This window comes from Cryptomeria japonica, chromosome 10 (assembly GCF_030272615.1).
Source record: "Cryptomeria japonica chromosome 10, Sugi_1.0, whole genome shotgun sequence".
Classification (NCBI taxonomy): Eukaryota; Viridiplantae; Streptophyta; class Pinopsida; order Cupressales; family Cupressaceae; genus Cryptomeria; species Cryptomeria japonica.
This window is the reverse complement of record NC_081414.1, coordinates 299,949,727-300,011,663: the sequence shown is the minus strand read 5'-3', so window position 1 is coordinate 300,011,663 and position 61,937 is coordinate 299,949,727. Positions and strand designations below refer to the sequence as shown.

The 61,937-nt window shown below is 35.9% G+C and overlaps 3 protein-coding genes across 4 annotated transcripts; 1 reads left to right on the top strand and 2 right to left on the bottom strand.

Moving 5' to 3' along the window:
• Nucleotides 1-3,607: 3,607 nt before the first annotated feature.
• Nucleotides 3,608-4,249, bottom strand: LOC131040871 (germin-like protein 9-3). Its single transcript, XM_057973827.2, has one exon. It carries the CDS (start codon nucleotides 4,247-4,249, stop codon nucleotides 3,608-3,610), a length of 642 nt encoding a protein of 213 aa, XP_057829810.2.
• A 9,903-nt stretch (nucleotides 4,250-14,152) lies between these two features.
• LOC131040870 (germin-like protein 9-3) lies at nucleotides 14,153-14,782 on the bottom strand. The gene has a single exon (XM_057973826.2). The coding sequence runs from the start codon at nucleotides 14,780-14,782 to the stop codon at nucleotides 14,153-14,155; it is 630 nt and encodes a 209-aa protein (XP_057829809.2).
• A 2,186-nt stretch (nucleotides 14,783-16,968) lies between these two features.
• On the top strand, nucleotides 16,969-55,671 carry LOC131040858 (uncharacterized). 2 transcript variants are annotated; one of them, XM_057973813.2, is made up of 5 exons: nucleotides 16,969-17,173; nucleotides 19,218-19,321; nucleotides 19,506-19,573; nucleotides 55,055-55,199; nucleotides 55,408-55,671. In XM_057973813.2, the coding sequence occupies exons 1-5, from the start codon at nucleotides 17,155-17,157 to the stop codon at nucleotides 55,513-55,515; spliced, it is 444 nt and encodes a 147-aa protein (XP_057829796.2). In that variant the 5' UTR covers nucleotides 16,969-17,154; the 3' UTR covers nucleotides 55,516-55,671. The 2 variants fall into 2 exon arrangements, with proteins under 2 accessions (XP_057829796.2, XP_057829797.2); XM_057973814.2 differs by lacking the exon at nucleotides 19,506-19,573 and having other exon boundaries at nucleotides 16,981-17,173.
• The last annotated feature ends 6,266 nt before the right edge of the window (nucleotides 55,672-61,937 follow it).

The following is a 61,937-nucleotide window of genomic DNA, read 5'->3' as shown; positions in this document are numbered from 1 at the left end:
TTATTTCCAGGAAATCTATTCCTTGGGCAAGACCGGAGGTTTTCTTCGCCCGATTCTTTCCTACTGGTGCCCACACTAAATCGGGTTGTAAACTCTATGTAATTTTATTCAATTAATATAATTATTCGGCCAAAGGCCCATTATCTAAAAATAAAAAATAAAGACTCCTTTCATCTTGATTATAATTTAGAAATATTTAATAAATTTATAATATGCTTTCACCTAATATTCAAATTTTTGTCTTCTATATCTTATAATTTTCATTAGAATAAAGTTCAAACAATATAAAATAATTAACTAAAGATTTAACCTAAGTCTAACTAATTAAAAATAAAAGCTTTTGCAAAATTTTAAGCTAAATTTGACTAATATAACTCAAATTGAATATTGAAGAATGAATTATGACATAAATTTGTTTTCACATTTTATTTTTTCTATATTTAATATAACACATGTAATTAAAAATATAAATATTATTTTTAATAATTATTATTTTATTGTAATCTTATTGGGATTGATTTTCGACAAGCTATAATCATTCAAATAACAGGTGGCATATTCATCTTGCGTGCCATGCTTTTCTCCTTATTTATGTCTGCACGCCTCTTTATTTATTCGACATTATTGCATTTTAGCATAACTCTTAGCCAAAAATTGTTGCAAAGTTTGAAGAGCGCCTCATTCAGTAAGATGGATTACAGACCCTGTAACTACAAGGTTAATATTATGGTCGCAGGTTGGGAGAGATCGTACTCAGGCCAAATTACTGATGAAATTCTCGAGAAGATTTTCATTGTCCGAAATCCCCAAGTGAGAAAAAATGTAAAGAGAGTAATTGGTGAAGAAGTTATCTTTCCTCAATCAAATAGAATCTTTTTTCCTTCACAATTGGTCTCCATTTTCCTTTCGAGTACACTAGATTTGTTTTAGTCATTAGATTTACTGGAGGCAATTTCTCACAGATTGGTCTAAGAAGTTTATCTCCCAGGAAACAAGTTTCTAAGGGTAGTCCAAAATTACGATTTGTGGAATGGACATGTAGAGGTTAGGGGTTTATTTCCAGGGAAATATCTTCTTAATTGACATGCATATGTCTCCCTCTATGACAATATTAAGCATACATTAGAAAATCACAATATTAGATTCCTCTAATTCTCAATTGATAGGTTCCATAGAGTTTTTGGTCAGGAATTGATAGACAAAACTATGAAGAAAGTGAATTCCCTATTATCCCTCCTCGACAAAAATGAGGTTCTTCATGGTGTTCACCCTCAAGCTCCAGTCCCTTCTTCTTCACAACCTTCGATGTCGAACCTCAACATCATCCCAACAGGAACCCCACTTTTTGCACAAAGTGAAAGAGTTTTTCAACATGCTTTTGTAGGAGGTGTCTCCATCTATTCTCTATAGGAAGGTGAAATTGAAGCTTCCCCACAGCTAATGGAGGAATAATTAACAATTAGATGTACTTCATTTTTTGAACTACAACAAATTGAACAAAGATATGAGGGTTCTTGATCTGTGAACCGATGAAGGGATTTTTGGGTTCGTAGCTATGGTTTTGGAGGACTATTTGGTATGACAGACATGAAGGTTGGCTTGTGCGTATTAAAACATCAACTTTTTGTATTTTTGGATGAAGACAACTCCGCCTGTGCCATTTTCCTAATGGTCTAGTTACTTATCATGGTTTTTATTAGGGAGCTTTTGGAGATCAGTATATAAATCTCTCGCTCCCCTCTTCTCTTCTGGTCATGTAAAAACAAAGCTCATCGAATTTGTAATTTTTCTTTCCTACTTGAAATAGGTTGATATTTTGTATATCAGTTCTTAATCGAAGGTTTTCTTACTAGTTTTTTCCTCCTAGGTTGCCCTTTGAATGAGTTTTTGTATACTTATTTAAAAATTAATATATTAGTGGGTTGCCACTTTTGCAAAAAAATATATATATTAATATATGTTAATTATACACTAACAAATAGATGATTTATTAAATACAATTCAAAATTAACTTTGGATTATAGTTAATTTAGAGTTATGTTTAAATTTGGTGTTAGGTTAGGCTTAGGTTAAATATGTTAAAGTTCATTGACATATATTATTAGGTTTAAGATTAAGTTAGGGTTCGAGTCATATAGATTAATATTAAAATTCTTATAATATTATATATTAATTATTATAATTATATTATAATATTATTGTATAATTTTTTATATATTTATTATTATTTTTTTGTTTATAAAATTATTATTAAAATATTACTACTATATCATTAATTTATTTATTTTAATATTATATATATGTTTGTATATTTATATAAAGTTTTAAGGGATTTAGAATTTGTTAAATATTTGTTTGGTGGATGTGTAAAATAAATTTGATAAGAAAATTTAAACATGGTAAATATTATTTTAACATACCTAAATAATTCCCTAAAAAAATTCATTTAGATAGTGGATGCCAAAAATCCTCTAATAAGATGTAAATTTTCTAATTCAATTACATTGGAGAAAAATAATTTCTATAGTTTAGAAACTTACAAATCGTGCATCTTAACTTTATAAAAATTAAAAAAACCTATATCAAAACAAAAAATTCATAGCTTTAATTGGTGGAGAAACATTTTAATAATAACGAGTTAATAAAAAATAATGACAACTGATTCAATGGTACTAGCCTAACGACAAGTACTAATAAATATTGTTAACACGTGAAAAGGAACACATTTGGTTTAAATAATCTTCAATTTTTTGTCCGTTATCTCCATACAATTTTTCCATTATTTTTTTGATCGGTGCCAGTTTTTACTATAAATTTTTGGTTGCTTGAAGAACCTGTTCTACATTACTTTATTTATTTATGTTTTTTCTCTACGAATTTGGCGGAGATCGGCTTTGCAGTACCATTATCCCTTAATGTTGCTAAATTTAAGGAATACAAATTAATTTTGTTTCAATACAAAGTTTCATACGTGCATGTGTTCAGAAAAAGACACAAAGCTTGAATATGAAATGACAAATGTCAATCATATATAGAAAAAAATAATAATAATTTGATTTTTACACTACTGAAGCCAATAAAATGTGAGATAAATATACTTTTTCGAATTTATTAAATAAAAAATTTAATTGTAGACTATAGAAATATTGTGCAGATTTTTAATTCTATGCATTGATTAATTAAATTAATTGAAAAATTAAACTACATGAATGCAATAGTATCCCGTCTTAGAAAAAAACTAATAAACACCTTTATTTTTGAAAGACAATTTGACTCTTATGGTATTAAAATTTATTAACAACTGTAAATTAAAATATATATATATATATATATATATAATTTAAAATTAGACAAAATCCATACACGACTAATACATCTTATTATGGTTTCTTATTTCAGTTGATTTGTTTTCTTTTGTGCTTGTCACTACAAATCAACTGAAAAACATGTTCAAGCTAAGAAAGAGGAAAGAAAAGAGAAAACATGATTCTATAGGCGGTCAAGGATGAAGGGTGGTCGACGACTAGGGGTAGAAGAAAGCAAGTAATCAGGGTTATTCAAGCTTAAGAAAGTGGAAAGAAAAGCGAGAACATTATTATGTAGGCAGTCAAGAATGATGGGTACTTTTAAGGCCAGCCTTGAGCAGCTCGATAGTCTCTGTATATGTCTTGAATGATTTGGCCAGAACATCGTCGGGGATACCGTTTGTGAAGAGAGTAGAAGGGACCGACACGGTGCCTGCATTCGCGCTTGCAAAGGAAGAAATAGCCAAGGCCTCGTAGGCACTATCCTTGTTGAGTTGGTAATGGAGGAGTCCTTTCGGAAACACAAATAAATCCCCCGAAATGAGGGTCTGTGTGAACAGCTTTCCCGTGGTGTCTACAAGTCCAACCAGGAGAGATCCGTTCACAAGATAGAGAAGTTCAGAAGCGCGAGGGTGAGTGTGAGGAGGGTTCAGTCCGCCTACCGGGAACTGCAGCACCGCCATTGACAGGCCCAACCCGTTAAGCTCCGAAAACTCTAGTGCCGCCACCCCCTTCGTCACTTTTACTGTTGTCTGCCCTGTTAAATTGTTTTTAAGCACATCTCGGAATCCCGTGCAAGTGAAGAAATTGCCAGTCAAATTAAGTGGATTCTGCCCAGCCGGAACAACGAAATCGGTGAGAATATCAGGATCAGATGCGTAGATTGCGCCAACACTACTGAGTACCACTAAAATTGCAATCAAAGAAGCTCCATTAAATTCCATCTCTTTCTCAATATTAATACTGTCGAAAGGAGGAGTTCTGAATGTTTGGGTGTGAGGGGAAGTAGTGATCAGAGAGCGCGTATTTATAGGACAGACATCGTTTTGGATGTTTTCTCCGTGGGTTCACCGCCAGGGGCCATGCTAAATTCAAAATGTTTAAAAACGTACGCCGAATTCTCCCATGAAATTCGACCACCTCGATGTCGATTATTTAAGAGCGATCTACACAAAATTTCCCTGATCGTGTGGATCAATTTTAGTTTGAGAATATATGCTAGCTATCATGATATTGATTGCTCAGTCATGCATAGATAATTTTTCTGATTTATACCGCCTTGAAAAGGAAATCCAGATATGCTGCAAATTCTTGTCACCTGAAAGACTGTTGACGCTTTGTATGATGCGACTTGCATGTTTTGTTCGGATCATTTTACAAGGGAATGATTGATGGCAGCTGTTAGATTTCATCATTTATGGGAGCAATTTAACGTCTTTTGATGTTATATATTTTTTTAACATTTAATTGTAGATTTGTGATTGTGGCTTTATGGCAATCTAACATGTTATGGCAATCTTTTATTTATATCATAAATTGGCATTTCTTTTATTTCTTTTTTAACGAATCATTAATTATATATGTGTGTTTAAGTTAGATTTTTTTTTAATTTTTGTTTATATTATTCATTCTTATTTCATATATTCTTATACATTGGATTTTATTTGTACCAAGCATTCTACATTCATGATATTATAATCTTGATCCTTATGCACTTAATTCATACTTTGGAATCTATATTTCTCTAGCTTGGGTCATTTTTGTAATACACCAAAGTGATCGCACATGACTTAGATCTAACCTAAAATTTGGAAGATCAACTTCCACCCTTTTTTCATAGATGTTGGAAGCCAACATAGTACTTTTATATAGTGATTCATTATGTCTTTGTATTTATATACATTTCAACATTAAGTCATATCTAGTAATTGGTCAACATCCTAGAACATCAAGGAGCATTTAGTGTGAACATTTTAGCTTGATGCACTAAAAGGAATAATTATTGCGTTAAATTTTGTATCCTAAATGCATTACATCCTTTCTTGTTGTCTTCCAAAATTTGTCAAGGTAATAAATCCAAGCATTCAACAAGTCGAATGACGAAAATGTGATCCCTCACAATTCAACAATAACCCTAAGATATTTATAAAAATTGTCAATCTTTAAAACATTAGTTCCCATGATCATAGGGGTCGTATCCTTAACATCAATAGGGTCCTGGGTTTGCATCTCACAATTGCCCGTGTCAGTGGCACCAACAGTGGTCGGATCCATGGGGTCCCTAATCATATCCACATCCACAACATCCCCATCAAGGGGGCCCATAGTGATATTAGGGTCCTCTCCCTCCTTGTCCCCAAAGGGATCCTCCTATGAGTCAATATTTTCGATCACCAAGGTCTTCTTCTTGCAGCTTTTGCAAGCTAGTCTAGAAGATCTCCTTTTAACCTCAGAATCAAGGGAAGGATTATCATTGTCAGCATCCTTAGAGAATGAATTGTCATCAAAGACAATACGTTTGCATTTAACAAGGGTTTTGCCTTTGCCCTCGGACAAGGAGTGGGAAGCACTGGGAGAGGCCGACAGAGTCAAACTGGGGGAGACCCCAGATAAGGAAACAATAGAGGCATAAATAGGTAGAGACATGGTGGTAGTAGCAAATCCTTCATGAGGATACTGGAAAAATTTGGGGAAGGCCATAGACAGGGGGCAAGCTGCTGAGGAGTAGGCATGGGGGGTTGAGAGAGCGAGAGGTTTTGGAGGGGCAAAGGGCCTCATGGAATCTATACAACCTGTAAATGAGGTCCTGGTGAAGGAGGTAGGGCGGCTTATCCCCATGCTTGGGATCCATGGTGTCTTTAACATAGCTTTCAATAGAGTGCAGTAAATAAAAGGGTAGATAGAGAAAATTATTATTTTGGAAATGATTGAGAAGGGGCAAATGATAGTAGTAGAATACTTTGTGCCTATCCTCAAGAGTGAAGTACTTCATGATCATAAGGCAGATCATGTTCCACGGGTGTTCTAGCTCCTCCCGAGCAAACCCACCCTGGAGTTTGACAGGTTCTTCGTGGTTGCGGAAGAATTGTTTCAAACCTTCTCAACCGTCAAGGGTCAGCTTCGTAGCCTGGGCAATAGTCTCCTCAGAGACATCAAAGGAAATGTTGCCCACCGAGACACACCTCCTAGACCATGAGGAGGAAAAAGAAGCTGAGAGCTTCTCATCATGGCCCTTTAGACATTCCAAAAAATTGGCAACCCCTCCTTCAACGCAGAAATTCTAGACTAGGGGGTCATTTTTGAAATCATTCGGATTATCTAGTTCGTATCTAACTCTATTGCCCCCCATATCCTCCGCCAAAAGAGCTTCTTTAGTCATGAAAAAAATTTCACAGAGAAATTTGCAGAGACCCTTCGAGAAGAAAGCCGAGAAAAGATAATGGGAAGTGTGCGAGCCCAACATCAATAAATGAGACATGAAGTTGGCCGCATGGGAAAAATTGAAATCACTTTTAGAAATGATTTCCTGGTTACGATGCATGAAGAGCTAGCAAATACCGGCGGCAACCAACACATTACCAATCCAATCGTACCTCATCATGATGATGTAAGCCCAGAATTGCCAACACAACAACACGTCCATCACCACCAGCCTGGCCCAACGAGTCACCACCATATCAAAAAAGATCGAAGGGATATTCTCATAATTTGAATTATGAAACCAACACCTCCAGACTACCCCAAGGGAAGAGAGGAAAGTAAGGAAAACACTTGACACAAGCTCAATCATTAGTAAATTTTTTGGATTTCTCTTCCTAAAGAAGGAAGTTAACATGGTTTGGGAGAGAATTGTGACTCCTCCAACATCTCAAGCCTGAAACATTTAGTCCAATGGCCACTAAAGCATCCACCACTATGTTGCCTTCCCTAAAGACATGCATGATTTTAAACAAGTCAAGCCCAGAGATGAGCCTCAGGGCATCCCTGATGGTTCCCTCAATGGTCTAATTAAGCTTATTCCACTCTCTGACAACATCAATGATGATCTTGGAGTCACCCTCAATGTCCATAATCTTGATTCCCATGGTGAGGATGAGATGAATTCTCCAGGCTAAGGCCATAGCTTCAGCCTGATTAGAGGAATGCCCATTCAGGTTACCCACATAAGCAGCAACAAGGGCCCCCAAATGGGATCTCATAACCCCTCCACCACCAGCCAAGCCCCCCTGGCAGCCCCATCAAAATTGAGTTTGAAATGTATAGTCGGAGGGGACCAGACTGTGCTTTGCCTTAGTAGTCTCTTAGAGCAGTCAACAAGAGAGAACGAGGGGAGAATGTTCCAACATCTAGCAATTTCCAAGTCCTAGGTAGAGTGGGGCTTAAAAGCCATCCAGGTTTTAGAAATAGAGATATTCTCAAGAATCAACTTAAGGAATCGAGCAAACACAGTTTCCACAGAGGCCTCTTTGTCTCTAAATATCTTGTCATTCCTTTCCTTCCAGAGACTCTAGCTCACATGAGGGGGGATATTCTTCCATAGTTGTTGGATAAGGGGGTTGGAAGAGGGGCCCCGAAACTTCTGGGACAAATTTAACAAATTATCATTCATAATCCAACAGATATTGAGCTTGTTGTAGACCATACCCCAGAGCTCCTGAGTAAAGGCACAACGGGGGAAGAGATGAGCAGGACTTTCCTCATCATTTTTGCAGTGGATGCATCTGTTAGAGAATTGGAATCCCCACTTGACCAAATTATCTTGTGTCAAAATTTTGTTGAGGAGAGCAATCCACCAAAAGAAATTAACCTTGGGGATGATTTGGGGATTCAAGACCTCTTTCCAAATAGAGGTGTAAACAGGTTCTCTTAGCAAGCTGGTGTAGGCAGTTCTGACAGATAAGTCTCCAGAAAATTCCCACTTCCAAATGAATCTATCTTCCCTAGGAAAAAGTGGGATGAATGTACCAGCCAAAAGCTTTTGGAGCTCTCTAGCAGTAGGGAGGAGGAAGGGGCGATCAATGCAACAGCCCTCCAAGTGCAGTTACTGAAATAATCGCTGACCCTTTCTCCAAAGAAGATTTTGGTAGCATCTTGGAGCCTTCTAAGGGAGGGGGGAGAAGCAAGGGGTTTCTCTCCCAACCAACAATCCTCCCAGTAGAGAATATTCCTACCATTTCCAATAAGCTGCCTCAAGCCATGAGATAAAGGGTCCTTGCAGCTCAAGATGTTATTCCAAATTTTGGAACCCTTGGGAAGGTTCTCCTCTTTCAGAATAGAGGAAAATTCCCCATTACCTAGGTACTTAGCCTTGATGATCCTGCTCCAATTTGTATCCTTATCCAGAAGCTTCCAGGCAATTTTGGTCATAAGGGCCTTATTGAACCTTGAGATCTTGCGAGTTCCCAACCTGCCCATGGCCTTCAGAAGAGAAACTTTGTCCCAACCCACCAAGGTGAGCCCTTTTTTTTCTTCCATTCCCATCAAGAGTAAATTCTTTTGGATATTCTCCAGCTTAGCAGCCATAGCTGCAGAAATCTTAAAAAGGGAGAGAAGTACACAAAGATCCCTTGAAGGGAGGAGGAGAGAAGATACAATTTCCTAGAACTACTGAGGAATCTACCTTTCCAACCAGCCAGCTTCTTCTGCATTCTTTCAAGGATATAGATCCAGAAGGAATCAAAGACATCTTTAACAGTCAAAGGGAGGCCCAGGTAGGTGTCGGGGAGGGAGGCCCTTTGAGAACCAAGGATTATGCAGACTTTATCTTGGAGTTGGACATGAGTGTGAAAGAAGTAAATGATGCTCTTCTCATAGTTAATGTGTTGGCCAGAGGCCAGAGCATAGGAGTTGAGAAAGGATTTCCAAGCCTTAGCTTCCCATATAGAGGAGATACCAAAAAGAATAGTTTTGTCGATGAACTATTGTAGAACATTAGAAGGCGTTGTAGAGGCAGGTTTGATGCCCAGGAGAGCTCCCCTACGAACCATGGAGTTCAAGTTAGAAGCCAACACTTTAGCAAGGATGATGAAAAGGTATGGGGAGAGAGGGTCCCCTTGTTGCAGACCTCTGGAGGCCCTGAAGTTCTCTAGGGGGCTCCTGTTGAGAAGCACAAAGTAGGTGACCGTAGATATGCATTCCCCAATAAATTTGATGAGTTTATCTCCAAAACCCATAGCTTTGAGAGCTTTGAAAAGGAATTTTCTTTTGACTCTATCATAAGCCTTGGAGATGTCAAGCTTGAGCACCGTCCCTGCCTGATGACACTTATCCATGGAGTGAATAATCTCATGAGTAGAGATGGCCACATCAAGAATATGTCTACCTGGGACAAAACCCTTCTAGGAAGGGCTAATTAAAGGATCCAAGAAAGGTTTGAGCCTATTAACAATAAATTTGCTGAATATTTTATAAATAGTTTTGCAAAGACTGATAGGGAGGCAGTGCTTCAGACTAGATGCCTCCTGAGTTTTAGGGACAAGGGAAATGAAGGTGTAATTGAGCTTGTTGAGGAGCCTTTCCAGATTTGAAAAAATCCCTAGTGGCCAGAACAACATCAAAGCCCACCACATCCCAAAAATCTTGAAAAAAAGTCAGGGGGAAACCATCAAGACCCAGGGCTTTGAAGGAACCCATAGAACAAATAGTGGACTTGACTTCCTCCTCTGAAGCAGGGGGCCAAAATGAGGTTGTCATCTTCCACTAAGAGGGGTGGTGGGAGGCAGTTGAGAAGATCCTTCCCAACAGGGGCCCCAAAGTCACCATCTTCCCTAAACAAAGTGGCTAAATAGTTGGTAGTCAGTCTGCTCAAACTATCCTCATCATTCACCTCTTGATTGTTATCATCCAAGAGAAAGGAGATGTGGTTTCTATGTCTGTGGATAATAGCAGATCTATGAAAGAAAGTTGTAATCTTATCACCCTCTTTGAGCCATTGAACCTTCGATTTCTGTTTCCAATAGAGTTCTTCTTTGTGGTATTTTCCTTCCATTTTCTGTGAAGAGCAACCTCCTCCATATGGGTAGTTTCAAGGGAGTCACCTTGATCAATGCGCTCTTAGATAATAGTCAGTTTACTATTGAGCTCCTTTTTTTGCCTGAAGATATCCCCCCAAACGTTTCTTTTGACCAAATTGAGCTTTTGGGCAATCTGGAACATAGGTGTGCCAGGGATGCAAGTGCTCCACCATCTTTGAATGCAATCCTTGAACTCCGAATGAGAGTTCCACATAATTTCATACCGAAAAGGATGATTTTTCCTTGTAGTACTATGGTATTCCAGAGGAGCAGGAGGTTGTGGTCAGAGGCTGTTCTCGAGAGGGTAGTGAGCTTCAAGGAGGGACCAATTCCTGAATTGCCCGAGATGATAAATCTGTCAAGTCTGACCTGAATACAATCCTTTCCCTTCCTAAGATTGGACCAAGTGAATTTTTTCCCCGTTAGTTCCACATCTATCAACCCATTCTAACCAATGAAGTCGGAAAGACCAGTCATGCTATCAGAGTAATCTGGGAGGCCTCCCAAATTTTTAGAGGGGATCAAAGGAGAGTTGAAATCATCCACAATCAACCAGTGGGCATTGGCATTATTTTGTATTAGAGCAGTTATGTCATTCCAGAGATTTAGTCTACCCGATCTGACATTGGGGGCATAAACATTAACGAGAAGGTAGGAGTCCATCGGGGAAGAGAGTTCAAAGACCAAAAGGTTGACGGAGGAGGAGAGAAGACTGGCAGAAAAATGGGAGGGGTCCCACATGGTAACCAAGCCATCAAAGGCTCCATTAGCATCACTAATAACAAACTTAGCACCAGGCCAAATTTTCCCTACAACAAGGGAAAAGGAAGACATAGACATCTTAACTTCTTGGAGAAGAAGGACCATAATTTTATTTTCAAAAATACACTTCTTAAGTGTATATTGCTTTTGGGGGTTGTTGAGGCCCCTCATGTTCCATGAGAGGACCTTCATTTCTTACCTTTTATGGATGCCTCCAAGGTCTGTTGCCTGTCATTGGCAATATCCCTTGCTGCTTCCTTTTGTCTTGATAGTCTTTGCGATGGTCGTCTCACTTTAAGGTTCGTCCCCACATCAAGCTTTGGGTTCCTAGTCTTGCATCTTTGAGTAATCTACCCCTCATCAATAGGAGTCATGCAACCACTGGATGATGCACCAGGAGCACCAGGGGAGAGGATACCTTGGTTCGGAGTGGGAAACACCATCAGTGAGCGAGCTATCTTCAGGGTGAGAGTGGGGTCCCTCGCAATCTTGCTATCTTCCAGTTGATCAACTAGTGAAACCGAGCTGACTGTCGGGGAGATGCACTATTCCTTCAGGGTCGATTTAGAGGCTTCGCCCACATGCTTTGGAGAAGATTTGAGAAGGTTGATAATACTCTCAACAAATGGGTATTCTTCCATAACAGGTTCCTCGATTGCAGGGGAGGTAGGTCTAGGCCAATAGTAGAAGTCACAACAAGCCCCACAACCGGGTCTTGATGAATAAGAGGAGCATTTGGCACAGGGTCTTCAACCAGGGTCGGGCCCTTAAGCTTAAGAGGCAAGGGAGTCAGAGCTTTACATTGGGAAATAATATGCCCAGATTTGCGGTATTTTTTGCAGAAGAGGGTGGCATTTTCATAAACTAGGGCTTGAGTCCAGCTACCAAGCTTGGATTTGAGGGTTATAAAGTTGGGGAGATTCATGCTCACAGTAGTTTGAAGACAGAAACGAGCATAGACCAGACACGATTTGGTTTTGGTGATTTCATCAACACCAACAAAATGACCAAAGGAATTTCCAATCCATTTAAAGATGGACTCATCCCAGTATTCAAGGGGGAGCCCTAGGAGCCGAACCCATACCAAAGTAGTTTTCTGTAAGTCATTCACTAGATCAAAGCCAGCCTTCCAACGACAGAGGGATAGATTGTTTCGACCATAGGACCAGCATCCAGAGAGGATAAGAGCAACATCCTCCTCAACAGTGAATTTGAAGAGGAAGAAGGCTCTAGGCATGGCACTAACAGAAATAGTCCCTTTCAGTTTTCATTTGTCCTTGACCCATTTTCTGACCATCTCCACCATGGGGCACAGGGAGAAGAATTTTCCCACCAGAGTATTAATCATGTTCTACAAAATGTGGTCCAAAACAACATCAGGGAGCTCTAAAGACGTTCCCTCCTCAGTTTGCGAGTAGACAGGGATGATGTTGAGTTCCACGGTCTCAGTGTTTCTGACCAACACGTTTTTCCAGCCTTTGAGATTCGTGTTAACAGCAGGAGGTTCCGTGATATTTTGTTTATCATGAACAATTGACATGTCGGGTATAGGATCATAAACCACAGGCGTGGCCAGAGAGCTCTTCGAAGAAGAACCTTCAAGTTGAATCATAGGCGAACCGGAGGGAGGATCCACCATGGGACCAAGAGAGGATGCAACAGACAATGTCAGCATCGCAGAGTCCGAAATGGGGTCCGTAGGCAGTGGGGGAAGATCCCCACCAGTAGAGTCCACCATGAACGACAGGGGTTTGAATTTTGAAAACTTCCAGAGCGGGAAGATTCAAGATTTGGACCATTAAATTAGATTTTTAACTATTCATTCATTAAGTTATTATTATTATTATTAAATTATTATTATTTTCTTAACTTAGTCTTGAACTGTTCAACTGCTTTCTCACTTTTAAATCAAATGATCAAGTTTATTTTCCCATTATCTCTTCAACATTTTGGTTATAGACACAAATACATTCTTGAATTAGGTTTAGGCACAAATACAATGTTGTTCAAGGTTTGTTTTAACAATTATTTTTTTCTTCAATTACTCTACAAATTTTTCTCCTCTGAGTGAATTTTCTAGATATACATACCTTACATTTTTTAAATGTCATGGCTTTTACTATTTCATTTTCTCTTTCCTTTTCCTTTTTAAATTTTTTTAAAATGTTCATATATGCCATGAAAATAATTAGGGTTTGCTGGGTTTTACTTTCTCATATTTTCTTTTTGTTTGTATCAATATTCAATGCCTCTTGATGTATGTGATCTAGTTCCCTCTATGATTGGTTATCTATATTAGTTTATGTTTTCATGTCTTTGGAGAGGCAAATGTCCAAGATATAAGCCAAACCTTTCAGATGGAAAAGGAGGGAAAAATGTACATAGTAAAATTTACATTGTATAAATTTTCATTTAATTTTGTGTTCATTTTGAACCAAAAAAATTACTATATTTAAATTTTAGCAAATGATGAAATATCGTGTCAAATATGTGTTGTTCTATTAGTCTTTAGCTCTCTTTGATTAAACACATTCCCAAATTCAAATCATAATTACCAATTTTTTACACTTCCGTGCATTTAACTTTTATTGCACCTCCAATATGTAAATATTCCTTCCATACACAAACATAAATGTTCTATTAGCCTAATTCAATCTTATTATATATAGTTTTAGTTAGGTTAAGGTTGTCCTCATTCAATTTGATAATATAAAAATTTGTAACAAAATAATATTATTAATATATTAATAAAAATAAGATAATAATTGTATAGCTTGAGTTGGCGTGGTGCTTTCGGCTCATTACCAATTATAGTATTATAATTATTTATTTTAGTTGAGTAGGGTTATCTTGTACTCTAACAATTATAAATGAGATATAATTGAATATTATTACAATGTATGCTACCCTTTTTTATACGACATCATTACTTAAAATCAAAATACATATAATTCAAACATCTCTATTTCTATTTTATATATACTTATCTTATTACATTTATTACTTCTATTTTACTAGGTGGTACTTGTTCTGTAAGTGCCCAAAGTTCTAAGGGTGGAAGAAACCAAGCAATCAGGGACTTTTAAGGGCAATCTTGAGCAAATCGATGGTGTGCGTGTCTGTCTTGAATGATTTGGCCAGAACATCAACGGGGATACCGCTTGTGAAGAGAGTAGAAGGGAGCGAGACGGTGCCTGCATTCGCGCTTCCAAAGGCAGAAACAGCCGTGGCCGCGTGCCCAGCATACATATTCAGTTGGTAATGGAGGAGTCCCTTGGGAAACACAAATAAATCTCCTTTAGTAAGAGTCTGCGTGAACAGCTTTCCCGTGGTGTCCACGACTCCAACGAGGAGAGATCCGTCCACAAGAAAGAGAAGTTCAGAGGCGCGGGGGTGAGTGTGAGGAGGGTTCACACTGCCCACCGGGAATTGCAGCACCGCCATTGACACGCCCAGCCCGTTCAGCGCCGGAAACTCTGCCGCCACCGCCTTCGTCACTTTAAATGTCGTCTGCCCCGTTAGATTGTTGTTGGGCAATCCTCGAAATCCCGTGAAAGTGAAGAAATCGCCAGTCAAATTAAGTGCGTTCTGCCCAGGTGGAACAACGAAATCAGTGAGAATATCAGGATCGGAGGCGTAGATTACGACCACACTACTGAATGCTACTAAAATTGCCACCAAACAAGCTCCATTGAATTTCATCTCTTTCTAAATATTAATACTGCAGAAAGGGGGGAATCTGAATGTTTGGGTGCGAGAGGAAGTTGTGGGAAAGCGTGTATTTGTAGGACAGACAAAAATTAAGTTGTGGAGAATCGTGAGGGCCGGCTTTGTTTTGGATGTCTTGTCCGTGGGTTCACCGCCAGCGGCCACGCTAAAATTCGAAATGTCTGAATACGTATAACGGATTCTCCCACGAAATTTTATCACCGGAGATCTCGCTTATTTCAGAGCGATTCACCCCACGAAAAAAAAAAAAATTGATTGTTTTTATCAATTTTAGTTTGAAAATATATATGATTCCTATCATGAAATGTTTTGCTCATAACTTTTTCTGATTTATACCGCCTTGCAAAGTTACAAATCCGGATATGCTGCAAATTGTTGTCACGTGAAAGACTAATGCTTTGTATGATGCGACGTGCATATTTTGTGTAGACCATTTTAAAAGGGAATTATCGATGGCAATTGTTAAATTCATTGTTTATTTAAGCAATTTAACGTTTTTTTTAATGTTATACATATTTTTAACATAAAATTGTAAATTTGTGATTGTTTTCTTATGTCATTCTAAAATATTATGTTTTTTCTTTATGTACATTTTTTTCTATTGATTGTTTTCTTATGTTAATCTAAAATATTATGTTTTTTTTTTTTTATATACATTTTTTTCTATTAAAAAATCATTAATAGTTTTGTATATACATTTTTTTCTTTTAAAAATTATTAAGTTTATTTGGTGTATGTGAGAGAGATATTGTTATTATTGTTCATTATCATTTATTCATATTTTCATATATTTCTATATATTAGATTTTATTTGTACCAACTCTTCTACATTCACAACATTATTAACCTTAATCCCTATGCACCTAATCAATAGGTTGAAATCTATTTTTCCCTATCATGAATAGTTTTGTAATGGCATGGGTAGATCTACCTTAAAACTCAATTTTTAAAAAATAAAAGGATCGACTTTCATTCTTTTTGTCATAGATGTTGGGAGCTAACTTGGTACAATCTTATGTGGTGATTCATTATGTCTTTGCATTTAGAGACAATTATTTCAACATTAATTCATATCCAATAGCCAATCAACATCATAGTATATCAAGGAACATTATATAAATTAGTTTTAAATAATTTTGGTGAACATCATCACACCATTCTACTTCATTTATTGTTATCACTATTAATTTCATCTCCACATGATCGTTGTATTAAGGATATGCTTAATATTTCTTTTACTTCAAATCTTATACAGGTTGTGATCTTCCATCTACTATTTTTTGTTTGGATACATAAACATTTATTTCCTAATTCTTCTCACGCACACACACACATAATATATTTCTCCTTCAAATCTTATACATGTTGAGATCTTGTATCCACTCTTTCTATTTTTTTTGGACACATATACATTTATTTCCCAATTCCACACACACACACAAACACATTCAAAAAAAATTAAAATTTTCAAATAAATATAGAATTAAATAATTCATTAATAAATCTACTAAAATTAATTCTTTTAAGTGATATAATAAAATAAGATAATTTTTTAAATAAATAAAAATTAAATATTTTCAACACTAAATATATATTACTCAAAGTTGAACACCCTAACTTCGCACTTCTCAAAATCTTACATGGAAATTTCAAATCACTCCCAATTTTTTACAGCAGCTTACTTTGCAAGTCCCCTACATATAACTAAGGTTTCAAGGCCACATCATTAAACATGATGTCACATGAGAATGCTTTTTGTCAAGGTGTCCAAAACAGCCCAATAAAAAAGTGAGAACGATATTTGCGTGCGGATGTGGCATCACATGATTTGTTGGTATTTAATGCTTAGGAATACATTTCATTCAATTATAGGTAGTCATCATCACAATAACAAATATAAAGTCGCAACTAATGCTGCAATGTTGTCAAAAATATGAGACATTAAATCAACAAATATGACATTAGATCAACAAATGCTATCATTGGAACATGCTCAACTAGTAGATTATTTCTGACTGCACTCATGATGCATTATTATAATGATATAAGAGAACAGCTGTAAGGAAAAAATAGTCAACATACTTTTCGAGGCCACATCTTGAATGCACATTGAAACTTGCGGTGAGAATGCTAACATTGAAAAGTCGTCGATAAAGTCAATTGTGTAATTTTCCAAGTCATGTGTGACTCAAAAGACCTCCATTAAAAAAAAAAAAAAATCTTCATCGAAATGTTGTCGAGCTTTCCATTGAACAGCAATCGTCCATAGAAAATAGACTTTCCTGATCGTGTATCTGACATTTCTGTGTCTCCGAGAAAATTCTGTCAATTACAATCTGCGAACCATGGCATATGTTGAAAATGGTAAGTAGGATGTCTTTCATAATTCTTTGCAGTTTTCTTTACAATTTTCTTATAATTTAGTGATTTATAGAATCTAAATTTATTTGTATATGCCAAATCCTTCACAAAGAGGATTGTAAAATTGATCTAAAGATTGTAAAATTCAAACGATATATATGGTGTTTGAAAGCTTTTTTGCTTTCGTAGAGTTTTAGGTTTTGACAAAAACAGTAATTGGTAGCGAATTTTCTGGTATTTTAATACGCTTTACACGGTGATTCTATCATAGGTGAGATCATAAGATCTAGCATTTTTATCTCTGAATTTTATTGATAATTTTTAATATGAGAAGTTTCAGAAGTTGAAGGGTTTCTTGCGCTCTATCATAATTGTTAATTGTCTTTATTTTCTGGAAACAGAGACAAACCCTCGTCACATAATTGTTACTTGTTGAGGCAAACCCCCGTCACACAATTGTTAATTGTTGAAGAGCACTTCTATTTTTTAAAATTTTCTTTTAAAGTGGCGATGAGAATATTAGGGGATGTCAATGATCTGCTCCATCCATTCCCTTTTTTTTAATATAACTTTTTGAGCAAATACGAGGTTTAAGGATAGTAGGTGGACATTTCTGAGGCGTCCTCTAGTTCCTAGAATGGGTACCTCAAAAAATAAGGACCCATCCTCATGATTTAGAGGTCATGACAAAAAAGTATCTCTTCAATCAAATTCATCTATAACATGTACCTGACCTCGTTCACTGGAGCAACAAGGTATGCCACACCCAGATTTTGGATGTATTAATTAACCCAAGCAACCTAATCATTAGATTGAACTTATTGAACTTAGATGTCACTATGAGGATTCAAACATAGATTTTCATGATGAGAATCCAATGATAGAACAATTTGAGCTCAACCCCTTTGACCAACCAACCTCTCAAGATTTATAAACATGGGTGATGACCTATTTTACCTTATTATTATTACAACAGAACCTCTTCAATTGTCTGCCAGAGTTATGAAATATCTTGATTGGGGAAACTGTTCTTAAATTCTGTGGAAAGTTTGTCATTATCATTGCACCACAACCTCTTGGGCAGTTAACATTATATTACAGCTCACTTTGTTGAAAAACATTTATAGTGACTGGGCTATATCCCTTTAACTGACTAGTCTTTCACTGTCTTGAGGAAGCCGCAGAAGCCTTATTTGGTGTCTGCCACATCTGATAGCAATAGCAAGTTGCCTTTTCACTGCATGGTGGTAGCCTAATCAGATTAAGGAAAATAATGCAGTCATTTTTTAATTTTTCTTAAGGTTGCTTATTCTTACCTTCCAAGTTTTAGACCAGGCCATTTTGTCGGCAGATGGGATTACCTGCCTCTAAGCTTTGAATTCTTAGTCTCTTCTTTTGAAATTTTGGGTGAGGTAGAGTTTTAGGATTAATAATTTCTTTATTGATACTAATAACTTTTTTTCACCATACTAGTATTCTCTTCATATGTGGTGGAATACCCTGTACCCCTAATTTGACTTGGGAGAAACCAGCAGATTCAACTCTTTGCTGATTTACTGCTGAATTTGAGGAACAAAGTGAACATTCATAACAAGTCCGTTTGCAGTCAGCTCTGTTGATTATTGGAAAGTATTATCTAAGTTTCAAATTTGATATTTTATTGAAGTTTCTTTTTTGTAATCAACTCTGTATGAGTTCCTATTGAAGCTTTGTCTAGGTTCAACTCAAATGTCACTCTTATGCATGCCAAGTTGTTCCTGAATCCAAATCCTGTGACAGCAATCTCTAAAATGATTCTTTGGTTTTATGTGCTTAATGAGATAAAGGGTTTTGGTTTAACGTTGGATTATAGTAGACTGATAAATTCATTTGAACTTAAGCAAGTGCAGAGATCTGCTTGATCTTGATTTGTGTCCTCTTTGTACTTTCTCATTTTTATTTTTTTTCCAGAGTTATGAATCATACTACAATTCAAATTCCAGCAGTCTTTCTTGTAAATTTATTTCACAGTAAATTGAACTACTGCTGTATGTTTGATTGCTCTCAGGGATGGTGAAGGAAAAGCGTCCTGTATGGAGGCTGAGTTACTTATTTAGGCTCTTTTGGTCCATACTTAATCTCATTGGGATTTTCATTACAACAATGCTCTCAGTATGTTACAAGAACTCATTTCCTCATCTTCTTCGTATACTCCCCTCTTTTCTTTCCTGTGACAATTGTAGAGCATCATTAATGTAGCCAACAAAAGGGTAGGAGATAGCAAGTTAAACCTTTGCATGACTTTATTAGATACTAATACTTTAATTAACAATTGGTGTCCAAATTGAAAAACTAGACCATAAGAAGCAAGATGCATCGAATCCTTTGTGACGAAGGCCCCCACCGAACATTAAATTTTGTCAGGCAAGAAATTATAGTTACTTTTTAAATCTAGATATTAATCTCATTCGGCATTTCTTTCTGGGCGGTGGAACATGGATAGGGAAAAGAACAAATGAGTTGTTTCTGAAATTAATGAAATCACATATATTAAGGCTTAGAAGTGTGGGACATTCAAAATTGACTGATATTCTTTAGATTTAATATATTGTTTAATGTGTATAGTTAAAAATTGATCGAAATTTAACAATAGTAACTATAATACAAGAATGTACTGATATTAAATATGAGTTCATTCATGAAATGCTCTTAATTTTTCTTAGTTAGATCTTATATTTTCCAGTCAACGTATTAGCTTCTTTTTTCCCTGGAATAAACTGTGAAAGATAATGAACAGTTTGTTCCAGAAAAATGAAAGCTAAAGTAATTTATTACTGTTGATTACAGTTGCAAGTGCTGTGTGACTGCCTAGTTGAACTAAACTGCATTGTCATGTAAAGCTGTAAAGGGTAACTTAGGCTGCACTGGCTATGCAGCCCTTTAAACAGCACCGCATAGCCTAGGCCTGTCTCCAAGTATTTGCCTGCAAGTACTCTGTTTCTTCTGCCTTTTCCGTGCATCGTGCCCGCCATCTCTGACCGTAAATTCCCGCAGCCCTTTAAACAGCACCGCATAGCCTAGGCCTGTCTCCAAGTACTTGCCTGCAAGTACTCTGTTTCTTCTGCCTTTTCCATGCACCGTGCCCGCCATCTCTGGCCGTAAATTCCCACAGCCCTTTAAACAGCACCGCATAGCCTAGGCCTGTCTCCAAGTATTTGCCTGCAAGTACTCTGTTTCTTCTGCCTTTTCCGTGCATCGTGCCCGCCATCTCTGACCGTAAATTCCCACAGCCCTTTAAACAGCACCGCATAGCCTAGTCCTGTCTCCAAGTATTTGCCTGCAAGTACTCTGTTTCTTCTGCCTTTTCCGTGCATCGTGCCCGCCATCTCTGGCCGTAAATTCCCTCTGCCGTGGGTAAGTGTTGACATCACAGGGTAAGTGAGGGGCCGGACAAAATGCTGGCGGGCTAGCCCCGTCTTTAAAATTTTTTGCTTATAGTTTTGTAAAAAAATTATTTAGTAGTTTATATAATTTATTTAATAAATTTTTTATTATAGTTTTAGTAAAAGTTAATATTTTTATATATATATTTTAATTCTATATTATTTATAGTAGTTCATATATTAAGTTGATATTAATATTTTAATTCTATATTATTTATAGTAGTTCATATATTAAGTTGATATTAATTTAATTTATATAATTAAATAATATGATTAAGTTAATATTTATAGTATATTTTGTATATAATTAAGTTGATATAAACCTATTTTATATAATTAAGTTAATATTTTTTTATTTTTTAAATATATTTTATTTATATTATATTTTTTTTTATTTTTTTTATTTTAATTATATTGTTTTTATTTATTTTTTATTTTAATTAAACTGATATTAATGTGATATGAATTTAATTGATTTAACCTACTTGATATCTAATAAATATTGATATCAATATCAATAGATATAATTAAGTTAAAATCAATTAGGTTAAATCATATTAACTTAATTATATAAATTAGGTCAATATCAACTAGGTTAAATCATATTAAGTTAATATCATATTAGCATAGTTGATATTAACCTAATTTATATAATTAAGTTAATATTATTTAACCTAATTGATTTTAACCTATTAATATTAACTAAATTATATAACCTATTGATTTTAATCTATTGATATTAACTTAATCATATTAAACTAATTGATTTTAACCTATTGATCAAGTTAAAATCAATAGGTTATATAATTAAGTTAATATCAATAGGATTTAACCTATTGATTTTAACCTAATCATATAACGTATTGATTTCAACTTAATCATATAACCTATTGATATTTACTTAATTATATAACCTATTGATATTAATTTAAATCATATAACCTATTGATTTTGACTTAATCATATAACCTATTGATATCAACTTAATCATATAATCTATTGATATCAACTTAATTATATAACCTATTGATATTTACTTAATTATATAACCTATTGATATTAACTTAAATCATATAACCTATTGATTTTGACTTAATCATATAACCTATTGATATCAACTTAATCATATAACCTATTGATATTAACTTAATTATACAACCTATTGATATTAACTTAATTATATAAATTAGGTTTATATCAACTTGATTATATATAAAATATACTATAAATATTAACCTAATCATATTATTTAATTATATAAATTAAGTTAATATCAACTTAATATATAAACTACTATAAATAATATAGAGTTAATATATATATATATATATATATATATATATTAACTTTTACTAAAAATATAATCAAAAATTTATTAAAGAAATTATATAAACTACTAAATAATTTTTTTTCAAAACTATAAGCAAATTTTTTTAAAGAGGGGGCTAGCCCGCCAGCATTTTGTCGGGCCCCCCACTTACCCCGTGATGTCAACACTTATCGACGATAGAGGGAATTTATGGCAAGAGAGGGCGAGCATGATGCACGGACGAGGCAGAAGAAACAGGGTACTTCTAGGTAGGTACTTAGAGGCAGGCCTAGGCTATGCGGTGTTGTTTAAAGGGCTGCATAGCCAGTGCCAACTTAGGCTACAGGCATTGTGTGCGCTTTAATGACATGCATGGCCTGATAAAGTTGTGTGCACTTTAGTGGTATAACGTGACCAAAATGAACTCAAGTTTATTCTGATGCAAATGTCAAGTGTACAATGCATGCGAACATGAAACTCAAGTCATTACATATTTAACATTGGAAGCCACAAGAGAGTAAGGAAATGTGGAGCTCCTTGTAGATAATTCTATTACTCATTGAAATGCATTGACTAATGGTAAAATCCTATTGGCGGGATGATATTTGCTTGCCTTGTCCAGATTATTTGATTGGTTTATATGTATTTATAAAAGTAAGTTTAGTTTTGGATTGTTAAGTGTTTTTACAATTAAAAGAAATTATCGTAGAAGAATATAATAGGAAATATATTACAAATATTTGATAATAATATACTATTTTCAGGAAATACATTCAATAAGAACATAATACTCGATATGATGATAATAACTAACCTCTATCTCTTATATATACACTACGTATCATGTCTTTCATGTCACCAAGATCAATTTAGATATCTAAATATAACACTTAAGATGGTATAATATTCTAAATAAGAATATAAAAAATAATCATATAACTTAATTAAGAGTAAGGTAGTCATAAAGTAGTCATAAAATGACTACTCAAAACCTTATACACACTCTAGAATTAAGGGCATAGCATGCCCCCTCTCTTAAATTTTTTTTTATCTTCAATGTTGATTAACTATGGATTCCATTGCATAAAATTTTCTTCACCAATATCTTCTACCTCTTCTTCATCTTGTTCTTTTGCTTCTTCTTCATCTCGTTCTAGTGTTTCTTTTTCTCTCCTTGGGGCATCTTCAATTAGAAAATTCTTCCATTGAATGAGATACTTGATGATTGTCCTAGTCCTCAACTTCCTTGTGCTTGTTTGGAGAATTAACTTTGGATCCATGATGACTCTTCCTTAGTTCTAATTTGGTGATAACCTAATCTAAGATCAAGTTTTGTGGAAAATATTCCTTCATTCAATTCATTTTGTAAATCATTAGTAATTTGAATTAAAAACTTATCTTTAATGGTGTACTTTGTGAGCTCTTTATAATTTGTACATGTGCCAAATGTCATCCTTCTTACACACTATCACCAAGAGAGGTTTAAACACCCTATCTATGTTTGTTGATACTTACCTCTAACATCTCTTGAACCATTTTCTTAATCTCACTTTTTTAAGTGTATGGGTAATTATAGGTCCTAATGTTGGGTGGTTGGCTTCCTATGAGTTGAATGGCATGATCTTGATCTAGCATTCCTTTAGGCATATCTTCAAAAACCACTAAGTGATGATTGATAATTTCTTGTAGATCTAGTTGGGTCAAAGCTTTTGACTGATAGGTTGATAACAAAAATGATTGGGCTACAAATCCATCAACTGATTTGTTAAGTATCTTTTGAATTTAATGAGAGCTTACCATATGTGGGGACTTTGCACACATCCCTCTTAGTTAGACCATCCTACCTTTTAAATAAATCTCATGAATAATTATTGGAGGTTTGTCTTGATTGTTCCTAATGCACCTAGCCACTCTACACCTAACATTATATCTTTTTCACTCAAAAAAATAACAAAAAATGGGAAATCAAAACAATACTCTCCCGTGGTTAGTTTAATGGTCTAACATTTTCTTGAACATTTGACAATACTCCCATTTACAATTTGGATCTTAAAATGTGGAGTGGGAAATATAAAATAACTTAGAGTATAGATTTTTTTTTGTTAATGAAATTTTGAGTGCTTTTTTATTCTATCAATATTGTTCCTCTCTCTTTCTTCAAGAAACCCACCACCTTTTAGAGCTTTTGAGGCAACAACTCCAACAAGTCTATGATAAGAAATGGTAGGTTCTCCTAATTCCTCATCTAACTCATTGTCACCTTTTAATATTAGTTCCTCCTTTTCTTCCTCACTTGGCCCTTCAATATGGAAGAACTTCTTCTCAATACATGTATTGCCTCAATTATTAAGTTGTCATAGTTAAAAAAAACATTCTGCTCTCTTCTCTTTAATTTGTTGTGGAGTCGGCCTAGTAGGTTATGGAATTGACTAATGTAGGAGAGTTTTTCTCACTTTTTTTTACCAAGCCTTTCCTTATATGATGCAGTCGGGCTTTAAATCCCATTGGAATAATTCTTTCAATTCTTCCTTCCTAACATTATTCACTCTTGAAGAGAAATTTTGAGATTGATTAATATAATCCTTGATTATACTTTTTAAAAAAAAATTTGATAAGTTATCTAAAGTGATATTCATAAGATCATTGCCATAATATTTAATAAGTTCCCCCTAGAAAATCAACCATGTAAAGTCACATATTCCTAATATTTCTTCTCTTCATATAACCAATGATATCAAATAAATTGATTAGGATCCAATTATAAGGATTCCATTATTGCGTTTGGTTTCAAGTAACATGATGAAGATCAAACAATTGCTCCATTTGGAAAAGCCAAACTAGTAGGATGTTTTTCATAGAACTATTGTATATCCATCTTTGGTGTGAAGTTCCTATCCATAGAGTTATGTGCATGATGATTTATCTTCGGATTCAATTCCAACCCACAAGCATCATTTTCATTAGAAGCATTATATTCTTCCAAATTCTTATTATATAACTTCATACATCTAGAAACTCTAGAACCTTGGCTATAAAATATTTCTTCAACCAGTTTCCTTATAACACTTCACTTAGATTTCTCTTGCATTTTCTTATTTATTTTTTACAAGAGTTCATTCTTGATCCTTTTGGTTCTTTCTTGCACATGTTCCTATATAAGTTTTTATTATCTTTGGAACCAATCTTGTCAATTCCCATATTATCATTTTTAAGAAAAAAATTAGATTTTACAAAACATTTTTTTGCCACTTGTTGTAGGCCCCACCATGATAAGAATGAATTTTTCAATAAATCATGCAAAAACTCAAAATAATCTTAAAATTTTATTCCAAGTTAAATGGGCCCAAGTCTTGTCTTGTTGAAAAAATCTCTAAGATTTCATTTATTGCAACCTTGTCCACAATTTTTTTGAAATCCTAATGTTACAATAACTTATTGAAACAGAATAAAAATGCCTTTATAATAAGACTAAAATTTGATTGATGTTCCCTTGTTCAACCCTTCAACATTTAGAAAAAAATAAATCACTCATTTTTTGAATTAGGAGCAAATGTTGTGGAAACACTAAATTTACAATCTTTGAATTATATGCCAAATAACCTCAATTTTGGGTTGTAGTAGCTGAACAATATGTCCTTGAAAATATCTTTAATAATCATGATATTTTTTCCTAAAATAAGAGAGATATCCACTTTCTAAAATAACCTCCAAAATAAATAAAAAAACAAAAAAAACCTTGATCCTCATCTTTGTAATGTCAAGATCATGCTCTTATACCACTTGTAATGAAACAACATGCATAATAGAAGAATACAATAGAAAATATGTTGCAAATATTTCATAATAATATGCCACTTTGATGGGGAAACCTCCTAATCCACTTGAAGATGGATAGCTCCAATAGTCTTCAATAAAAAACAATATCAATATGATTATAATAACTAACTTTCACCTCCTATATATTTCCCACTTATGTCTTGGATGCCACCTATATCATCTTAGATACCTAAATATAACACCTAAGATGACCTACTTTTCTAAATAAGAATATAATGATGATCATATAACTTAAGAGTTAAGGTAGCACATGTTGACTATTCATAACCCAATGCACGCTATAGGATTAAGGTTGTAGCACCTCTTATCAAATGAAAATATGCTTGTGGACACACATAATAACATTTAAAATTAAATCCATCCTTTAGACCAAAGAAAAACAAGATAATGCCTACAAACATATAGCCTAGTAAAGCCACAAGAGATGATTTAAATGAAGATTTTAAATTAAGATGAAAGTCTGCATAGAATATTTTGTTAAAGATTATAGCCATGGTGAAAAGTAAAAAAATTCACTCACCCACCTATTGGTTTAATTTTACTCAGAAATGAACAAATAAGTTGGGATTATAAAGGAGAAAATAGTGGAGATTAATTTTATAACTTTTGGAGGGAAAAAAATTGTATCCAGCAAGCCCTATGGAAGGTTTGAGGTAGACTAAATGTGCTACCCAATAGCCCGAGTTCAATAGATGTATTTGTGATCTTCAAGGAACCTTGTGCATTTGTGAAGTTGTTAAAAAACATTTAAACTCCCATATGACAGACATATATAGTAGGAAAATTTAGAATTAACCAACACATCTCTCACTGATTGACCTCTAGATTTGTGATTGACCATGAACAATTGTTGGAAAGAGTTCAGTCCACCAAAACTTAGGTAGCATGTCAAGTTACTTTGGTAGGAAATATATTGAGCATCATTGGCACTTTTTAGGCCAATATATATACCTTTAGAATATCTCCCCTTATTTTTAAAATTTAGCACATGTAGATGAATGATAATGACCAACGACATAGAGCATGAAGATGTAAAATTAACTTTGTTATATATGCGGTTAGCATTTGTGATCACTTCTCCTTATGTCAATTATTTTTGTTCACACTATAATCCAACTTAATATTTATCTCCTTAAAAGAATAGATATTGTTCACAGTATCAGGTGGAAGAAACTATTTCAATAGGAATATTTTTATACTAGTGCCTATTTGCTTAAGGAGAACCTTTGAAGCATTTGGATAGAATTTACTTGTTTGTCTATCATCCTAATTTAATTGGCAATTTGGTGGATGACAACATGAAATTGTAGAAAATTAATTTATTATGTGATAAATTTGAAACAAAAATATAAATGATGTACTACAAATTACATGAAAGTAATCAACTTAATAAACACATTATACCACAATTTAAATAAAAGTATTATTGAAATTGAGATCAAATTCTCATCATGTAGTACACCCCTAATATTTTTATTCATTATATAATTTCCAATTATAGTCAATAGTGATGTAGGACAAAGAAGTGGAGCTCCCATCCAAATTACATTATATTATTTCTAAAGAAGAGGAGTTTTGGAAACAAAGATTCAAAGCGATTTGGTTGAAAAATGGGGATAAGATCTCTGTCAATAACCATTAGATTGACAAGCAGGAGGACATGAGCTCTGAAGTTGTTCATTACTTTTTTGACCTTTTATCTCTCAATGCTCCAGTTGACTTGGTTTCTCAGGAGGAAATTCTCAATGAAGTCCAAGCATGTATTTCTCAAGATATGAATTATGAGCTAACTAGAATTCCTTCTACCGATGAGGTAAAGAAAGCGATTTTTTCTTTTAAAGGGAATAAAGTTTCAGGGCCTGATGGTTTTTCTATGTTCTTCTTCCATCTTTGTTGGTCTATTGTGGGGGAGGATGTTGTGTATGTTGCTCCGGAGTTATTTGGATCCAGATCCCTTCTTAAAGAGATAAATGCCACTTTCATTGTGTTGATTCCTAACAAACCTGATGCTAGTTGTTTCCAGCATTACAGGCCTATCAGTTTATGTAATTCTATCTATTAAATTTTCTCTAAAATTTTGGTTATCAGGATAAAGAAGTTTCTCCCCTACTTGATTTCTAACCAACAAAATGGGTTTTTTCTGGGGCGTCAAATTTTGGATTCCATAGTTTTGGTTCATGAAAACATCCATTCTCTTTCGATGGATAGGAAACCTAGTTTTTTCTAAAACTTGGCTTGTTAAAGACCTATGACAAGGTGGACTGGAGTTTTCTGATCAACATGCTTCATGCTTTTGGTTTTGGTGACCATTTCATTCAATTGATTAATCAATGCATATCAACTCCCAAGTTTTTGGTGCTGATTAATGGATCTCCTTTTGGTTTCTGCTCAGCTTCCAAGGGTCTCAAACAGGGGGATCCTATCTTGTCGTTCTTGTTTATTACTATGGGAGAAGCTCTCGACAAGATTATCCTAAGGGAAGTCTGGGCTAGTACACTTAAGGTTCTTAGACCGTCTTCAGGCCCTCAAATTTGTTCACGTCAACAATTTGTGGATGACATGTTGTTGATGGGAGAAAGCTTGGTCTCAGAGGCTAAATATTTGAAATAGCTTCTGTCTCTTTATGAAAAAGGTTCGGGTCAGAGGATTAGTCTCCCTAAAAGTTCCATCTTCTTCCAGAACACCCATGTTCACAAACAAATTAAGATTACAGAGGTCCTGGGGTGTAAAATGGTCTCCTTCCCTAATACCTATTTAGGGATCCCTCTCTACCAGGGTTCGGCTCTGGATGCTTTTTGGTATAATCTGATTGATAGGTTCCAAAACAAACTTGTAGGCTGGAAGGATTCTTTACTGAGCCAAGCAGGTAAGCTTCAATTGATTAAAGCTTCTTTGTAGAATCTCCCAGTTTATGCTGAGTCTTTTTAAAATCCCTATCAAATTTGTTGATTGAATGGAAAAGATCTAGAAGAATTTCTTGTGGATAGGTACCGAATCTAAAAACTACCTTCATTTGGTTGCTTGGGACCAAGTCTAGATGCCAAAGAAACTCGGTGGGTTGTCCATTAGACATATCTATGATTTTAATATGGCTCTATTGGCCAAACAACTATGGAGAGCGATTAAGGAGTCTAATGAATAGACTACTATCATTGATTATAAGTACCTTTGTTCATCCCGATCTCCTCAAGATATTCTTGAAGGTCTCTACATGGCCCAGAATGCTTCTAGCCTTTGGTCAAGCTTTCTAAATACCGGATACCTCATCTCTAAAGGTTCAAAGTGGTGCCTTGGTAATGGTTGAAATATTCATTTCTTGGAAGATTGGTGGGTTGGTGATTTTTCTTAATTGATTGTGTTGGGCAATCCCTTTAATGGAGTAGTGTAAAGATCAAATTGGCTTCTGGGTTTCTGATTATATTCGGCATGGTAGTTGGATTGACTTTTCTAGTTTGGATCCGTTGCTCCTCCCTCTTCATAAACAACTCTCTTTTATCCATATTCCCTCTATTCCTGTTGAAGATTCTCTGTTCTGGGTGGGATCTTCATCTGGTGGTTTTTTTGTCTCTCAGGCCTTTGCTTTGCTCTCTAGATCCTTTGCTTCGGTGTTGTTTTGGTCTTGCCTCTAGAATAAGTTCTCGATCCCCAAAATTAACATTTTCTTTTGGTTGTTTATGCAGAACAAAGTGCTTTCCATTGATAACCTTTGCAGAAGGGGGATGTCGTTGCCTATTCATTGCTTTCTTTGTAAGGAAGAGGCTGAGGATACTGCTCATCTTTTATTACATTGCTCTTGTAGTCAGGAGATTTGTGCCCACTTCTTTGACATTTGGGGTATTAGTTGGCGATTCCCCTTTAGTCTGCTAAAATGTTGGCTGCAATGGTCGTGCCCTTCAAAAAATCAAGCTCTTAAGTTTCTTTGGATTTTTATGCTCCCTCATGTGGCCTGGGGTATTTGGAAGGAAAGAAATAATCAAATTTTTAGAGACAGAGATTCTCCAAGTGTTGTGGTTGCTCATCATATTCAATCCTCTATTAAGGAAAATTTCATTGCATCTTGCCCCTCCCGAAAGTATGATCCGGCTATTAGCTCTTCAAAAATGGACTGGGATATCATCAACAGATGGCACAATGACTAGTATATTTCTAGACCTACTATTACAATGAAACACATAAGACCCAAAATTGCTTGGATTGCTCCTCCTAGGGGGTGGATCAAAATTAATGTTGACAGGGCGACCGAAGGTAATCTTGGGCTGACAAGTTGTGGGGGAGTTGCGTGTGATTACACTGGTAGGCTTGTCTCGGCAGTGGCACTCCCACTAGGCACTCAAACAAACCATTTTGTCGAGGCAAATGCATCATACATTGGGCTTAAAATGGCTAGCCATGCAGAGGATTTAAGAAGGTTTGGCTGGAGAGTGATTCGTTAAATATAATAAATTGTTTGAACAAAAAATCTCCTCCTAGCTGGATGATTAGCCATTTAATGTAGGGATGCTTTGAAATGATGACCAAATTTGAGGCTATTAAAATCTGGCATGTTTTGAGGGAGGGTGATAGTCCAGCTGACCACATGGCTAATCTTGATGTGGCTAGAGATGATGAAAAGTGGTGGTGGGAAGGGGATTCCTTCCCATTCCAGTTGTGTGAGTTGGTGAGGAAGGACATTTAACATCTCTCTTCGCTTGAGCATTGATGATGATAGATCACATGTGTAGGACTAATCGTAGAAAGAAGCGAAGGCATGTTTCTAGATTGTTCTTGTGGCTTTGTTTGTTTTGCGTCAGTCTAAAGCCTAGTTTGGTGTCGTCCGTAAGATTTATAGAAGCAAAACAATAATGGGGGAAGACAAGAATAGAGTGGAGCCATCCTCATGTGAGCTTTGGGAGAAAAATGAGGAGGTCTAGAGGGAATTCATTGATGGGAGAATGGAGCCCTTTGTTCAAAAACTTCATGGATAGAACCATCAACTCACGAATTTGTTTGTCAGCAATTGGGATAATGGGGTGTTGTGTGTGTATGAGGCAGAGTTCAGAATTGATGAATCCTTTATTGCTGAGATTTATGGCCTCAACATAGAGGGTAGGAAATTTTTCAGGGAAAGGAAGAATTCAGAAGAATCCCTCTCAGTTTTCTATGAAAAACAAAGTAAAAGAAGAAGGGTTAAGAAGAACCCAGATGGTGGCTATAATAGTTTGGACCTTCAGAGTCTCTGGGAAGACATGGCGGAGTTCATAATGAGGTACATAACCCTCGATGGCCGCTTTGCTAGAATCTTTTCTTAACATTTCATGATTTTGAATCATTTTAGGTATGACAAAATAATTTCCATTCCGTTTTATGGGTATGTGCACCAAGTTGTGGTACCAAAAGGGGGTCTTAAGATGCCACTTTTTTTTGAAATCAGAAAAGTCTGAACTTCAATGACAAATTGAAGATAGTTACACTCAAAATTTGAAGATGCAACAAGAACAAGAGTCAAAGTGCTTCGAGTCTACTTTCTAAACTACTAATTTGTTTTGAAAATGGTGGAGATTAAGGGCTTCAAAAAGGGGGGCCACAAAAAGTGGTCCTATTTTTATGCAAAAAACACAACATAGCATATGTTGTGGCCCCCCTAAAATGTTAACTTTTTTTATGAATTTTTAAAACCCTTTGGTGAGAAATTAGCTAACACCTTGTAGTTTATGCCAGATTTTTTAGCTAATTTTTTAATGAGTATATGATTTTTTACTAATTTTTGAAGTGGACACATCCTGAAAAATAGAAATTTGAGCATGCTCCCCCCTAAAATCTTTGATAACTAATCAAAAATCAAAACTTTTTTTCTTTAAATTGTGTAGAATGGAGTCTAGTTTCTAAAAATATAATTTTCTTCAAAATTCGATGAACGTGTAAAAAACTATACCCAAAATAGTGCATGTTGGCTTTTGACCAAAAATGGACACACTAACAAAAGAAAATATAGATGAAAGCCTTAATGAAATCAAAATTCGAAAAAAATTACATGCTTGGATAGCTTAGAGAGAGATTGAGGTTGCTATTGCGTTTTTTTAGTTTCATTGAAACACATGCAAACCTGATGGAGAGCACGACCAAAACTATGTGAAATTTTTTAATCTTTTGATAAAAACATGTCTCAGGCCTGAAATGGTCTTCCAACCCTTTGGGTTGGCTACCCAAGTACAATCCAACCCAAAGGGTTGGTGGTTTCCAATCCAAACCATTTGGCAAGTGCCAAATATGGTGCTCGCCAAATGCAAAATTTTGAATTTTCACATTTGGCACTCACCAAATGTGAAAAATCATTTTTTTACATTTGGCGAGCCCCAAATTTGGCACGTGCCAAATGTTTTGCATTGTCCAAAGTGAAGGTTTTGTGTGTAGATTTTCCAATCTGAGCACAATTTATATCCACCCTCAAAGGAGAATATATACATGAAATATAACATTTACGTATAATATATTGAAATATAACATTTAAGTATAATATATTGAAATATAACATTTCAATATGTCTTTTTTCTTTCTTATACTTTAAGTTATATTTCATGTATATATTGGCAGGATGTTTGAGAGTGGTTTCAGCTCTATAGGACTTATAATGTAGATTCTAGTTTTAAGAGGATCATATAAAATTTTGGACTTAGTCAAATTTCAATAATCAACATGTTGTTATTAGCATTCTTCAGCTATGTATCTCACTCTCCTTATCGTCCCCAAACTCTAGACCTATCTCTATCCATCTCTTGTCTCTCTCACTTCTCTCTCCCCTCTCTAGTTAAACCCAACTTCTCTACCTTTCATTCCTTCCTTAACCCCATATCTATCCTTGACTCCCTCCTTCTCTCTTATTCTCTCTCATTCTTTTATTATTTCACTCCCCTCCCTCTCCATTCTCTTGGTCACTACCTATCCCTTCTATCTTCTCTCCCCCCATATCTAGGTCTCTTCCTCCCTCCCTATTCACCTCATTACCTCTCCCTCCCTATATTATTACCCACCTCTCTCTCCCCCTCTAGGTATCTCACCTAATTAATTGTCCACCCTCTAGTTCTCTCCCCCCATCTCCATATTTCTCTCCCTCTCCCTTACCCTATCTATTTATGAACTCTCTCCCTCTAGGCTCTCTCTCCAAACCTATATATCTCCTCATTTCTTATGTCTCTGAATCCCTCCATGTCTACCTCAACATCCATCCCCTCTTAGTCATCTATTTTCTCTTCTATCTATTCCCTCTCTCCATTGTCTAGGTTGCCACTTATCCCTTCTACTCTCTCTACCTCCCTCTCAAAATTTCTAGGTTTCTCCCTCATTCCCTCTCTACCTCTATACTTATCCACTGATGTCTCATTAGGCACCTATCTTTAATCCCCTCTATCTATCTCTCATCTATCTCTCCCATCTCGGTATTTAATCTCTCTCTCATGCTCTACATATCTCATCTCTATATTTATCCCCTCTCTAGTTCTCTCCCTTCCTCTCCACCTCTCTCTCTCTCCATCACCCCTTACCCATCTCCCTTTATGAACTATCTCCTTCTCTTATCTCTCTCGTCACCTCTTTATCTACCAAAAACTCTAGACCTATTACTCCCCTTTTCTTCTCTCTATTTTCTCTCTCCCCCCTCTAGGTATCTCCTATACTCTTTGCCGCTCTCTCTCACCTTATCTCCATATCTATTCTTCCCTCCCTCCATCTCTCTTCTCTTCTTATTGTTTCTCTCCACTCTATTTGTGTTCTCCTAATGAATACCTCTCCCTCCTAACCTCTCTTTCCATACCAATTTTTCTCCTTCCTTCCATCTTTACATATCTACATCTCCCTCTTTGTCTCTTAATCCCCATGTATCTCCTTTGCCTCTATCTTTCCACCCTAGGTCTCTCACCTCTCTACTTATCTCTCTTATTTTATTCTCTCTCTCCCTCACCTATCTACTCTTCCCTCTCTAGGTCTCTCAGCCACTCCCTACCCACCTCTCCCTTTCTTCGTATATCTCTCTTTCTCTTTATTCTTCCCTCTCCCCTCTTTTTTCTCCCTCCCATGTATAGGATTTAGATAATAGGTTGTAGGATATAAGGTTTATGGTATGGGGTACAAGATTAATGAAACATTGTTTAGGGTAGATAGGGTTGAGAGTAGTGGTCGTATTGATACTCAAGACACCATATAACCCCTTAAGACACCATATGACCCCTTAGAACACCATATGACCCCTAACAACACCATATCATGTCCTAAGGGGTCATATGGTGTCATTAAGGGTCATATGGTGTCCTAAGTGGTTATATGGTGTCGTTAGGGGTCATATGGTTTCCTAAGGGGTCATATGGTGTCCTAAGGGGAAATATGGTCTTCTATGACCCCTTAGGACACCATATGACCCCTAATGACACCATATGGTGTCCTAAGGGGTCATATGGTATTTTATGACCCCTTAGAACACCATATGACCCCTAACAACACCATATGGTGTCCAAAGGGGTCATATGGTTTCCTAAGGGGTCATATGGTATTCTATGACCCCTAATGACACCATATGACTCCTAATGACACCATATGATGTCCTAAGGGGTCATATGGTGTCGTTAGAGGTTATATGGTGTCCTATGGCATCATATGGTGTTCTATGACCCCTTAGGACACCATATGACCCCATACAACACCATATAATCCCTAACGAAACCATATGGTGTCCTACGGGGTCATATGGTTCTCTACGATCCCTTAGGACACCATATAACCCCTAATGACAACATATGGTGTCCTAAGGGGTCATATGTTGTTCTATGACCCCCTAGGACACCATATGAGCCCTCAGATCACCATATGACCCCTAAAAACACCATATGGTGGCCTAAGGGGTCATATGGTGTTCTATGCCCCCTTAGGACACCATATGACCCCATACAACACCATATGACCCCTCATGACACCATATGGTGTCCTAAGAGGTCATAAAACACCATATGACTCCTTAGGACACCATATGATCCCTAAGGATACCATATGACCCCTTGGGACACCATATGGTGTCTTTAGGGGTCATCTGGTGTCCTAAGGGGTCATACAACACCATATGACCCCTTAGGACACAATATGACCCTTAACGATACCATATGACCTCTCAGGATACCATATGGTGTTCTTAGGGGTCATATGATATCCTAAGAGGTCATAGAACACCATATGACCCCTAATGACACCATATGGTGTCGTTAGGGGTCAAATGGTGTCCTAAGGGTTCATATGACATCCTAATGGGTCATAGAATACCATATGACCCCTTAGGACACCATATGACCCCTGAGACCACCATATGGTGTCTTGAGGGGTAATATGGTGTCGTTAGGGGTCATATGATGTCATTAGGGGTCATATTGTGTCCTAAGGGGTCATATTGTGTCATTAGGGGTCATATGATGTTGTTAGGAGTCATATTGTGTCCTAAGCGGTCATATTGTGTCCTATGACCCCTTAGGACACCATATGACCCCTGACGACATCAGATGACCCCTAACGACAACACCATATGACCCCTAATGACAACACCATATGGTGTCCTAAGGGGTCATATGGTATCCTTAGGGGTCTTAGGGTGTCCTTAGGGGTCATATGGTGTTCTATGAGCCCTTAAGACATGTCATATGGTATTCTATGACCCATTAGAACACCATATGAACCCTAAAGACACTATATGGTGTTATTACATGTCATATGGTGTCCTAAGGGATCATACAGTGTCCTAAGGGGTTATATGGTGTTATATGACCCATTAGGACACCATCTAACCCCTTAGGACACCATATGACCCCTAAGGACACTATAGTGTGTCCTAAGGGGTCATATGGTGTTGTTAGGGGTCATATGGTGTCCTAAGTCCATATGATCCCTTAAGCCACCATATGACCCGCTAACGACACCATATGGTGTCCTAAGGGGTCATCTGACGTCGTTAGGGGTCATATGGTGTCCTAAGGAATCATATGATGTTCTATGACCCCTTAGGACACCATATGGTGTCATGATGGATCATATGGTGTCCTAAGGGGATATAGAACACCATATGACCCCTTAGGACACCATATGGTTTTTTTAGGGGTCATATGGTATCATGAGGGGCTCATATGGTGTCCCAAGGGGTTATAGAACACCATATGACCCCTTAGGACACCATATGTTGTCATTAGGGGTCATATGATGTCCTAAGGGGTCATAGAACACCATATGATCCCTTAGGACACCATATGGTGTTGTTAGGAATTATATGGTGTTTTATGGGATCATATCATGTCTTAAGGGGTCATAGAACACCATATGACCCCTTAGGACACCATATGACCCCTTAGGAAATCATATGACCCCTTAGAACACCATATGATAATGTTAGGGGTCATATGGTATCCTAAGGAGTCATAGAATACCATATGACACCATATGACCCCTTAGGACACCATATGACCCCTTAGGAAATCATATGACCCCTTAGAACACCATATGATAATGTTAGGGGTCATATGGTATCCTAAGGAGTCATAGAATACCATATGACCCCTTAGGACACCATATGACCCCTAACAACATGGTGTCGTTAGGGGTCATATGGTGTCCTAAGGGGTCATATGGCATCCTAATAGGTCATAGAATACCATATGACCTCTTCGGACAACATATGACCCCTAACAACACCATATGACCCCTTAGGACACCATATGACCACTAATGACATGATATGGTGTCCTAAGGGATCATATGATGTCTTGAGGGGTCATTGTTAGGTCCCGGAGACAACTAAGAGGGGGGGGGTGAATCAGTTGTCAAATAAATTTAAACCAAAAACAACTTAACCAACTTAATGCTTAATATCGGTAAACTAGTTCAACATGCTGGTAGACAGTTTTAACAGTTAATTGCTATACCGATAAGAATTAGTGCATGAAACATAAACACAAAGTCATCCACAACACATAACACCAATATTTGTACGTGGAAACCCTGTAAGGGGAAAAACTACGGTGGGAAACCTTACCCACAATCAGATGATACTATTGCAGATAGTAAGTGTACATAAATGGGGTTTGCACATGCAGAAAGGCCAACAGCCTAGAGCTCACTGCTCAATCACAAAATGGGAGTCACACTGACTACAATTGGATGGTTAAATCCAATAAGAATGTACTGCACAAAATAACATCTTCATATGTTGGATTCAGTACCGGTGTAATGCTGATATGCTTCCACAAAAACCTAGCTTCACCTTCAAATGATGTCTTCATGTATAGCTCTACTTAATCTTTCATATACCTTCACACAATCCTTTTTCGCATTCCACATTTGATCTTACAAATAAGATCTTACATTTATACCATAACCTAAGACCAATTTTAGTAGGTCGGCTCTACAAGATATTACAATAAAAACATTTTACAAACAATATAATATCCGATGCAATAACCGATTGAACATGTCAGCTTAATGCATTTACAACAATAATTAATCATCTCCATAGCATTCCATGTTGATCTGGAAAAGATAATCCTGCCAGTGTAACCCTGGACCTATTTGCCGGTAACAACAAATATGTAACTATGAATATACCAATGAACAAAACTCCAGGACAAGATGTCCAAACGATGTCTTCAACATTACCAAGTATTTTCCATATCATTCCAAGCGCCGATGATCATTATATCTTGCCGGTGTACCAGATACCAGTAACTGTGCAATAGTTACTTGCTTGCCGGTGAATGTTGCTGGATCTCCAAAGTGCTAGTGTTTTAGTATGTGTTGACATTAATGACAAAGACCATACCAAAATACCAACAATCATATGGTGTTCTATGACCCCCTAGCACATCATATGGCCCCTTTTAACATCCTAGTACATGACATGACCACTAGTGACACCATATGACCCATCAAGACACAATATAGTGTCGTTAGGGGTCATCTGGTGTCCTAAAGGGTCATATGGTATCTTTAGGGACCATATGGTGTCCTAAGGGGTCATATGGTATTCTATGACCCATTAGGGCACCATATGACCCCTTAGGACACCATATGACCCCTAATGACACCATATGACCCCTTAGGACACCATATGACCCCTTAAGACACCATATGACAGCACATGGTGTCATTAGGGGTCATGTGGTGTTCTATGACCCCTTAGGGTATCATATGATCTCTTAGAAGACCATATGAGCCCTAACGACACCATATGGTGTCCTAAGGGATCATATGGTGTTCACTGACCCCTTAGGATATCATATGATCTCTTAGAAGACCATATGAGCCCTAACAACATCATATGGTGTTCGAAGGGGTCATATGGTGTCCTAAGGGGTCATTTGGTATTTTATGACCCCTAAGGACGTCGTATGACCCCTTAGGACACCATATGACCCCTTAGGACACCATACGATGTTGTTAGGGCTCATATGGTGTCGTTAGGGGTCATATGGTGTCCTAAGGGGTCATATGGTGTTCTATGACCCCCTAGGACACCATATGACCCCTTTTAACATCCTAGTACATGACATGACCACTTGTGACACCATATGACCCCTAAAGACAAAATATGGTACCATTAGGGGTCATATGGTGTCCTAAGGGGTCATATAGTGTCGTTAGGGATCATATGGTTTCCTAAGGGGTCATATGGTGTCGTTAGGGATCATATGGTGTCCTAAGGGGTCATATGGCATTGTATGACTCATTAGGGAACCATATAACCTCTTAGGACACCATATGACCCCTAACGACACCATATGACCCCTAATGACACCATATGGTGTCATAAGAGGTCATATGGTGTCATAAGGGGTCATAGAACACCATATGACCCCTTACGACACTATATGGTATCATATGAGTCGTATGGTGTCATTAAGGGTAATATGGTGTCCTAAGGGGTCATATGATGTCCTTAGGGGTCATAAAACACCAAATGACCCCTTAAGACACCATATGACCCCTTGGGACACCATATGGTGTCGTTAGGGCTCATATGGTGTTCTAAGAGATCATATGGTATCCTAAGGGGTCATAAAACACCATATGACCCCTTAGGATACCATATGACCCCTTAGGACACCATATGACCTGTAATGACACCATATGACCCCTTAGCACACCATGTGACTTGTAATGACACCATATGTTGTCCAAAGAGGTCATATGGTGTCCTAAGATAGATAGTAATGGTTTCCTAAGGGGTCATATGGCCCACCATGCTCATGCACATACCTAGATGGGTTATATAGAGATATAAGATACCTAGAGGGGGAGAGAGGCATGAGAGACCTAGATAGGGTGAGAGAGAGAGAGGGTTGAGATAGATGGAGGGGGATAGAGAGAGGTTGGTAATGAGATATGGATGGAGATGTAGAGAGGTGGAGAGGGAATGAGGGAGAAACCTAGAGGGGTAGAGAGGGTGTGATGGAAACCTGATGATGTAGATGGTGAACAAAGAATAAGAATTAGTAGGGAAAGGAGAGAGAGAGATGGGGATAAGGAGGGAGAGGGAGATAGAGAGGGAGAGGGAAAGAAAAGAATGAAGATTCCTATAAATGGGAGGGAGGGATAAGAGGAGAGATGAAAGAATAACGAGAGAGAAGAGTATGAAGGGATTGAGGGAGAGGTAGACATGGAGGGACTACAAGACCTAGGGAAGGAGAAGATAGAGAGGTGGGGGGAAAGAGAGAAGAGGAGGAGAGAGTTAAACAATAAATAGGGGTAAAGGGGGAGGGAGATAGAGGGGAAGAGAGAGGGAGAGAACTAGAGAGGGGACAAATAGATAGGTGAGAGAACTATATTGGGAAAGAGAGATGAGAGACCTAGATGAGAAGAGAGAAGAATGAGATAGATAGAGGGCGGGGGAGAGAGGTGAGTAATGAGACATGATGTAGAGGTAGATCAGTGGAGAAGAAGGAAGTGATAAACCTAGAGAGGTGAGAGAGAGAGAGAATAAAAGAGGAACAAAGAATAAAAAAGTGGGGGAGTGAGATATATATGGGGGTATGTATGGATGGGGAGGTAGAGAGGGAGAGAGGAAGAAATGAATAGAGAGACCTAGAAAGGGGAGGGAGGGAGAAGAGAAGAGATAGAAGAACAAAGAGAGGAGTAAGAGGGAATGTATGGAGAGGTAGACATGGAGGAAGTGAGAGACCTATGGAAGCAAGAGATAAAAAGGTTAGGGGAGGAAGAGAAAAGGAGGGAGTTCATAAAGGGATAGGGTTAAGGAGGAGGGAGAGAGAGGTAGAGAGGGACAAAGAGAACTATAGAGGGTGAATATAGATAGGTGAGAGACCTAGATGGCCAGAGAGGAGTGAGATAAATAGAGGAGGATAAAGAGAGGTGGGTAACGAGACCTATATGCAAAGGTAGATAGGTGGAGAGAAAGGTAGGGAGAAACCTAGAGAGGGGAGAGAGGGTGGGATGGAGAGGTAATGACCTAGACAATGAAGATAGAGAATAAGAGAGGAAGAGAGAAGACAAGAGAGTGGGAGAGGGAGACAGAGAGGGAGAGAGGAAGAAAGGAAGGTAGAGACCTGGAGAGGGGAGGGAGGGAGAATAGAAGAGATAGAAGAACAAAGAGACAAGTAAGAGGAGATGGATAGAGAGGTAGACATGGAGGAAGTGAGAGACCTAGAGAATGAGGAGATAGATAGGTTTGGAGAGAGAGAGAGAGAGAGTGCATAAATAGATAGAGGTAAGGAGAAGGGAGAGAAAGGTGGAGAGGGAGGGAGAGAACTAGAGGGTGGACAATTAGATAAGTGAGAAACCTAGAGGGGGAAAGAAAGGTGGGTAATAATATAGGAAGGGAGAGGCAGTGAGGTGCATGGGGAGGGAGGGACAACCCTAGATATGGGGAGAGAGAGGATAAAAGGGATAGGTAGTGACCAAGAGAAAGGAGTGGGAGGGGTGAGAAACAATAAGAGGGTGAGAGAGAAGAGAGAGGGAGAGAGTCAAGGATAGAGAAGTGAGAGAGAAAAGAGAGGGAAAGAGATAGGTCTAGAGTTTGGGGAAGATAAAGAGAGAGATACATAGCTAAAGAATGCTACTAGGAACATGTTGATTACTAAAATTTTACATGTTGATTACTAAAATTTGATTGTCTGAAATTTTATATGATCCTCTAAAAACTAGAATCTACATTATAAGTCCTATAGAGCTATACTTAAATGTTATATTTTGTGTATATATTCTCCTTTGGGGGTGGATATAACTTGTGCCCAGATTGGAAAACCTACACACTCACAAAACCTTCACATTAGACAATGCAAAACATTTGGCGCACGCCAAATGCAAAAAATTGACTTTTTGCCAAATGTGAAAATTCAAAATTTTGCATTTGGCGAGTGCCATATTTGGCACTTGCCAAATGGTTTTCTTGAGAGAATACCAACCCTTTGGGTTGGATTTGCCTTGGGCATCCAACCCATAGGTTTGGACAACCTTTTAATGCCAATGACACATTTTTATGAAAAGATAAAAAGTGGCACCTTTTTGGTACCACAACTTGATGCACTTACCCTTATTTGTTATCTTCTTTGGAGCTATCTATTAGTAAGCATTGTAAGAATGAGGATAATCCAGTTTGACATGAGGGTTTAATCCTCATAATCATGGAGTATGCTAAATCCCATGAGGTTAAACCCTCCCTTGCTCTGAAAAACCCTAAGTCTTTAGCCAGCCAAGAGGTGCATGATGTTTCAGATACGGAGTTTGACAATGCATAGGGCGGAATGGCTATGGATTGGAATGATGTCCATGTGTCGGATGACTCGTATTGTAAACCCTTAGAGGATGAGGGTCCCCTACAGAAGACCACTCTCAGTACTAGTAATAGCAAAAAAAAAACCCACCTAGATGGCCTGCTAAAATGAAATCCCCCATTTCGCAGACCCACATATTAGGCCTACAAAATCTGAAAAATAGAAGACTGAAAAAAAGGTGGAGATTCCTGACAAAGAGGATAATGAAATTAAACTTGACATCCTCCCCAATGAGACCAAATATGATGAAATGGATGTTGATAAGCACTTGGGGAAGTTGCTGACGTATCAGGATAAGTGCTTCTAATGGGTTTTTGTGGAGATTAATATTCTGAAATAGGGGATTAAGGATCTCATTGCCACTTTCACTGAGATTCCATCTCCAGATAAGAATGATGAACTCCTGAAGTTGTCCCAACAAATTGTGAAAGATATTAAGGTTATGAAGATTGAACATGAGGCTAAAACTGATAGGCTAGAGAAAGAAATACAAAAGTTGAAAAGTAAACTTAAGGGTTTGGTGGAGGTTAGCAAGGAAGCCATGCATAATAGTGTCGAGGGCCTCAAAAGAGTCAATGAGGTAATTTTCCATGTAGAAGGAGCAGATGACCAGAGCCAAGAGATCCCCTGATATCAACTTGGCTAAGATAAACTAGGAGGTGTAGGCATGCACGGGGCCTTCTACTAGGACCAGGAGCAAACATCAAGAAAAAGGCAGCTTGAGATTCATTATGGAGGAACTCCAGGGGATTAATAATAAGAAGAATGTTAGGCTTATAAATATCTTTCTTAGTTTGTTTTTCTTATGCTGTTTTTTGTGGTTTTCTATTTTGGGGTGAATCCCCTATTTCTGTTGTTGTTTAGCAGTTGGTTAGACTTTGGTTACTATGTTTAATTTTTGGATGGATTTGGGTTTTGGGTCCCTATAAAACCCATTTATCTTAATAAAAAACAATGATGGAGTTATGTTCCTAATATTGTGACTTAGATTTTTCAATAGTTTTTGCAAAATATTATCCCAAACTACAATATAGATCAATTTGAGAAGACTGTACTAACCCCAACCTCTTCAATTTCAATAAAATTTTCCATAAATTCCTTATTTTTATCTTTGGTATAGAGTCTAAACAAATAATAGATGCCTCGAAAATGTGAACCATTCCTAACAAAGAATCAATGTGTTATTGAACAATATCACAACATTAAAATTTTATCATGAGATGAATAGTATGATGTTTTCTTTATTCAAACCTAGATTGGATGTTGCATGCTTGATATTGAAGTTAAATTCTACATGGATCAGACTAGACAAATAGACAAGACAAACACTATAGTTTAATGAAGTGGTATTATACTAGACATGACTTGTCATTGTAACTTCAAGGTGTTATTGTAATGAATAACTTGAAGGTTAAAATGTCTTGAGTTAAATTTTACCCCTTTTCAAGCTCAAGGCTAAAATCATTATGTGAGTGAGCTAGAGACACAAAGAACATGTTTAAAGAGTATGTTCAAATACAATATAAAATAAAATCTATTACTTCCTCATGTAATCTTTTAAAGGTCTTTTCTTTTATCATGAAAACTTATCATGTACATTTATGCTCTATGCTGGGGATTTAAGGAAGCATCATGTAATAACCCAATCCATCTAGCCCAAAAATCCCATTGAAGTTAATTAATGTTCATTCACATGTATACTCAAGTTTTCATCTTTCCATCAAATATCATAGGAATCCATCCATCAAATAGGATGGGATGAAGAATTCTCTAGCCAAAGACTTAGACCTAGGGATAGTCCATTTTCCCTAAGTCACTCTAGTGACAATCCATCACAATAAGTCTCTCCTAAAGACTATACTCCTCTAATGAAAGTGCATTGAATATATTGCCTATATTTATACAAAAACAAAAGGCTTGAGTCTTGCCTTGAATTTTTTCATAAATTATCAAGGAGTCAAGAAGTCCATCATATGATTCTTTCAAGTATATTAAAAATATATTTTATACTTTATTACCTATGTTAGAGATTTTACCACCCATTTCCCCTAAATTGAATTCTTATCTTGAGTTATCAATCTTGTATTATTATTTAAGTTGACACAACCTTTCTTAGCCACTCTCTAAGCTCACATTTGAATACTTGAGAACTGGGAACATCTTGTTTTTTTCAAACTATCTACATATCCTTCTTGCAAATGAGTTCAAGTTGTAAAATATGTATTTTTATTTTCTAATGTATATTTTATGTAACTATGTGAATGGGTACACAATATTTTCTAGGGTCTAGTTCATTGTTGGTTGTCACCCACTCAAGTGAAATAGAGATGAAATCCTAAATTAGAATAACTACTTGTAGGTACCTTGTGATAAGGTGTGTGATGTTAAGTTTTATATGTGGAATGATTTCGTGTTCACTACAAACCTAAGTTTAATTTTCTTAATTCATAAAGATATTGATTTAGTCTATCAATTTGGTTATTTAATACCTATCTCCTAATAAATTTTCTTTTATCAATTATATATTTTAAATTTAATTAGTTCAATTTCTCTACTCACATAAATCGAATCAGGTTATCGTAACTAAATATAACTAGTCAAATTAACAAGAATAGTTACATGATTAATCAAAGCAATTATACTTCCATAACCGTTCTTTTGAATTTAATTTTTATATTTATAAAATATTAACACCCAATGAAGAAAAGTCACACTCATTAGTAGATTATTACATTTGTTGGAAATTGGAATTATGTTGTCATTGATGTCAAACTTGTAGGTTTGGATGTGGTTTGGTCTATATATAGTCTTGTATGTTGTCATTGATGTCAAACTTGTTGGTCTGAATATGGTTTGGTTTGGATATAGTCTTGTATTCTACAACTACTATCGGTGACAGTTGGTGATAGGTGAGTTGTCCTGTGTTATGCAAACTACTGTTGGTTACATTTGGTGACAAGTGAGATTTTATTATGTTGTCATGGAAGTATATGAAAGTTTCTCTATTTTTTACATTTGATTAAGAGTGTCAAAAATTGGTGTTGATGTTGAGTTTGATTGGTACCTCAATTCAAGTTTCTTTCCAAGATAATCAAAGATGTACGATATCAATATGTGATGCTTAGTATTGCTATTGAGTTTGAGTTACAATAAGTTATATAAAGTTGTAGCAGATGTTCAGTGGTATATTTGGTCTAGTATTAAGTGTTAAAATGTTGTCACATTTTTTGGTGAAGATGTGCCTACACGAGGAGTTTTCAAAAGATCAGTGTAGCAAAAGTTTAAATATGCCAAAAAGAAGTCCTATTTAATGCCCCAATGGAAGAATGTTTCGATCTAGATTGTGAAGAGTATGGTTTACAGAATTGGACATAATATTAATATTCTATGAATGGTGTACTATCAAATTTGTAGGTCTAATAGTTTCTCAGATGAAGAGATTAGTTGTTGTTGTTCTCTGAAAATAAGAGTGTCTATCAGACTAGTCGAAAATTTGTTTGGTGGCTTCTGGATACATGAATTCAAGTGTTGCAGTTTAGAGGACATGTGTATTTTTTTCATGTAGTGTTCCAATTTGAATATCTGGTTTTGTTTTTGTTCCACATGTGAGTTATGTTGGTTTGTGCTTGGTATGGTCAGTTGCGTTGGGTCTCAGTGTGCCCAAATGGATTATCTTGTTTGGACCATGCCTTTTTGATCTGGATATGTATTGGAGCTTAAGTTTGAATATTGTTTTAGGTCTCACTATGGTGTGTGGATATCTGTATTAGGTAATTTGCATTGCAAGATGTTTTTGGGCCAACTGGTTCCTAAGTTTTATTGTTTATCTAAATGTTTCATTTGGAACCAACTTTGGAAGATGTGTTAGGGCATGTGGCTCATTGGAATCAACTTAGAGGGATGTATGGTGCTACTTTGAGGTGCCCTTTTTCTTTTGGAGTGGATCACATTGGATATTATTGGTATGGATGGCCTAGTTTTGGGTCAATCTCGGTGAGAGTTAGTGAATATCTAAGTTGTATATAAGGATGAGTAAATATGTATGTTGAGATGTACAAATGTATGGGATGTGTTTGAAATGATGTGAAGTGGATGTGAATGATATGCAAAAAGATTTTATTGACAAGGTGTGTGATAGTTAGTTAAGAAGATCCTTGATAGTGTTCAACAATAGAGTTTGAGGTCAGATGTATTTTCCATGATATTAGATACTTTACACAAAGGTTCAAGATCAATTTCATGATTAGAAGATCCTATTCATTTTTAGTTCAGTTATTCTTATTGGAAGACAATGTGTCTTCTTGGCAACTCTTTTTATCTTTCCTTAAAGCAGTGAGCTTCATTTGTGCAAGTCTTTTGTATATTACCCTAAGATTGTGCACATCAGCTTGAAAGTCTAGAGTAGTGAGCTCCTTGGCATGTGGCCTAATTATTGTAATCACTTATATTTATAATTTGAGTGTGACTCTCACCATGGTTTTTCCCTTCTTAGGTTTTCCATGTAAATCTAGTGTTCATGATTTGATTGTGTATTGTACTTTCATTAATTCATTAAAATAATATGTTAGTAGTGGTTTAAATTTTAAAAGATAAAAAAAGGAGTTGTGTTAGAGATTCGAACTGATTCACCACCCCTCTCAGTCTTGTTGTGTGTTCACCAATTGGTATCAAAGTCTGGTCCCTTGTTGAAAATAATAACCACTTGAGAGAGATCCATAATGGTACGATTTGAATTTCAAAGCACAGAGGTTTGAAGGTACAAATCACTCTTATTGGAAAGAGAGAATGGAATTTCACTTGGAGTCTCTATCGAAGGGAATATGGGAAATTATCAAGACTGGTTATACTGCTCCACAAAATGGTCCTCCACAAAGTTTGGATGATATAAAAGATTTTAAGAATAATACAAAGGCTAGAGTTTCTATTATTAGTTTCTTAAGTGATGAATTGTTTGGCAGAGTTGTGGGATTAAAGACTGCTAAAGAAATTTAAGACAAGATAAGAATTGTATATGAAGGTGAGTTGAAGTCAAAGCAAGTTAAATTGACAAATCTGAAACACAAATTTCAGAACCTAAGTATGTTTGATGATGAGCTCATTGAAGGCTATGTACACATGGTCAATGAAGTTGTAAATGTTATCAAAGATGTTGGTGGGAAAATAGAAGAAATAAATGTTGTGAGAAAAGTGTTGCTAAAACTACCTAAACCCTACAAACCTAAGATGTTTTCTATTGAGGAGAGTCATAATCTAGATAAGTACACACTAGAGAAACTCCTTTGTTCACTATCTACTTTTAATAATTTTGAGATGGATGATATCAAATAGGAAAGGAGAGAAGCGAAATTCAATGTTTCAAAGAAGCCTAAAGATGAACCAGAAGAAAGAGAAGAGATGGATGAGCTTGAAGAAAACTATGTAAGAAGATCAAAAATAGGAACTGAGAAGTACAAAGGTATGTTACCTCTAAAATTCTTTAATTCTAGTAGAATTGGCCATTATGCTTCTAGATGCATGTATAAGGAAGACTACAAAGATTTGATGATGATGAAAGGAAGGATAGATATAAAAGTAGTGATGAAAATAAGAAGAGAGATGATAGAGATAAAGGAAAAAGAAGCTTGTGTTCAATAGAGAAACACATATCTAAAGATGAAGATGGTGATGGTTCAAATGAATAATTATTGTTCTTTGTTATAAGGGAGATTGATAAAGGAAGGTCCAAAATATCAAAAAATATGAAGAATAGTGGAAACCTTGTAAAAAGAAACGCTACTTTGCATGCTAAAGTTAACCCAAAATATTACATCATTGAATCTAGTTTCTCAAACCATATGGCAGGTGATGAAAGGAAGTTTATTAACCTTGAGAAGTATGATGGTCGATCAATGAAATTTGTAGGAGAGGAAGCTGCACCTATTTGTGGAAAAGGATGGATTACAATTGAGGGTAAGCATAAGACTGATGATGTTTACTCTGTCAAAGGTCTGAGACAATTTGTTGAGTGTAAGTCAGATGTACAATAAAGGTTATGAGGTCATATTTTAAGAATCTAGATGTGAAATTAGAAAAGGAGGTATCGGGAGATTAGTTGTAGAAGGTATGAGAACAAATAGAAATGTCTACTATGTGAAGGATAACAGTGGAAGCAATTGTTTGTTGGTGTAAGTTTGTGGAAAATAGAATTAGACCGTGTTTGCATGTAAACCTAAGAATGAGGTTATTCCTATTGATGCAGAAGAAGAGAAAGTTATAGAGGTTAAAAGTTGGATAAAGATCATTAAAGAGGAACTAAATTAGATAGAGGAAAGTTGGACAATAGAACATGTACCTAAAGTGGTAAATAAGAGTGAGACATAAATCAAGAGGATGTTCATGAGAAGGCTAAATAAAGATGATAAAGAAAAAGAAAAGATCAAAAATGAATTTAATCAAATTGAACCTACTATGATCTAGAACAAAAGGAATTTTAGGAAGTCTTTCTCTCATACCAGGTAATCATCATGCTTCAATGGTAATTGTTTTGCATGCATTAAATTTGGACATAAAATAAGTGAGTGCAGAAATGAGAAGGGATCACATTCATTCAATAAATAATGCTATACTTATAACAAGTTTGGTCATAAAGCTAATGCATGCAAAAGTAGAATAATATGGAATGGAAATATGAATGCAAGGTATGTTAGGAATGTCTAGTATTCCAAGGGATATTGCTATACTTGTAGTATGTATGGGCACAAGGCCATTGAGTGTAGGTCTAATGGAAGATTTAGAAGGACTAGTGATGGCAGAATGAATGGAAGTGGACTATAGCAAGGTTTGCTATGCTATAACTATAACGAGACTGGCATATTGCTAAGTATTGGAGAGAAAGGAATGCGAAGTCTACTAATCTGAAAAAGAAAATTAATCTTAAAGACAATTTGAAGACATCGTGGGTGAAGAAATTAAATGAAGATACATTTATGATTATATCTGCACCCTCAGTGTTGATTCTTCTACTATCCAAGCTCAATGTTGTATCTAGGGAGAGATTTGTGTAAAAATCTTATGAATCCCCCTCGAAGAGTTGGGTGTTGAGTTGTCGTCAGCATTGTTGACTGATAAAGAGTGCTTAAGAATCCTATGCTCCCAATGGGAGTTTTTAATGAACTTGTAGAAGAGGTGATCTAGAGATAGAGTCAATCTATAATAACAGAAGAAGTTTAGATGGTGGTAGAGTGATTTCTTGGAGCAAAATTTAGTCTCATTATCTATTCTTGAAGTAGAATATTTGTGACAGTTCTTTTGTGGTACTCAGATCATGAGAGGAAGTATTTTAAGTTGGAGACTCAAAGCTTATCTTTTGTCTCTTGGATTGGTGTGGTGGCTACTCTTAGGGGAGTACTTGTAGTAAATGTTCCATCAATTTTAGGAAAGTGGTTGTATATGATAGTTCTTCCTATTAGGGGAAGTATTGCACGTCTTAGAGAAAGAGAATGTGCTAAGATAAAAGAGTTCATAAGAATATTATAAAGGGGGAGAGAGCTTCGAAGGAAGGTGACTGTTTTATATGTGTGCCCTTTGTCTTTGATGTCAAAAGATGATAGATTTCAATAGAAGATGGTACAAGTGTTGCAGTTGTATTGTCATTTATGTAAAACTTGTTCGTTTGGATGTGGTCTATTCTAGATATAGTCTTGTATGTTGTCATTGATGTCAAACTTATTAGTATGAATGTGATTTGGTCCAAATACAGTCGTGTGCTATGCAAACTACTATTAGTGACAATTGGTGACAACTGAGCTACCTTGTGTTGTGCAAACTACTACTGGTTACATTTGGTGACAAGTGAGCTATTATTATGTTGTCACACAAGTATATGAAGGTTTCTCTATGTTGTATTGTCGATTAAGAGTGCCATAATTGGTGTTGTCATTGAGTTTCATTAGTGCCTTAGTTGAAGTTTGTTGTAGAAGATGATCAAATATGTTTGATATCAATATGTGATGCATGGTATTGCTATTGAGTTTGAGTTAAAGTAACATATAAATTGTAGTAGATGTTCAGTGGTGTATTTGGTCTAGCATTAAGTATTCAAATATTGTCACATAGTCTAGTGAATATTTTGTGCCTACATGAGGAGTTTCTAGAAGATCGGTCTAGCTCAAAAGTTTCAATATGTAGGAAAGAGTATTTAATTCCCCACTAGAAGAATTTTTTTATCTAGATTGTGAAGAGTATGGTTTGCGGGCAGAGGTAATGTTAATGTTTTGTAAATGGTGTACTAGATCAAGTTTGCAGGTCTTGTGGTTTCTTTGATGATGAGATTAGTTGTCGTTGTTCTCTAAAACTAGGAGTATTTGTCAAACTAGTCCAGAACTTTTTGGTGGCTTCCAGATATGTGAATTGAAGTGTTGTAGTTTGGAGGACATGCTTATTTGGTTTTTGTAGTGTTCTAGTTTGAATCTTTGGTTTTTTTTTGTTTTTTTTTTGTGATTTATTATAGTCTATGCTTGATATAGTTAGTTGTGTTGGGTCTTAGTGTGCCCAGATAGATTATGTTGTTTGGATCATGCCTTTTTAGTTTGGATATGCCTTGGAGGCTAAGTTGGAATATTGTTTAGGTCTCATCATGCTATGTGGAGATCCATATTAGGTAATTTTCATTGGGAGATGTTTTGATTTGATTAGTTGTTGAGTTTTATTGTTTATCTACATGCTTCATTTGCAACGAGCTTTGGAAGATGTGTTAGGGTATGTGGCTCATTGGAATCAACTTAGAGGGATGTATGGTGTTGATGTTGGGTCCCCTTTTTCTCATGGGGTGGACTACATTGGATATTATTGGTCTGGATGGCCTAGTTTTGGGCCAATCTAGTTAAGAGTTTTAATGAACATCTTTGTACATAAGGATGAGTATATATGTAATATGTGTTCAGATGTATAGATGTATGAGATGTGCTTGAAATGGTGTGAAGTGGTTGTGAATGATATGCCAAAATATTTGATTGAGAAGGTGTGCGACAGTTAGTTGAGAAGAGCCTTGACAATGTTCGGTAACAAAGTTTGAGGTCAGATGTATTTGCCATGATATTGGACACTTGATATAGAGGTTCAAGGTTAATTTCATGATTAGGATATCCTATTCATTTTCATTTCATCTATTATTGTTGGAAGACAACGTGTCTCTCTTGGAAGCTCTTTGTATCATGCCCACAAATAATGAGTTTTAATTGTGCAAGTCCTTATATCTTTCCCTAAGGTTGTGCTCTTTAGCTTGCGAGTTAAAAGTAGGGAGCTCTCTAGCTTTTGGCCTAATTATTGTAATCACTTATATCTATATTGTGAATGTGATTCTTGCCATGGTTTTTCCCTTCTTTGATTTTCCATGTAAATTTGGTGCTCATGAATTGATTGTGTTCTATACTTTCATGAATTCATTAAAGCATTCTGTTAGCAGTGCTTTGAAGTTTAATATATCAGAAATAAAGTTGTGTTAGAGATCTAGACTGATTAACCCCACCTCCCTCCCCCCCCTCTCAGTCATGTTGTGTGGTCAATAAACTTTTCTATAAGTAATTGCTTAATTATAATTATCTAATTAAAATACCATGATAACACTATATAAACCTGCCGTTGGCTAGAGGCATTCTACAAGATTTCAAATTCATTAGAAATTGACATCATTCTTAGATTAAAAAAATAAAAAACTAACAATTCAGACACCCTTTTATAATCACCAAAAATAGCCTATGTTGATAGACTATTCAACTAGGGGATACACATATTTTACAAACTCAATTATTCTTATTAATAAAAATCAGAAAAATAATAATCACATTAATCATTTAAGATACATTAAAACTACATATGCACAAGTAGCTATCATTTATCACAATATTCCCCTAACTTTGATTCCTTGTGTAAAAACTAATTAGGACAACAAAGGTTTATATAAAAGATACTCATTTTATCCATCCACCCTTATAGATCCAATATCAAGGTTTAAAATTGTACTTATGCTTATCTTATTCATAACAAATGAATTTTTGAGAATATCCATTCAATAATTATGATTCTTGATCATTAACCTTGCAATAATATAAAATATTAATCCTATATCTATTATAAATAGATATTAGTAAATATATTGACTTAACAATTTGATTATAATTGGCCCATTAATGGGCCTACGTGGGTTAATCCATTTAGAACCAATGATGAAAAAGTTGTATGGACGATACCAGAGGAAGAATGTATCAAAATAGATTTTGATGGAGCATTGAAATGGAAGCTAAGATAGTTAGGAGTTGGATGTGTTGCAAGGGATTGGTGAGGAAATATTCTAGGATGGAGTGTGCAAAGGCTTGAGGATGGTACAAACAATGAGGTGGAAGCAAAAGATAGTGTTACTTGCGGTGAGCCTAGTGAACAAAATTCAGTTTCCAAATTATACTTGGAGGGTGACTCACAGATAATCATAAATTCTCTAATCAAAGGTAATGTGCAGGGATGGAAGCTAAATACAATAATAAAGATTATATAAATAGCATAAGTCTCTTTCAAAAATTTGAAATATCCCACTTCAGATATGAGGGAAACAAGGTGGCAAACCATCTCTCCAAGTGGGTGGCACGATTAATGGAGAATGAAAGGGAGACTTGGGACAATCTCCATTGTATAGAAATTGATGAGGTGGATGTGCAAGAGGAAGGAAATGTTCATGCAAAGCCAGTGTATTGATGGCATGTCATTTATTACATCATCCTCCTTGAGATGTTTGGATCATGTAAGGCAAACTTTAAACCCCTTCGAAATTGGCAAAGATAATTCATTCTAGAATGTTGGCATGAAAAGCAGTTGGGTTGAGAAAATTGTAGAAAAATGTAGTTGAATTTCTCCTTGTAAATGGTGTAGTAGATGGTAGCATTTTGGGGGAAGGTCTCAAAAGAGAGACAAAGGAATGTATTCAAAATTGAAGACCCCATGTTTCCTCAGATGTTGAGCATAATGTTGGGTGATGAATGCTTGAAGGTAGAGTATAGATACTAGACCAACATCAACATTGCATCACTATTTTAGCGTGGTCTCTAGAGATAGGGAATAAGGAGGATGCACACTAGTTTATGAACTAGTGCATCAAAGATAAATGAAGTAGGGGGCCTAGAGCTTTCATTGTCATCACAAAACTTGGTGATGACCGGTTACATGTCATAGAGTACATACCACTATTGTGCCCTTTCCTCATTTGGAGCGCATCATGTGATAAGGAAGTTGGTGGTGAAGGGGTGCAAATTTGTTGGAACTACATGTAGTAGTACCTCAAAGAGGAGGCAAAAGAATAGAAAGGTGGTGGCGAACAGAAATGAATTGGGAGAAAACACCAAAAATTCAAGAAGGACTATTGGGAGAGCTAGCGCTAGGGGAAGAAATAGAAGTGATAAAAATGGAAATTTTTGGTGTTGATAGACGTAATTTTTTTTTGTTTAAAAATGTCATATATTATGCCCAAGTTATGGGATATGAGGGTAGTCTGTAGATAATTTTTTTGATGATACATAATTATGTATTTGTATGAAGTAGTGTGGGAGCTAGAAAGTAAGGTACAAACTTTTGAGATTTTGTGGTACAATAAATAGATGAAATTAGATAACTAAGATAGTTTAATGTAATATTTTTGATAGATTAATATATACAAAACACTTTATTGATAAAAGAAAACAATTTGATAATAAATTATGTTAAAGCATGTATTTTCAATCTAGTAACTATGATAATAACTTAACATCATTCGAAAAGAACAATAATAGTTAATAAAAAGATGACTAGGTAATGACAATAGGCATGATATATGTCAATTCTATCAAAGGTAATAACTTGCTAGCAATTTCCAAACAAGATAACTACAAAATCATTGATAAACAAAATTATTGATATCAACATATCTAAGATAATCTAAAATATTAACAAATTGATCATTATAAAATGATAATCTAATTTTCTTAGATGATAATAATCTCGCAAAGAATAATAACTAAAATGAATGCATCTTCTTTGTGAGAATAATCTCACAAAGAATAATAACTAAAATGAATGCATCTTCTTTGTGAGAATAATCTCACAAAGAATAATAACTAAAAAATACTCGCAAGTCTGAACCTCCATAAAAAATAAATACAGTTTTGTTATTTGTGCAAAATCAAATATGCTCACCTCCATAGCAACCAATCGACAAAGGTCAGTGCCTTATAATTATAATACAAAAACTACACTGTCATTAATTGTAATCTGTCATTTGTCTGATTATATTTCTCTGAGGAAGCTGTACATGCAGAATTTCAGACATGCCCTCTAAATAATATATGTTAGAAAGGAACACTGGCCATTAATTTATTATATATTCAAGTACAGTGCAGGCCTTTGTTGTAGGAAGTCATTTGCAGATTTCTTGTTTGTGAGTATAGTCTTATAATGTGCGCACTAGAAGAGGAACAATTCTATTCAGAATGCAACATGTTTAAAGATGTTTAGTGAGCGGTTAACCGCTCAGCATAAAGTCTTGATCAAGAGTGTGAAAAATCTTAGGTATATCTCATATTTTGAGTTGGACACACTCTATCCGTCTCTTCTTTGATGTTCATAGCTCACCAAATTATTTTCTTTCTTGAAAGATTTCTAGATCTTACATATATATTAAATTATTTAAATACATTACCCTACCTTAAGATGGACATACCCTATCCACCCCTTCTCTAATGTCCATAGCTCACCAAACCATCTTCTTCCTTTTGAGTAATCTCCAAACCTTATCCCCTTTCACAAAAGAATTATATTACTTCTTGTTTATCTTTGGAAAGTATTCACTTTTTTCTTTTGCATTTGATAATCAATGACTTTTCAAACCTCTCTCTCTCTCTCTCTCTCTCTCTCTCTCTCTCTCTCTCTCTCATACACACACACATACATATGTACATATGTATATGTATATGTATATGTATATGTATATATACATACATACATACATACATACATATACATATACATATATATGTGTATATGTGTATGTATATATGTACATATTTGTGTAGATGCATATATATACATACATGCATACATACATATATAATCTAAAGTGTCAATAAATAGTATAAATGTATCCCCTTTTAAATTTGAATGGGTCATTTATATATAAAATAATTTTATTTTTTATTTTTGGGAAAAACTTTCGCAACAAATCTTATTCAAGGATGAAAGCCAAAGCTATACAAAACAACACAAATTTAAGATACTTCTATTCCAATAATTTAGTTCTAGAAATACTATTCCTCTATAGAAATTCCTATTTTACATATATGTGAGAAATAAATAGGGTTGGAATAAAGTTGCATATCTCCATTCCACTCCATGAATGTGGTTTAAATCACTTTATGCATAACTACCATATCTATATTTGTATCATAATAGACCTCATATCATATCTTAAAATAGTACTTGTGAATGGGTTTTCTAAATTATGTCATTTTAACATTATATACATTTATTTCTTGTCTAGATGGATGCAACACAACAATATAAGAAAAAATTTGGATCACGTGGGGGTAGTTGGGATGGTGGTTCTGGTGGAAGTGGTTCAAGTGGTGGTCATGGTCCTCCTAGACCACCTCGTGGCTTGGATAGTGTGCAAGAAATTGATCAAAGTAAGTTTTTTGAATGAGTACACTTTGTTAGTGTTCTTTTTGAATTATGCACAAGATAATGCTTTTTCTCCAAATGAAGAAAGTACATACCATAGATGCATATAGTGAACATTTTTTAACTTTTTATTTTAATGAAACATGCTATATTTTATCCTCTTTATATGCTATTATGGTATCTAATACTATGGCTTAATTGTGTTTTCAATAGGTTCTACTCCTACACGTGACTCTTGTTGTGTCACATATCAAAGAATTGAATCACTTTAAGGTTGAGTACGAGATTGGTAACTCTTATAACACAATAAATGGATTCTAATTGTGTGGTAATTCAAAAACATTCTCACTAAATCATGTAATGATTGATAAGGAGTGGAAATTTCTCAACTTAAATGTAGAATAAGTAAATATTATAAAATCTTTAAGCATTGTTAAAATAATATTAGAGAATAAAAATTATATTTGAGATTGTGCATATTTATTTTATATGGTGTTTAGATGGAAAATTCATAGGTGCCATGAATTTTGAGAATCAGTCTATCATTTAGACAAGTTTTTGCACTTAGGTTCCTCAGATTAAGAAACTTTTTCTAGAATATTTTTTCAGCAATTTGAATCCTATACATGTCCCTATAAAACCTTGTCTACTATATAATTTATCATTTCTACTTATACTTTGTTGATGATTTCAGTTACTTGATCATTTAGATTATCTTTTTCTTGATTTCCTTGAGAAAGATTTATGGTCTAGTATCTAATCTCTTTTGTACTTTTCTCCAAACATTATGGTTACCTCAATTTGAAGGTCTAAAACTCTCTCATTATAGATTTAACTAAATTTAGATCGAATACAGTTAAGTACCCTCATAAATGGGGCTAGAAAGATTGATCTTCCTTTCAACCCCCGGGAGGGATTTTTTAGGTCTACTCCTTATCCAAGTTGAGTAAAAATAAATTTTTATGGTGCCTCAAAGGGAAACCCTAGTTTGAGCAGTGCGAGATGCATTATAAGAGATCAAATGGGAAGGATCTTGGTTGAGAGGCTAGTGAGTTTGAGAATTGCCACAAATAATGAGGTTGAGTTCAAGGCTACCCTGAGAGGATTAGATTGTGGACATGACCTAAACATTCCCAATATGCACTTGGAGCGAAACTCTCTAATTGTAATTAATACAATTAGGAAAAAGTATGCCTCAAATTGAAAATTGCAAAAATGGATATGAAGTAAAAGCACAAACCTGTGTCACGCTTTTATAAAGGAACTAGTCAACACAACTAAAATTGTTTAACTTCGACCGCATAAAAGTGACATTTCTAAATTGAATTTTGAAATGATGTAAACTAATCAAATGTAGAAATATTAATGAAATTTAGGTCTGTTATTTTTTAAATTTTTTGAAAAAAAAATTTGATATTTTTTTCATAAATTCAATGAGATTTTTCATTGCTGAAAAATGTTGAAAATAAAGGGTTCTAGTCAGCGTCACCAAAAAAATTAAAATGGACTTTATTTTTTCTGATTTTGTTTTTCCAAATAGAGAACATATATACGCAGTGCTAAAAATAAATAAATAAAATTGATGTATATTTTTCTCGTTATAATATTTTGAAGTCCAACATAGCTAAATTTGACAGTTTTCATTCGGTGTCACCTTTTGACTACTAAATTTACCATTAACAAAAAAAAAAACCCTTTTCAAGAAGATTCTCTCATCTAGTGAAAAATATTTTTAAATTTTTTTTTTAATATCATTTAATATTTTTTTTAAATTTCTAATCGGCCTCTTTTTTAATTTTAAAAAGCTACTCAACATATAGTAGAATGATTTTTCAAATGGGGAGTCTGAGCGGGAATTCTGCTCCACCAATCATGGCATGTTTTCAGGGGAATAATGTGGTCATTGGACAGGAAGGATAGCATGTGGGATAGGAATGTCAAAGGATAGGAGAGAGTCAGGATGAAGGTGCGGTTTTTGAAGATGGGGACCCACAAGATGGAATAATTCTAAATGTTCTAGGTGAGCCTGAGTGTTCACGTGAGATTGGATATCGGGTTGTATCTAAACCCTGGTCTTCCCTCTTTAGTGTTAAACCAAATAATATGTCGGCGTTCCCTCCAGTTAGTAATATTTTGAAGTCGTTTGCTGGTAGTTTTTCTATTGTCATCCCTGATGAGGTAATAGATCATAATATTTCCTTGATGGCTCTATCTTTGGTTGGCAAGTTCATGGGTGCAAGGCCTAATATTGATTTGGTTAGAGCCTTTGGTAAAAAGAAATGGCATTTGAAAGATCAGATTGAAATTACTATTATGTCGAAAGGTTTTTTTCTCTTTTGCCTTTTCTTGTGAAGATGATTTATCTGTTTTTTTGTGCGGCCCCTTGGGTTATAGGGAAGGCTTCTCTAGCTTTGAAGAGATGGGCTCCTAATTTGGACTTGAACAATGCTATTTTTGCCTCTGCTCTTGTCTGGGTAAGATTACATGGTTTGTCATCGGAGTATTGGTATGAAGATGTGTTTAGGGGTCTAGCTAGCTCTTTCGGGGAACTATTATCTATTGATCCTATGACAACGGCTAGGAAGAGAATGGTTTATGCCAGGATCTATGTTTGCATTGATCATGACACTGATCTCCCCTCCTCGATGGATATCATGTCTAAGCTGGGGAAATGGACTCAGGAAAGTTGAATTTGAAACTTTGTCATTTGTTTGTTTCCTCTACAAAAAGTCTGGGCATTGGGCTAAGAAATGCCCCTTGCAGATCAATAAGAAAACTATCTCGAAGAATGGTCCTAAGCAACTAATTTGGAGAGAGAATAAAACCAAAGAGGATCAGGGTGATATTGGTGCTACTGAGACTTTCCCTAAACCTATTTTTGGGGTTCAAAATGAGGTTGAGATCCCTATGGCTGTAGGGAATGATTAACAAATGATTCTGAATGAGCCCAATCTGTAGGCCCCTAGTCAAATGGAGCATTGTAACGTTGAAGCCAATTTGAAGTCCAATGCTCCTGACTAGCAGTTAGAGGATGGAGAGATAGCAAAAAAAAATAATGATGGTGGGGATGTATCTTCACCTAGAACTAAACCTAAGAAAATGCTTGAGACGGTTATGAAGGTTGTTTAGCCATCCTTGATTAATCCGGGCTCTCAATCTGTGGAGGTTGTTAAATCCACTTTCCCTAAGGTGGAGTTGTCTCCCCTTTCTCAGTTGTTAATGAATAATGATCAGAAGGGGAATACTAAAGGAGCTATTTCTTTAAATGTGGGGAAGGAAAACATGGCCCCTGCTTAGGTGGTCTCGGAGGGTGAGGTTCCCTTCACACAAGTGGAGAGGAAGAAATCCAAAAAGGTTGGACAACAAATTGGAGTTTCTTCGGCTGGGGTTTCTACAAGGCAGAGACTTAAAGCTGATACCAGTATTCTGAATTCTCCTCCTAGTAGAAAATCTACTAAGTGGCATCGAGAGTAATAATGTCAGTGTAACATAGAAGATGGTAGTCAAAGGATCGTCTTTGAGATATGTTCTCCAGGTAAGAAATGAAATTCATATCTTGGAATATTAGGGGACTAAATGGGTCCCATAAACAAGATATTATTTGTAATATGGTTAGAGATCACAAGCCGGATATTGTGTTAATCCGGGAAACTAAAATGATTAGGGAGAAAGTGGAGAAGTTGAAGTTTTTTAAGAACTATGGGGTTGTTGGTAGTAGTTCTGACGGTGCCTCTGGGGGACTACTACTTTTTGAAATCTTAACTATATTAAGGGGGAAATTTTGGAAGTTGATACCAATTTTGTCTTTGTTAGGTTTCACCATATTAGAGATGATTTTACTTGGGTTTTGTCTAATATCTATGCCCCAAATATGAAAACTGCTAGAAGTAAATTTTGGAAGAAATTGGAGGCTCATCGTGTTAGAATCTTTGATGATAACTGGATTATTACAGGAGATTTCAACACTCCCCTTTGTAATTTGAAAAATTCGAAGGATCTCAAGTGCACATGGATAGTCAAATGGACCTTATGGAATTCATTGATCTCCATGCTCTGCATGATGTTGATCTTCAGGGGGTGACCTTTACCTGGACCAATAGAAGAGCAAGTGATGATTTGATCCAAGTGTGGTTGGATCAGGCCCTTATATCTAATAATTGGTTGGTTAAATTTGTGTGCTCTCTTACGGCTCTTCCTAGAGTTGGGTCTAATCACTTCCATGTTTCCTTTGTCATTGATGCCATTTCTGGAAAAAGAAACTTTCCTTTCATGTTTGAAAAGATGTGGCTTTCTCATCCTTCACTAGAAGATTATATTAGGCAGTGGTGGAATATTTCTATGGATGGTTCTGCTATGTTTAAGGTGGCGAAAAAGCTTATATTTGGTAAAGATAATGTCAAACAGTGGAATAGAGAAGTGTTTGAAGATTTATTTGCTTCAAAGACTGCTATCTAGTGTGAGCTTAAGGAGATTCAGGACAAGATTCAGGTTGAAGGATACTCATCGGTCTCTCTTGAGATGGAAAATAAATTTTTCAGGAAATACCATGATATTATTGCGAGAGAAAAAAAATTTTGGAAGCAAAGATCTTGAGCGTTGTGGCTATCCACTGGGGATAGAAACACTAGATTCTTCCGTATGACTACCCTTAAACACAAAGTTGCTAACAGGATTTCTAGGATTTTGGTGGAAGACGGGGTTCTCAATAAAGATGATGAGATTTGTAGTGAAGCTACTAGGTTCTTTGCCTCCCTCATTTCCATTGATGCGAATCTAGATGTAGATTCTCAAAACACTTTGTTAGATGTTGTCCCTTCTATTTTGGGTGACGAGCAGAATAAGTTCTTGACTGCCACTCCCTCTAAGGAAGAAATCAAAGCGGTTGTGTTTTCCTTTTAGGGTAATAAAGCCTCAGGGCCAAATGGTTTCCCGATGTTATTTCTTCATAAATACTATCATATTGTGGAAGAGGAAGTTTCTTATGGGGTGAAAGAATTTTTGGGGGCTAGGAATTTACTGAAGGAGCTGAATTCTAATTTTATTGTCTTGGTTCCCAAGACTGCTGGTGCTGACTCTATGGACTTTTTCCGCCCTATTAGCCTCTGTAACTCCTTCTATAAGATTCTTTCAAAGGTGTTAACACTAAGACTTCTGTCTATCTTGCCTTCTATTATTTCCCCACAACAAAATAGCTTTTTCCGGGAAGGTAGATTCTTGACTCTATCATTACGGTGCATGAAAATATCCATTCTCTGGAGGTGTCTCACAAAGAAGGATTTCTTATGAAGCTGGATTTATCCAAGGCTTATGATCGTGTGGATTGGTTTTTTCTCTCCAAGATTCTCAATGCTTTTGGGTTCAGTAGTAGAGTTTTGTATCTCATTTGGCAATTGATCTCTACTTCTTTTCTTGTTGTCATCATCAATGGCTCTCCTTCCCAGTTCTTTAAGTCTTCCAGAGGCTTAAGATAGGGGGATCCCATCTCTTTGGTTTTTTTACCTTTATGGTTGAAGGTCTGGGTAGATATTTGCTAAAGCTTGTTTCGGAGGGTCTTTTTCAAGGTTTGCATCCTTCTTCGTCTAATCTTGTGTGCTCCTATCAATAGTATGTTGATGATACTATTCTTTTCGGGAGCTCTATTATTAGGGAAGCGACGATGTTGAAGAATTCTCTCAATCTTTATGGTAGGGCATCTGGTCTGCTGATTAACTGGAGGAAGAGCTCCCTTTTTTCCTTTAACACCCCTAATGCAAGGCAAAGAAGGATTGCTAATATTCTTGGTTGTGACATTGGTTCTTTCCCTTCTACTTATCTTGGCCTTACGCTTTTTTTGAAGCCACCAAATTCTTCCTGGTTGTCCCTGATTGATAGATTCAATAAAAAATTGGCAAGATGGAAAGGTGTGTTGCTGAGCTAGGCTAGCAAAATCCAACTTCTTAAATATTCTCTTCAAAATCTCCCTGTCTATGCTTTAAGTTTATTCAAAAACCCTTCTAAATTTGCAGAAGTTATTGAGAGGATTAAAAAATGGTTCCTTTGGTCTGGGGTGGAGAGAAATTGCCTGTCTTTAATTGCCTGGGAGAATGTTTGTAAACCTAAGGCTATGGGGGGCTTGGGAATCAAAATTATCTGCTCCTTCAATCAAGATCTTCTGGCTAAGAAGATCTGGAGGATTTATGAAGATAAAAGGGAATGGAATTATATTTGGCTCAATAAATATTTGTTCAGTTTTTCTTCTCTGAAGGATTTCCTTAACTCAGTGTCAATCCTAGTTGGGTCTCATCTTTGTAATAATGTGCTCAAAGATAAAGATGTGGTTGTGCTTGGGGGAATTTGGAAGATTGGGAATGGAAAGATAGTTAGATTTTGGGAGGATTCTTGGCTCTCTTTTGACCCGTTATGTGATAACCCTGATTTCTCTCCTTTTATGCAAGCTTGTAAAGATATATTTTTTATTTTTGTTGTTAATTATTGGAAGGATTCTAGTTGGGTTAAGTTATCTGATGTTATCCCTTCTCTTCTTCCTATTCAACTATCTCTTTTCTCTTGCCTTCCTCTTTTGGATGCTCAAGATTCCTTGATTTGGAAAGGGACTTCCTCTGGTCGCTTTTCGGTGGCCTTTGTTGTCTCTTTGATGTCTCCTACTACTTCCCCCCCCCCCTGTTGGGTGAGAGCTTGGGTGAAAGATCTTATCCCTAAAGTTAATATCTTTTTTTGGCTCCTTCTCCAAAATAAAATTCTTA

Excerpts from the sequence above, each read along its gene's own strand:
- LOC131040871 (XM_057973827.2), bottom strand. The coding sequence starts at position 4,249 with ATGGAATTTAATGGAGCTTCTTTGATTGCAATTTTAGTGGTACTCAGT.
- LOC131040870 (XM_057973826.2), bottom strand. The coding sequence starts at position 14,782 with ATGAAATTCAATGGAGCTTGTTTGGTGGCAATTTTAGTAGCATTCAGT.
- LOC131040858 (XM_057973813.2), top strand. Across the intron at positions 19,322-19,505 it reads TCATTACAACAATGCTCTCA|ACCATAAGAAGCAAGATGCA; the intron begins GTATGTTACAAG and ends TTGAAAAACTAG. Across the intron at positions 55,200-55,407 it reads TGTGCAAGAAATTGATCAAA|GTTCTACTCCTACACGTGAC; the intron begins GTAAGTTTTTTG and ends TGTTTTCAATAG.